The 72,089-nt window shown below is 25.9% G+C and overlaps 2 protein-coding genes and 1 long non-coding RNA gene across 3 annotated transcripts; 2 read left to right on the top strand and 1 right to left on the bottom strand.

Moving 5' to 3' along the window:
* The first annotated feature begins 14,281 nt into the window (after positions 1-14,281).
* Positions 14,282-14,935, top strand: LOC136080323 (uncharacterized). The gene has a single exon (XM_065796940.1). The coding sequence runs from the start codon at positions 14,282-14,284 to the stop codon at positions 14,933-14,935; it is 654 nt and encodes a 217-aa protein (XP_065653012.1).
* A 2,378-nt stretch (positions 14,936-17,313) lies between these two features.
* LOC136080322 (uncharacterized) lies at positions 17,314-20,870 on the top strand. Its single transcript, XM_065796939.1, has 3 exons — positions 17,314-17,557; positions 17,611-18,026; positions 18,141-20,870. The coding sequence occupies exons 1-3, from the start codon at positions 17,314-17,316 to the stop codon at positions 20,868-20,870; spliced, it is 3,390 nt and encodes a 1,129-aa protein (XP_065653011.1).
* Positions 20,871-26,483: 5,613 nt separating this feature from the next.
* LOC136080029 (uncharacterized) lies at positions 26,484-43,429 on the bottom strand. Its single transcript, XR_010638392.1, has 3 exons — positions 43,187-43,429; positions 26,807-26,854; positions 26,484-26,730 (listed from the first exon to the last, which is right to left on the bottom strand). It is a non-coding gene; the product is annotated as an uncharacterized LOC136080029 (long non-coding RNA).
* Between the last annotated feature and the right edge of the window lie 28,660 nt (positions 43,430-72,089).

The following is a 72,089-nucleotide window of genomic DNA, read 5'->3' as shown; positions in this document are numbered from 1 at the left end:
CCTTAGATTTAGTTTTTGTTCTTTCCTTAGATTTAGTTTATTTTTCTAATTACACCCAGAAAATCTTTTAAAATTTCATATTAGTAATATTTTATTATACTTTTAATATTCTTATTTTTAGAATATTATTACAAAATATTCAGAAAGAAATCAGTGGACACTTGTTTTTTTTGTGTTTTTTTAAAGATTTTGTCTCAGTTTTTAAGTTGAAGTAGTTTTTCTTACAGAAAAATTGTTTTGATGTAAAAAAATAAGTTCTTCTGCTTTACTTAATTTAGAATCTACAAAAATAAAACATAAGATTTTAAAAGAAATACAGTGAAAACCTGAAATATAGTGAAAAGAAAACCAGTAAAAACCTGTTTTTTTTTGAAGATTTTGGCTTATTTTTTAAATTTAAGTAATTTTTCCCATAAAAAAAGCATTTTGACGTTAATGACATAGATTCCTCTACTTCCTTTTTTTTAGATTTTTTTTTGTAATAAATTCACAAAATCTACAAAAATATAACAAAATATTCTAAAATAAATAAGTATATAATTCGTAAAAAGTCCTAAAAATTTAGGTTCCTCTGCTTCCCTCATGTTTAGTTAAATATTTTTTGTCAAAAAGTCACAAGATCTACAAATACATAACAAAAGAAGTCATTACATGTATAGTAAATGTCAGTACATGTACAGTGCACAGAAAGTCAGTAAAAGCCGGTTTTTTTAAAAAATTTTATAAAAATATTTTTTTTCATAGAAAATTTAATAATTTAAACAGTGTTTTAGAACAAAAAAAATCATAAACTTATCCAGGTGCCCGTACTTTATGCTAGTTTTTTTAAATAAACTCATAGAATCTACAAAAATATAGCAAAAGATTCCAAAAGAAATTATTAAAAACCCGTTTTTTAAAGATTTTGTTTGATGTTTTATTTTAATAAACTTTTTAACAGAAAAAGGCATTTTGACGTAAAAACCTTTTGCTTTCCTATTTATTAGTTTAACATTTTTAGTAATAAACCGACAGAATCTACAAAAATATAACAAAAGAATCCAACAAAAATAAGTGAAAATCTATTTTAAGAAGATTTTCTCTTATTTTTGATGTGATGTGATCTATCTTACAGAAAAAAGCATTTTGATATAAAAAAATTAATTTCTTTTCCAAAGCAACAAGAGATTTCAACTGAAATCAGTTAAACCCTGTTTTTTTTTCCAAGATTTTGTCATATTTTTGGTCTAATATTATGTAGAGTAAATGGCAATTTGACGTTAAAAACTAATTTTCCTTTGCTTCCCTCAGGTTTAGTTAAACCATTTTTGTTTTTAACGAACAAAATCTACAAAAATATTTAAAAAGATTTAAAATGAAAGCAGTGGAAACTTGTTTTTTCAATAATTTTGTCTTTTTTTATGATTTTAAGTAATTTTTCGTTTGGCAAAAGGCATTTTTGACTTTAGTTAAAACTTAAGCTCCTCTGCTTCTCTCAGGTTTAACATTTTTTTGTAATAACCCCACAATTCTATAAAAAAATAAAAAAATATTTTTAAAAAAATAAGTAAAAACTGGTATTTTTAAAGATTTTGTCTTACTTTTTGACTTAAAGTAATTTTAACAAATAGACAAGGAAATGCCTTTTCTATTTGACGTAAAATAGCTAGGATTGTCTGCTTGCTTCAGGTTTTTTTTATTTTTTATTTTTTTTTATGTATTTGTCAGTTAGTAAAAAAATTTTACAATCGTAATTAATAAAAAAAAAATTTACATGACTGGGGCTAGAAAAAGACAAAATTAGTCTTATCATTAAGCCCCGAAAAATGCATCATTATAAAATAACATTTTCCAAGAATATGCAAAAAATAAATAAAATATAAAATGTTTTACAATATTTAGCTTTTAAACTTTCAAAATATTTAGTAATTTAAAAAGTTAAATTTAAGAATTGGTTAGTAAAGTAAGAAATTATAAACTAATAAATATAATTTTAGCTGGTTCAATTTACAAATAATTACATTTGAGTTAATCTCAATTCTTTATGCTAATGTTGTTTTAATAAGAGTTAACAAGCAGTTATACGTGGAACTATAAGATTAATAAACACAACAAAAGATAAAAAAACTACAATAATTACAAATTATAATCTAAAGTTTGAAAAACTGCTATAACATTTAGTTACAAGTTAATTAATTGTTAGTATTGTTTGTAAATTATATATAGAAAAAAAAAATATATAAATATAGTAAAATATAGTGAAAAATGAAAACTTTAGAAGAAATTTGATTCATTTTCAATTGCCATCAGCAATTGCTTAAGTTTTTTTTTTGAATTGGTTTAGAAAATAATTTGTTTTCAGTTTGTTATTTAATATAGTATTCCACAGTTTAGGACCTCGGTTTGCAATTGAGAATTTAGTAACTGAATAATATATTTTGGATTGAATATAATTGTTTTTCAAAAACCTGGCAGGGTATATGTGTCTTATTTTTTTAAAAATTGAATTAAATAAAATTGGGGATATAAAACTAATAATATTATATGACTTAAACGTACAGCATTTTCAAAAATAAAACAAAAGATTCTAAAAGAAATTAGTACAAACTTCTTTTATACAGGTTTTGTATTATTTTTTAATTTTTTAGAAATTTTTGTAAAAAAAATGGCCTTTTGACGTAAAAAATTTAGGTTCCTTTTCTCCCCTGAGGTTTAGTTTACCAATTTAATAATAAACCCATAGAATCAAGTAAAAGTTAGCAGAAGATTTAAAAAAAACTTAGTGAAACTTGTTTTTTTTAATTTTATCTTATTTTTTGATTTCAAGTAATTTCCGAAACAGAAAATGGGGTTTTGATGTAAATTTTAGATTACTCTGCTTTCCAAAGGCTTCGTTTAATATGTTTTTTAATAAACTCACAGTATTTACAAAAATATAATAAAAGATTTTAAAAGAAAAAACTTGTTTCAGTAAAAACTTGTTTTTTAAAGATTTTGTTTTATTTTTTGCTTTTTAAGTATTTTTTCGTAGATTATATGGCCTTTTCAGGTTAAAAGTTTAGTTTCCTATGCTTTTCATAGATTTAGATTTAACAATTTTATAATAAACCCACAAAATCTACTAAAATATAACAAAAGATTTAAAAAAAAACCTGTTTTTTTAAAACTTTGTCGTATTTTTTGATTTTATTTAAATTCTTCCAAAACAGCAAACAATATTGGCGCAATTTTGGAGCGATACTGTCTACAAAACTGGTGCAATATTTTTCTTTATATCGAGCAAATGCTATGTGAGCATTTTGCCAATATTGGCTAATATTGGTGCTAAAATATTGGCACAATAATGTTAAGTCAATATTGGTCGATGTTGGCGGTATAATATTGCGCCAATACGGTTAAGTCATTATTGGGCAATATTGGCAAAATGTTCACATTTCAATATTGGCACAATAATGTTTAAAATATTGTGTCAATATTGTAAGTAATATCGCACCAATAATAGGGATATAATACTGATCATTATAGGCGTAATATAGTTTACAATATTATCCCAATATCTATAAATATATATTGAGCCAGTATATGAGTATTTTTGGTCAAGTTTTTATTATTAAAAAATAATAAAAAATATTGTCTTCTGCAAATTTTTAATAAAAATTTTTAATCATTAAATTTATTTGAAGCTATGTGAAACAGACTTATTTCATTGCTCAATATTGGGCGTTGTTCAGTTGTGATTCTATTTTTTCTTCCGTAATCTATATCAATGGCCGTCACCAGAAAGCTGCCAAATTTTTCTTAAATACTTTTGTCAGCAGCGAGTTCAAATTGAACGAATACAAATAATTAAAAAATTGACGAACTACTAAACACAACTCTACAAAATATTTTTTATTATCATCATAGTATAATTATGGAAATATAATTTTTCATGTATGAATATTGTTAAATAATTAGGTCTTACGAAAATATTTGTTTATTAAAAAGAAATGGGGTGTAGAATACAAATACTGTGCTTTACCTGTAATGACCTTGCAGGACGTTTTTGTTTCCTTCCATACATTGAGTATGACAAACATACTTTTTTGGTTATAAGCTGTATTTAGATTGCCACTAAAAGTTGTTTGTAATAATCTCCTCCAACCGATGCAAGGAAATTTATATAAAATAAAAAAACAAATGAAATATAATTGGTTGTGATAAAAGTTTAATGGTTCCTCACATATGTATGTTTTAGTAGGGTTTCCATAATGTGATATTCTTATTTAAATATGACATTATGGAAGAGTAAAAGCAATTGGTTACAAATAGATGCAATTCCAGAGGTCAACCTGTTTTATAATAGATTTTAATAGGTTTCAGAATTCCAGAGGCAAACCTGTTTTGCGGTTCAGAACTGTTTTTTTTTATAAAACTTTTATAAAGTGATAACACTAGAAAGAATACTATCCAGAATTTCATAAAGATTTGTGAGCTTCTCCTACCTTTGACTACATTTACACAGGAGTATAAAATTCTCCAAGATAGGTTAGTATTCGCCACAGCAAAAAGCTGTGGTGAATACAGCCTAAAGATGACATAACTATCTGAGACTAGTTGTCATTGCTATGCTAAATGAGCTAACTGCGCATAAAAGATAAAAATCACAATAAAATGTAATAGACATTTATATAAAACATTTTTATATACAACATAATTATAATTAATCATGTATCATATTGTATTACTCGTCTGTATTTATCATATAAATGTATCATATATTTTAAAGAATAGAAATTTTAATAAAACATGGAACTGTTTCCAAAAACTATTAACTAATATCAATTCACTGATACATACTATTAATTCATAAAGTCTTTGTTCCATTTTTTTTTCCAGGTACAGAAGATCTTTTTTCCTTTTTAACCAACAAATAAATTCAATGAATTGAAGGAGATGGTAAGCAAAGCTCTGATTGCCAACTGTCAACACTCAAGATTTCTTCAATTTTTGAGAAACTGATAGACAGTCTCCTCAGTGTCACTTCAACACCGTTTCAATGCTTGAAATCTATTCTAAAGCAGTATCATAACTGTCAAAAAAAATATAAAGAAAAAATGAAACCATACTAGACAATGATAAGTTACTATATTTTTTAGTCAAATATAGCTTTTTAGATCAATAACATCTTGCACATGTGTAACTTAAAATTGAACAAGCAAAAAAAATATTTTAAATAAAACAATTACCAGAATAATAAAGAATTCTTGTTTTCAGCTGCTTCCAGTTACTTTTAGAAGTGTGGCTTCATGTATGGGAACTAAAAGGCAAGATGCTTTCAAGTGATTTGGCCAACACATCAAACTTTCATTGATCAGCCACAATAATGATTTCTTAATGTAAAATGTAATTGCTTTTTATTTCAAGTCGAGTTTCATTACTGGTTATTAAAAGAAAGTGAATTTTAAAGTTAGTGTGATTTGGAAAGGTTTCCATAATAACTTTTGTTATTTAAATTTGATATTAAGGAAGAGTTAAAAATATTTGTTAAAACTTGATTTTGATCAGTGTTTTCGTTCTCCATCATAGGTTGCCTTTACTACGGCTAAAGAGCTGTACTGAAACACCCTAAAGACAACCAACTTGAGGCTCTAAGTAAATCTTTACCTTGAGATTACGAGATTCAATTGAGCATTTTCAAAATACGATTAATTATGAATACTTATTGTTATGAATATTGTTTTTATTATGGTACACTAAAATATTCTATAAGTTTTTAATTTTAGAAGTAGGAGATAGTGTGGAAATGTGGCGAAAGCTTTCGATATATCAAGATATATATTTACTATATTAGTTTTATTTTCCAAAGTTAATGTCCAAGTTTCAATAACTGATATCAAGTTTATTAGGATTGATATTAGATTTATTATGATATTACGAATAATAGACTCCTCACAAAAGTTTAATGCATTTTAAAAAGTCGCATTCAAGTAATTTATTACTGTTTTCAGCCTTACTTATTCCGTGAATTTTACTTTAATCTTGCTTAAGTACTCTTAATATAATGTGATTTAGCAGGTCTAGTTGAACTTATTGATTTGTTTATTATCTATAACAGTGCATTAAAAGATGTATAAAAAAAGTAATATATTTATAAATGTGTGTGTGTGTGTATGTGTATGCATGTATGCATGTATACATATATACATGCATACATGCATACATGAATACATGCATACATACATACATGCATAGTTGCCGGTCTTCACAGGCAAAGTACAGATTAAAATGTTGGACAATACTGCACCTGTGTCTATAACTAGTACAGAAAGTAATCCTTCAGTTCAGTGTTGGAACAATACCGAATGTCGGGTTTCAATAAAATAAAATTTTGCCAGATTATTTAGGTACACGTTTCTTTTGATATAACTGATTATTATTATAATAAAACAGTATAATTCACTCGCATTCATAATTGAGGCTTGTAGCAATTTCTCATTGACAACTTTTATTCATCAAAAACTGGCCTAGGTTACTTGTTTTTTCATCTTTGTCTTAGTAAATTGTGAGTCAAAACCAGGATCAGTAAGTATCTTGTGTTTAATACATAAATTGTAAAACAAACTTTGCTATTATCATTTTTCTTTAATTTAATTGTTTAGGCCTTCTTAAGAACTTAGCGACTATCTTAGCAAGTTATGTTTTATTTTTCAGAGCAATTAGAAAGAGCGAAAAATAACAATAAAGAGTTAATTAAAATAAAACTTTTTCGACAGTTAAAGTATTGGTTTAAGAAATTTAACTATCCAGGTTTATTTTATATTGAAATTACATTTATGTATTTAGCATAAAATGCTAAATAAAATAGGACAGTTATTTGTTGCGATGTAAGTTTATACACACAAACGTGTGTATATTTCAGTATACTTTATGTTATTTGTTGAGATGTAAGTTTATACACACAAACGTGCGTATATTTCAGTATACTTTATGTTACTCTATATGTTTTTTTTCTAAAACTTTTTTAAAAAACAAATTTTTCAGACAGTCAAAGTGGTACTGATATGAGAAAGTTAACTATCCAGTTTTATTTTATATTGAAATTTTATTACTAGCTGATTGGACCCGTAAAAATATTTACACCGACCTTTTCTATACCTTTTCATTATATATATATCTTAACTATGCGGACCCATAAAATACGAATCTTTACCAAACCTACCATTTCTGTACTTAACTATTCCATACTGTTCATTTCTATAAGTAGTAGAGAAATGCAGGTTCTGGGCCATTTTTATTTTCGACCATTTATCCACCCACAATTTTAAGTATATTTTAAGATATAAAATTGACCACAACTTTTATGAGTCTTTCAGACTTACTCTGCATGGGTTCGAAGAACCTGCTTCTTATGGATCTGAAAGATTTATCAATTTTTTATTATCAACCCATGAGTTAAACGATTCAGGATATCCATACCACTTTACTAGTGATTTATTTTTGAGTTTGCGAATCACTTTTTCAATTCTAATTATTTTTTTGATTCGTTTTTTGCAGTTCTTGTTCATAAAAAGTTCCTTGTATTTCTTCACCATTATTGTCAGTTATTTTATAAGTTGGAGGATCTGTGTAATGAATTTGCGATATAGTAAAAACTTCCTCAGTCCATCTTGGTGTGTATCCTTTTTCAAATGTTTTCTTCTTTTTAGTTATCCTGACTCTATCATTAATTAAAAACTTTGGTCTTACAGACTCAGATCGTGCATTTCCGTTCAAGTTTAACCAAACAATATTCTTATTCTTTTCATAACTAGCTTTAACTGGTGTCATTTTAATGAAAGAATTCTTTGTGTTGTTGTATTTATTTACCATTTCATCTAAAACCTCAATATATTTTCTAGTAGAATTAGCAGAAAAGTACTTAAATATTTTATCTTTCATTGTTCTATTCCATCGTTCAGCTACACAACTTTTTTCTTCATTTTCAGTTGAGTATAACTCAACACCTAGAGCTTCAACATGCTTATTATAAAATTCTAAGCCTTTATCTAACCATATTTTTTGACACTTTCTTTCGTGGAAGATTTTATTTAAAGCATTAGCAACATCAACTCCAGTTTTACTCTTCAATGGAACAATCCATCCATACTTTGAAAATACATCTATGACCATGAGTGAGTATTTTATACTGTTATTGAATTTAGAGAAAGATTGCATGTCAACTAAATCAGCAGCCCATATTTCATCGATTCCATTTGCAATTACTTTTCTTTTTCTGAAATGTTTTATAACGGGCCTATGAAGTTCGTTTGCAAGTTCGTCAGACCATTTCACATTTTTTTCTTTGACTTTCAATTTTTTAAATTTTTTTTCAATTCTTTCAATTTTTTCGCGTGTAGTTGGATTTTTTATAGCGTCCATTTCTTCAATCAATTTTCTGTCGGCTAAGTTTCTATTTGCAGTATCTGTAAAATGTTGATATTCGAGATCATGATGGTAAGCAGCATTATTAACTCTATCTATAGATTTCCTCCATTCTTTTTATGCGTCAGTAGAAGTGAGTCTCTCATTTAAATTAGTACCAGGACCAGCAAATTTCGTTCCAGGTGAGTGCATCTCACCTGGGAATTATGCCCATGGTAATTTTACTTTTTTAGTTATTGAATTAATAGAGTTGACCAAGTCTCCTCCTTTCTTAGTGAGAATTGAGTTTTTGTTGTTCCGCAAATGTCGCAAGTTCCGTGAATCATATTTCTATTGTTTTTGCTGACAAAGTTTTGTTGATGTATTTGTATTTTTTTTGCATTTGACACAGTAAATTATTTTATATATAAAAAATAATTACATATAAAAATGGATGTCACCGATTTATCATGGAACGTAAAAAGAAATAAACGAAATAATAGTAAGTTGTTACCTAAAAGTATAAGAGGAATTATTGTTGGAAAGTCAGGTTGTGGAAAAACTACTTTATTATTAAATTTACTTTTAAGACCTGGTTGGTTAGATTATAATAATTTACAAGTTTTTGGAAAATCTCTATTTCAGCCTGAATACAAAATATTAAAATGATCTTTTGAAGGAAAGTTACCAAGAGAAGTTATTCTTAATTTGTTTAAGTATCAGGACAAAATAGAAAATCCTGAAGAAGTTATTGAAGAAGTTTCAAAAACGTTTAATGAGAAAAATAGTAAAGTTGATATGGAGTGTAAATTTTTTGAGACAGAAGATGATGTACAAGATCCTGAAGATCTCGATGCTAGTAATAATAATTTAATGATATTTCATGATTTGCAACTGACAAAGCAAAATAAGTGTGAGAAGTATTATATAAGAGGGAGGCATAGTAATGTAGATTGTTTCTATCTTGCACAAAATTGTTTTAAGACTATAAGAGAAAATGCAAATTTTATTTGTTTATTTCCACAAGATTCAAAGAATTTAAATCATATTTATAAAGATCATGTATCGAGTGATATGTCAGAGGGTAAGTTTAAAAAGTTATGTAGAACTGCATGGAAGAAAAAGCATGGATTTGTTGTAATAGATTTATCTTCTGAAAAAGATGATGGAAAGTATAGTGGATTTGATAATTTTTATATTACATCTGACTATTTTAAAGATCCTTAAGATCTATAGAAAATTCTTTGAATTTTTAAGGATTCTTGATAAATAAATTTTTTAATATATAAAAATGCCTTGCATATATGTAAACGGAAACAGTAGTGAAATAATGACTAATTTAGTTATAGTATTAAACTGGATAAAAATAAACAATATGAAATGGCTCTTGTTGGTTTAGAGACATATTATAGTTTTCCAAATATTGATTTATCAAATAACAATTTTAGATTCAGTCCTGATAATGGGGTGACTTGGTTTGATGTTCTACTTCCAGTAGGAGCATATGAGATTGATGATATAAATAAGTATATTGAATTATTTTTAATTAAAAACGGTGATGTAATATCAGGAGTTCCAGCCATAACAATTGGAGCTAATAACAATACATTACGTTCAACTTTAAATACTCAGACAGGATGTAAAGTAGATTTTACAACTACAAACTCAATTAGGACTATTTTAGGTTTTAGTTATCAAATATATTCAACAGGTTATTATGAACCTGAAAGTATTGTGAAAATATTAAAAGTGAATACTATACACGTTACATCTAGTATAGTAGAAGATTCATATGTTGATAAAAAAACACAAAAAATTATATATTCATTTTTTCCAAATGTCGGTCCTGGATATAAAATTGTTCAAGAACCGATTAATTTAATATATCAAAGTGTATTGTTAGATTCGATTTCAACATTAGTAAATACAATAGTTGATCAAGATGGAAATCTAATTAATTTAAGAGGTGAAAAAATTTCTATTAGATTTCACATAAAAGAAAAAAAATAATCTTATAATAAAATGACAAATTATACTAATGTTAAAATATATCTTTCAATCAGTAAAAAGACTGGAGTTAGTATTGAATTATCACATTCAGATTTTAATGGAGAACATGCATTAGCTGTAATAAATACACAAATGAATAAAATTTCAAAAGCATATGAAGATGGTAAAGAAGTAGTGCTAAAATTAAGCAAAAAACAACTCAAGTACAATGCTAAAAAAAAGAAGGGAGGATTTCTAGGAGCACTTTTACCTTTCTTAGGATCAGCTTGAAGTTTTTTAGCATTAAAAGTAATACCGGCTCTAGCAACAGGACTTCTTACAGGTGCAGGAGCTGCAACTGGGAAAAATCTGAATTATAAAATTGCTGGAAATGGTATTGGTAAAAAAAGATTTTATAAAGTTAGAAATGGAGAAGGAATTAAGTTCACTAAAATGGGAGGTGGATTATTTATGAGTCCATTGAAAAGTGGAGGATCATTAGGAGATGGACTATACTTAAGTGCTGGAAATGGTTATGTGAGAACTGGAGCAGGTCTATTATTAGGACCTAGTTCACCATTTGCTATTATACCTTTTTGGAATTTAATTTTGTAAAAAAAGAATTTAAAAAATCAAAGATTTTTCATGAATCTAAAAAAAATCTTGAGTTAAAAATGGTATATCATCCTCCGATACATAATTTTATAAATAAAAGACAAAGAGCTTTTTGGTATGAGAGGCCACTTCCAAGTTGTATTTTTAATACTCCTAATTATGGATTAGTAGATACTAGTTCGCCTTGTACTGTTATAAAAGACCCAAAATCTTATTTTGTATTTAATGACACTTTTGATAATAAGCAGGAATTAATAGTTGATGGGTCTAAATATAAAATATTTGCACAGGAAGATATTAAATTAGCATTTAAGTCACATAAAGTTATATCTTTGCAAATAGGTGTAAAAATTGATGATCCTAGTTTTGTGTTAATTTCTTTAGAAAATAATCTAAAATTAAAAATGCTAAGTTTAGATAACAATATTGTATCAGAATCAGTTGATGATATTGTTGTGATTATTAAAAACAATAATTCAAATGAAGATATAACAATTAAAAAAGGTGATATATTATGCTATGTTAATTTAGTAAAATAAATAATTTTATTTTGCTTTATAAAATGGAGTATTTAAATAATTCAAATATGAATAAATTATATCCGACTTTACCAAATGAATTTACTGAAATAAAGCAGATAGATCCTCTTGCTTACCGTCAGATATGATTAGTGAAATTCAAAAAGAAATAGAAATTGTGAGAGAAAAGAGATTAACATTAAGTAAAAAGTATCATAAGGAAATAAAAGTAATTTCTGCAGTTGATGTAGCGTGAATTGGAAGTACAATGGCACTAGGAACTGTTGGAATTGGTTTTTTAGCCACAATAGTAGCAACTCCAATAGCTATTGCATGTGAAGGTGCAGCATTAGCGATTGGAGCTCTTTCATTGATAGGAGGTCAAGTAAATAAAAAATTAAATTTAAAAGCAGAAAAGCATGAAACCATTAAAATACTTTCTAGTTCAAAATTGAATACGATAAGCGATCATATTTCTAAAGCTTTAGTAGATGGGAAAATAGATGATAAAGAATTTGAGCTGATACTTAGCGAGTTTGAAAAGTTTAAAGTTATGCTTGAAGACATTAGGACAAAAATTAAAAAAGATATTGATGAACAAACTGAAATATCATTAATTAATCAAGGAAGAGAAGAAGCGATTAATTTACTTCAGATGAGATTTAGTAAATCCGAAAGATCAATGCGAAGTAAATCTGAAGGATCAAAAAAATGAAAAAACAGAATAACTATATGTATAGGTTAAAATATTTATTATTTATTAATAAATATGTTTTATCCGTTCTTTTTAGAATGTAGTAAACGTGAAAGAGATTTGAATAAAAAAAAATATTTGGAACTTCTTGGATTTGAAAAAGGAGGTTTTATTGTTGATTCAGGAAGTCACTCTATATTTATCACTGATTTTGGAAACTTTCAGATACCATCAACTTATAGTGATGATGAGAGAAATAAACTTTATAAACTTATTTGGAATAAAGATACTGATTTTTATAAAGTAGAAAGTGAAATTAAAGATTATAATAAACAATGGAGTAATGTTAAAAAGAGTTATAAATTGAAAATGATAAAAAAATATGTACTTTAATTAGAGTGTGACTTAAAAGAAAAAAAAATTAATATAAAGTATTTTATCAATTGCAGTACTAACAGGATTATTAAAATCAGATGACGTCTTATAAAGACTAAGAAATTAAAAATATAATTAATATTGAAAAATATAAAAACATAACATAAAATTCTATGTTGTGTTATTTTTTTTTATTTTTGCATATTAAAAGTGTCGTTTTTAAAAATTACTGATCCTGAAAAGAGAAATCAAGCTATTGAAGAATACAAAGCTTTGAAAAAAATAGTACAAATGCTCTTAATGAAAAGATTGGTGAATCTAATTTTAATCAAGACTTGACAAAGTTGTATAGTCCACTCATTGAGAGTCAATCTGGTATAAGTAAAGGGATATCAAAGTTGAAAGATCAGTTAGCACTTGCTTTTCCAAATACTGAGATACTCTGTATGGATCAAAAGTATCTACTCCGTATGGATCAAAAGGATCCTTATGCATCTAAGATTGAGTTTGATAGTTCAAAGTTATTAAAGTTAGGCAAAATTGCAACGGGTTATCTTAGATTATATACATCAAGCAAAAAGTCTACAGATACAGTATTTGGAATACATTCTAGAGATGGAGAGTTATACATTGATAAAAAGCCAATAACTACTGATGAAAATAATATAAATATTGATGGAAAAGAATATATTGGTACAAAAGGTCTGTGGGAATTGATAACAAAATTTAATCCAAATAAAAAAGTATATAATAATGAAGATATTAAAAACTATAGAGGTATATTACTACAAACAAATGCAGTTACTTCTAGTAATCCAAACAAACTAAAGTTGTCAAGAAGTGAAAAATACAATGAAATAATATCCCTAATTTGGATGGATATTAAGGGATCAAGGAGAAAACTAGAGTATGTGAGAAAAGGAAGTGGAGTTGGAGATAAGAGAAGAATTAAAACTGTAATTCAAACTGTAATTCTTCCAAGCGATCCTAATGTATTAGTTGAAATGTTAGGATCGCGAATAGCTGCTTGGGAGGCTGGTAATAATTCATCAAGAAATGAAGCTGTAGCAATTAGCGATGAAATACTAAGGCAGGGTATATTAAATAGTGAAGAATATAAAGCAATACAAAATATTCTAGCAGTATGAATAAAAAAAAATTGTGTATATAAAAATGATCATCATTAAAAATAAGAGATATATTAAGAAGCATGTTATTGGAGGAAGTGGACTTTTTGATACTCTAAGAGAGATGTTTAGACGAGCAGCAGCATCAAATGTAACTAAAGTATCATCAGCTATGGTTAAAAAGCTTGCAGCTACTGATTTAGGAAAAAGTGCATTAACTGCTGCTAAATCAGCAGGAAAAGAACTATCATTATCAGCAATAGAAGCTGCTAAAAATACTGCAATAGAAAAAGGAAAAAAATGAATTGATAAAGTAAATTGATAAATCTAAATCAAATCTTGATAAAAAAAGTGAAGAGCTATTATCAAACTTGATTAGATCTGGAACACAAAGTAATAAAGTAAATATTAGTAATTTAGCATATGGATCTTCAATAAAACCAAAGAAATCAATTCGAAGTGAAAATGCTATTAGAATTGAAGAGTTAGTTAAAAAAGGCAATGGGTTCAGATTATTTTAAAAATTCATTATCAGATAAAATTTTTTTTTCTATTTTATATAAAAAATAACAACTTCTAAAGTATTTAATTATGATGAGCCAATGAAAGATGTAGGAATTGAAAGATGTCAAAATTATGCCTATAATCCGATAATTGGTACAAATCTAAATAGCGGAGACATAAGAATTACAATTGATCAAACTGATTTATATACACTACCATCTAAAGCTTATATTTTAGTTAAAGGGACACTTCTTAAAAATGATGGGACAGCTTATGCTAATACAGATGTAATATCTTTAATAAGTAATGGTATCATGTATCTATTCGATAGGGTATCATATAAATTATCATCTACAGATGTAGAGACAATTGATAATTTAGGTGTAGCTACAACAATGCTTGGATTGTTAAAATATTCTAACAACTTTCAAGTTTCAAAGGGATTAAATCAATTATGGTATAAAGATTCCTCAACAACAGCATCGCTAACAGATAACGTTGGATTTACAATGAGGCAAGGAGTAGTAATACAAAAACCAACTAGAAAGGGAGCATTTTCATTTCGTATACCTTTAAACCACATTTTTGGTTTCTGCGATGATTATGACAAATCTGTTTTTGGATTTATACAAACATTAACTCTTATTAGAGGAAGTGACAATAATGCCATATTTACAGCTAATAATGTAGTTGCTGGTAAAGTTGTTCTTGATAAAGTAGCAATACATTCCACAGTTAGATCCATCATTTGAACAAGAATCTAAACTTCTCAGTATGACATCATCAAAAGTAACAATCCAATCAGCTTACAGAGAGCGTCGTCTTAATAGTATGGCAGTACCACAAACTACATCATTTAATTGGCAACTTAGTCCGAAGGAATCTTCTGAAAGACCTAGATATGTCATTGTTGGATTTCAAACAAATAAGTTATTAGATCAAACAACAAATCCTTCATTATTTGATCATTGCGACTTGCAAAATATGCAAGTTGTTGTTAGTAATAAAAATTATCCTGAACTTGACTATAATCTATCATTTCCAAATATGAAGTATTCATTAGCTTATGGTACTGCATCTGATTTTAGTGAAAAATTTTATGGAACGAGTGACTTGATTACAAATGAAAACATTCTATATACTGAATATAGAGATTTATTTCCAATTATGGTTTTTGATGTTAGTAATCAAAGAGAAAGATTAGATTCATCAATAGTAAATATATCAATTAATGCAACATTTAATACTGCAGTACCAGCAAATTCTATGGCATATGCTCTTGTAATATCAGATAAATTATTAAACTTTCAATCAGATGGAAACAGGCTTACTCAAATTCATTAATTTTATATAAAAATGAATTTAAAAATTTTTTTTCTTTATTTAATAAAAATGTATTATACTAGAAAAGATTTACAAAATCTATTAAGAGAAAATAATATAACAAAAACATCAGACAATTATGTAACATTATTAATGCTAGCTATAGATAATAAGTTGATAGATAAAGATAAAATAATGTCAAAAGTAGTAGAATCAACTGATGAAAAAAGGCCTGTTGGTCGTCCTAGAATTCATGAAGTAAAAGGAGAAAATGTACATAAAAGACCTGTTGGTCGTCCTAGAATACATGAGATAAAAGAAAAGAGAAAAGAAATAGATCCAAAATATGAAAGATTGAGATCAATTAAGAAAAAGCCAGTCACTATTAAATTAACAAACGTAGATACAGGGGAAGAAATAGTATACAAATAATTATATAGAGCTATGAAAGAAACTAAACATGGATATGAATATTTTGAATCGCGTGATGGAAAGGTTGATAATGGATATAAGATTGAAGTATTTAATTCTGAAAAGTTAAAAAAAATGTAAAAAAATTCTACATTGTAAAAATATTTTTTTTTTAATTAAATAAAAAAAATATTTTATATATAAAAATAATGGCATTTATAACAATTGAATCATTTAATATTAAAAATTTATTTATAAAAGATATATTTAAAGCTGATAAGCCAGTTCCATATCAAAAATTACAACTTGCATATAAATATCCAACAGGTGCTGGTCCTGTTCTCATTAAAACATTACCTTCTTTTTCCTATGGTGTGTGTGAAAATAGAGATTTTAAAAATGATAAACTTAATGGTTATTCAATGTCATTTGTATGTGATAAAGAGAAATCTGATGAACAAGAAAAGTTTATTGCAATGATTGAATCTATTGAAAAATTTTGTAGAGATCAAATTGAAGTATATAAAAATAAGATAAAAAAATCTAAAGTTAATCTTGGTAATTTAAAAATTTTAAGATATAATGCAGATAAACCTCCAATAATATATGAAAAGTTATTTACAAGTAATAAAGATTTAGAAATAACTACAGTTTTCCGTTGTAGAAAAACTAAAAGTGAAGTAAATCTTTCGGATCCATGCAAAGTAAATCCGAAGGGGACTTTAAAATCACTTGTTATGGCTTCACCTTATGATTATATCAAACAAAGATGTGAAGCTATTAGATGCTTAAAGATTGAAGGTATTTTTATTGGTTCACTGATAGAGTCAATACAAGTTAAACTTCAAGAAGTAGTTATTGTTAAAAAGATTTCTAATTTTACTAGTATAATGAACGATTTAGATTTAGGAAGTGAATCAGATGATGAGTTGTAGAATATTTAATAATCTAAGGATTTAAAAAATATATAAAAATGAGAGATAAAGCTATGGAATTTTATAGAATGTATAAGCCTACGTCATGCAGTTTGTATTGGAAAAGAGAAGAAATGAATAATAATTTAAAAGATTTAAAAAAATCTTGCTATATAAAAAATGGAAAATATAAATCTTATGGATCCAAAAGACCTACTTCGCATGGGTCTGAAAGACCTACTTGACTAATCAATTCCATACATATCATCAGAAATATAAACTCCTGAATTGTGTATAGAATAACAACTGTTCAAAATGAGAGACAACTTGAAAAACTGCGAACAGTAGAATATTATTGTAGAGTTAGGGGATGGGGGTGTGTATAATATTTTATATGAAATTTATCATATGAAATATTTTAACAAGAAAAAAAATTTTGAAAAATGATATAAATAAAATGAAAATTATCTTGCTTTATAAAAATGGAAAATAAAACGGCGAAAGAATTAAAACAAATCGCTAAAGAGCGAGGAGTTAAATATTATTATAATATGCGAAAAAGCAAACTCATTACAGAGTTATCGGACACACAGATGCAATCAGTTGAACAGATGGGTACAAAGTACCTACTTGATGAGCCTGTTCCAGATATATCATCAACAATTTTAGCTCCTTTACCTTTTCAGCCTATTACACAAATTAGAAAAGAAATAAATAAAAAGATTAGTTCTCTTGCAGATTGGATTTTATTATATGTTCCTGATAAAATTAAAAAACAGCTAATGAAAAGATTGATGAATTAAAATCTACAGTTTCAAATTTGAATCAAAAATATGGAATTAGAAATCCGATAGAATTTAAATTAAAGAAATCATTTGTTAAAAATGTGACAAAATATTTGACAGCTAATGAGATAAAAGGATATGATTCTTTATCCTTCATAAATGCTGCTAAAAATAACGCTATTAAAGTACTAAACGAAATTAGAAAATCAAAGGTTTATATAGTTCTCACTTGTGAAATGGAGCGTACTGATATTGAAACAGGAAAAACTTCAATCATATCTGCTCCATTTAGAACGAGTAATCAAGTTGTATTAAAAACAACAGATTTAGACGAGTTTTATGAAACACCAAAGCAGAAAATTTTAGAATCCTTATCATCTTTTCAACAGTTAGGATCAGGCTGGAGATTTGTTTCTGTTGAAAAGATGGATATCAATTTTATTGAGTATAATCCTATTAAAGCTAAATAATATATTCCACTCGATAAAAATTTAGCAACTAAAAAAGCAATAATTAATATAAAGAATGAAGATAATCAATGTTTTAAGTGGTGTATTGCAAGAGCATTAAATCCAACAAATAATTATCCTAATAGAGTTGATAAAGAGCTTAAAAATGAAGCTGAAAAAATAAATTGGGATAAGATAGAATTTCCAGTTTCACTAAATCAAATTACACTATTTGAGAAAAATAATCATGATATCAGTGTTAATGTGTATGGATTTGAAAAGTCAGTTTACCCTTTACGCATTTCAAAAGATAATGATCGTCAACATTTAATAGATTTATTATTAATTTCAGATGGAGAAAAAAGTCATTACTGCTTAATAAAAAGTTTAAGCAGATTGCTTTCTTCACAAACATCTAAGAGAAATAGCGCTATCCAAGTAAACAATTTCTACAATAGTAGAAATTGTTTACTTGGATACAACTCTGAAGAATCATTATCTAAACACAAATTGTATTGTAATACACATGGTTCAGTGTGCAATAAACTTCCTAATCCAGGTTCAACAATGCAATTTATTCATCATAATAGGTCGATGATAGTACCATTTATTGTGTACGCAGACTTTGAAAGTTTTATTAAATCCATTAATACTTGTACACCAAATCCGAATGAATCTTACACTCAACGGTATCAAAAGCATACACCTAATTCGTTCTGCTACTACATTAAATGTTTTGATGAAAGTTTTTATCAAAGCAGTCCAGTCACATTTACTGCAAGTAGTGAAACAGATGATGTTGCACAAATTTTTGTTAATAGTTTACAAGAAGATATTAAAAAAATTTGTGATAGTATCAAATTTCCAAAAAAGATGATATTTACTCCTGAAAACAAGTATGATTTTAATGCAGCAATAAAATGTCACATTTGTGGAGAAGATCTTGGAAAAGATAAAGTACGTGACCATTGTCATATTACTGGAAAATATAGAGGTGTTGCTCATCGAAGTTGTAATTTAAATTATAAAATTCCAAAATTCTTTCCAGTACTATTTCACAATTTATCTGGATATGATTCTCACTTATTTATAAAGAAATTATCAGGAGGGAAATTGAGTCGCATACCAAACAATGAAGAAAAGTACATTAGCTTTTCTAGAGAAATTAAAGTCGATGAGTATATTAAAGAAGGTAAGAAATTTGAAGTTAAACGTGAGCTTCGTTTCTTAGATAGTTATAGATTTGAGCCTTTTAGTTTAGATGCTTTATCAAAGAATTTAGCAAAAGACCAGTGCAAAAATATCGGAAAATTATACTCAGGGAAACATTTAGATTTGTTACTAAAAAAAAGCATATATCCTTATGATTGGGTAGACTCTGTTGATAAATTTAATGAAACCCAATTACCACCAAAAGAATTATTCTTTTCAAAATTAAACGATGAAGATATAAGTGATGATGATTACTCACATGCACAAAATGTATGGAATGAGTTTAATTGCAAAACATTTAGAGATTATCATGACTTGTACAATGTTTCAGATGTGCTTTTACTAGCTGACGTCTTTGTAAATTTTAGAGAAGTTTGTATGAAAAATTATAAATTAGATCCTGCTTGGTACTTCACATCACCAGGATTAGCTTGGGATGCAGCTTTAAAATTAACAAAAGTAAAATTCGAATTGCTAAGTGATTATCATATGATACTTATGATAAAGAAAGGTATAAGAGGTGGAATCAGTATGATATCAAATAGATTAGGAGCTTCTAATAACAAGTACATGGATGGCGCATATGACAAAAGCAAAGAATCAACATTCATCCAATATCTAGATGCTAATAATCTATATGAATGGGCAATGAGTAAACCACTTCCAACACATGGTTTTAAATGGATGGACGAAAATGAAATAGAAAATTGGAAATCAGTTCCATGCATACTAGAAGTAGATTTAGATTATCCAGAAAGTCTTCATGATGAACATAATGATTACCCACTTGCTCCTGAAAGGACAAAAGTAAATAAAGTCAAAAAACTAATTCCAAATTTAAATCATAAGAAAAATTATGTTATACATTATGAAAATCTAAAATTATATGAAAGATTAGGATTAAAGATTATTAAAATTCATAGAGGCATAAAGTTTGAAGAAAGAGCATGGCTAAATAAATACATTGAACTAAATACAAACCTTAGAACTAAAGCAAAGAATGATTTTGAAAAAGAATTTTTTAAACTCATGAACAATTCAGTGTTTGGAAAAACAATGGAGAACATTGAGAACAGAGTCGATGTTAGATTAATAAATAACAGAGATGAAGCTGTTAAATTAGCATCAAGACCAAACTACGAAAGTAGAACAATATTTGATGAAAATTTAATAGCTATACATATGAAAATAACAAAATTAATGTACAACAAACCAATTTACTTATTAATGTGCATTTTAGAATTAAGCAAAACTCTAATGTATGAATTCCATTACGATTACATAATGAATAAATATGCTGATCGAGCGAAACTATTATTCACAGATACAGATACATTAGCATATGAAATAAAAACAGAAGATTTTTATGCTGATATTTCTGAAGATGTTGAAAGCAAATTTGATACAAGTGAGTTCGATCCAAAGCATCAAGCAATTAATAATAATGTAGGATTTGAAGTTGGTCTTAATAAGAAAGTATTAGGAATGTTCAAAGATGAAACAGGAGGAGCACAAATTGAAGAATTTATAGGACTCAGATCTAAATTATATTCCTACAAAGTCCATGGAAAAGAAAAAAAAAAAAAAATGTAAAGGAATAAAGAAAAATATTGTTAAAAAGTATATAACACATGAAGATTATAAACATTGTTTATTAAATAAAGTAGATCAAGTTAGGAAAATGAATGTAATAAGTTCCAATTCACATGAAGTATATACTGAAGAAATAAATAAAATTGCATTAAGTGCAGACGATGATAAAAGAGTTATTTTAGAAGTCGGAATTCACACTTTAGCAAAAGGACATTATAAATTAAGGCAATAGGCATTAAGACGATAGGCATTAAGACGATAGGCATTAAAGAAACAACACCTCCCTTCACCCAAAGTCATACTAAACAAGATACAAAAAAGTGACATAAATATTTTTTATTTATTTAAAATGAGAATAAATAAAAAGTAATATTAAAAACTTTGTTATTAGACGATCATAAATTAAAATTAATAAAGATATATACAAATAATATTAAAGAAATTAATCAAAAAATAATAAAAGCTGTAAAACAATATTACAAATACTACGGTGAAGAATGTATTAATAATGTTGATATTTCAATCTATTTCATACAAAACACTGATAAATATGATCCATTTATAAACTTGTATAATATTATAGAAGTGTACATATAAATCTAAAGAATCTAACAATTAATCATTAATATATATAATAAAAAGTTTATTATATATAAAATGGACAAGTTTATTAATGTTGAAAGATTAGTCTTACCAAATGAACCTCTAACTAATTTTCAATTGATAGAAGCCGCAAAAAAACTAAAAATAAAAAATTTTAGAGGTGTATTTGTTAGAGATCAATTACCAAATAGAACAATAAAAAAAAGAATGTGGAATATTAAATACAGGAGATTCAAGTACTAATGGATTTCATTGGATTTGTTGGTATAAAGACGATAAAAAAAAGTACACTTTTGACTCTTATAGCCAACCTCCACTATCTGAACTTGTTGAATACTTACGCTATCCTGTTTATTATAATAGTGAAAGAGTTCAATTTGGAAATACTTCTTATTGCGGCCAATTGTGTCTTTACTTTTTAAAGAAATTAGATGAAGGATACGATTTTCAAGATATTATTGAAAACTTATTGAATGCAAAAATATAAAAAATCAAAGATTTTTCATGAATCTGAAAGATTTTTTAAATCTTTCATATATAAAATGCCTGTCGATATATTCGGAAGAACTTTAAACTCAAATACACAATCAATAGTTAACGGATTAACAATGTCTCAAGCTAATAACACATTTCTTAGAAGAGATGGACTAAATAATATGACTGATAAACTTGATATAAATGGTAATACAATAGAAAATATTCCAGCTCCTATAGATCCAAATGATGTTGCTACAAAAGATTATGTTGACCATATAATACCTACTTCTCACATTTTAAAAATAGTACCAGATTCAAGTTTAACATGTCTTGGATCGAAAAATCAATCTCTTCCACCAAGTACAGGTGATAAGGGAACAGATGCATATATTATATCATTTAATAACAATAACCGTGGTATCCTGAGAAAACCATGGATAGCATTATATAAATCTACTACTACTGGACCACCTGTAGCAGGTAACGTATTTCTTAAAGTATACGCAGATGGCAAACTTCGTCATCTGCGTATATTTTAAGAAATACGTTACCTGCTACAGGTGGCCAAGTAGTACGATCTGATGTATTTAGATATACTAACACATCTTATGGTAGTGAATATATATTGATAGATACTGCAGGAAAGGGTATTGGATTTTATTTAAAATATATTAGAATGCATATTATTGGTATATCTGGAAATTGGTGGGAATCAAGAGTACGAATGTATGATGGTAGCACTCCTCCTAAACATGCTAACAATATTATAACGCCTTGGACCTTATACAACTATGGTAATTATTCAATGTCTAGTGGATATGTAGATGCAAATAATCAGTCTAGTAGTAGTACATGTATTTTCATGTCATCTGGATTAGAAGATTTTTATCTTACATCGTGGAATAGTAATAACCTTACTTCATTTAATAATGAAGAATCTGGATTATTAGCTCATATAAACTCTAATGGTACTACAGCATCATCAATTGATTCAGCAACTACTATCTTATTTTACAGAAATTTTAAAGGTTCGATGCCTAGTGTTGGTTCAGGAAGAAAATTGGTAGTCACATTAAACTCTGTTGATGAACAAGTTGGACAATCTGGAAGTTTTCATGTCATTGGTGTAGCTTACTATTACAGTTAACATCGATCATAAAAGTTGTGGTCAATTTTATATCTTAAAATATATATAAAATTGTGGCTGGATAAATGGTTGAAAATAAAAATGGTCCAGAACCCTCATTTCTTTACTACTTCTATACCATTTCTTTGTTACTTTTTCCGCATACATAGAACTTATAAGAGACTTATAATTAGGTTTGTTTTTCTCCTAACGCATTTCATTGATAGCTTTGTTGTTTAGTGCGCTGTCATCAGTGTGGCTTTGGGGGGTTTAAGACCTTCACTTAGCATAATAAATTTTGGAATTGAAAAGCAAAAAAATTTTCTAAGTGTTAAAATAAAATTTAAAAGTTTTCTCATTTCATAGATTTATACACACGATTGATCTTAACATATGTTAAAGACGTTTACACGCAAACTTGACATATGCTGAAAATGTTTGCACTTACAGACGCTTGTACTTAACGCAACACAAATGGAAGAACTAAAAAGATCTGAGACCATTAAAAACCATAGACTATAAAACGCTAATCTAAAAGTTAAGCCGAAAGAATACTGCGCAGTAACGTCCTTTTGTGGCAAAAAAAAATTTTGTACGTTAAGTTTGCTTTTTCATTTATCTTTCATTTTTCGATTAATTTTAATTATAGTGCATATAGTTATACAAAAAGATATACAACTTGTACAGGTATATTATTTCACGTATAAGAGTTTTTAAATATTACAATATTAATAAATAAATAGTTTTAAAGAAATAAAATATTAATTACTGTATTTATTCTTTATCAACGGTAGGCTGAATAGGCGCATAATGGCATAAGTGCGAACTGGCATAAGGGAAAAGCGTTGCAAAAACTGGCATAAGTGCGAACTGGCATATGTGCGTATTGGCATAAATGAGCCAAAAGAGTTTGCAAACTTTGGCATAAGCGCAAATTGGCATAAGTGCAAAATGGCATATATGCGAAGCAGTTGCAAAAACTGGCACAAGTGCGAACTGGCATAAGTATGCCGAACAATTTTGCAAACATTGGAGTTCGCATAATTGCGACCCGGCATAAGTGCGCCGAATAAATTTGCAAACCTTGGCATAAGTGCGAAGCAGTTAGAAAAACTGGCAAAAGTACGAACTGGCATTTGTGCGAATTGGTATAAGTGCGCCGAACAAAAATGCAAATATTGGCATAAGTACAAATTGGTATTCCTCAGTTATGCCAGTTCGCACTTTTGCCAGTTTGCACTTATGCCAATGTTTCTATATATTTTTAATAAATAAATTTTTTTTAAACATTTAAATAAAATCTTATTTCTAAATTTTTAAGTTAAAGACAATCTGTAAAACTTGATACAATTTTTAATAATTTACACAACTTAAGTTTAAATGTTAGATATTAGCCTAGAGCGGAGAAAATAGAACAAGCCTCAACTTTATTTTTCGTTCTAATTTAACAAAAATGGCAGTGAAACAATTATCAATTCTACTTTATTTCTTATTATCTTCTACAACAACTAAAAATTTTATAAATCGGTATGTTTAATTAATTACAAATGAAAAAAAAAAACGTATTCAAATTGTGGAGAAAATAAAATTAGCCTCATTTACGTTTTATACAAGAAAATACAGAAAATATTTTGTTTTTTCGCTCATTTAATATTTAATATTGTTTCCTGACTTTTAAATGACTTCAAATATGCGACTTGACAAATATTATTCACAAGATTTTGGATTGTTTCTATAGGTATTTTATTTCAAGGTTTCTAGAAAGTATTCCCCATAGATTTTTAATTAGGTCAAGATCTGGACTACATGCGGGGATGCTATTCCATTACGTGAATATTTTTTTCTCTAAACCAAGCTTTTTTAAGTTTTTAATTATGGATAGCAGCATTATCTTGTTGAAAAGTGAAATTTTCACCCATCAATTCCTCACCATGTTCAAGCAAACTTATTTCTAATAAGTCAATGTCGTCCTGTGAATTGATATTTGTTGAAATTCTTGCCAGTGGAAAACCAGCAAATGAAAAAACTCCCCAAACCATAACAGTTTCACAACCAAAGTTACAACGTATCCGAGTTTTTTCCTCTTTTCAAAGATTGTGCCAGAAATGTTGATTGCCATCAGGACCATCTAGATTGAACTTTTTTTCATCACTTAAGAGAAATTGATGCCACTCTTCCTGCCAAGACCCAAGTTCTTTTGCAAATTGTAATCTACCTTCTTTATGACGAGCAATATGTTTTGTTTCAGTTTACGCTTTTTCCAAACTGTGTTCGGATCTTCATGTAAGATTGGTCTCACACGTTAAACAGGTACAGGTAATTGTAAATCAGCACGAACCTGAAATGTAGTCATGTGCTGAGCAGCAGCACGACATACAATAACTCATTTAATACGATGATCAATTTTACATTTGCCACCACTTCCCTTATAAGTTCCATAACTAAATTGCCAATCTTGAAGTAATTATTAACCACTTTTGGAGATCTTTTAATTTCTTTGCAATTTCCCAATTAGATAAGCCTGAATCTTTATATGCTTTAGTTACTGCTAATTCTTCATTCCTTAAACGCTTACCACGTTCCATTTCAAATTAAGGTATTAAAAACCAAATGTTAAAAACTTTATGAGCACTGATTTCACAGACTTTGTTTAATTTACGAATAATAATAAAAAACTAAGTCACAAATGCGTATTACCAGATCAAAATATACAAGTAAACTGAAAATAATTATTAATGAGGCTAATTCTATTTGTTACCGCAAATATCAAATATTATACACTTTATGGTTTTATCAAAACCGTAATGTAATTATGCTATATTATAATCTAAAAAGTTGTTGTTCGTAACTATAATTATATGTGTGTGGATACAGCACAAACTTGCTTACAGATTTACAAAACATTGGATCAGTACATGGTGAGGCTAATTCTATTTTCTCCACTGTAAACTTTCTTTCACATAGATAAAATATGAATCATTACGGATTGTGGTTTCAAAAAAAATGCCTAATAGCTTTGTAAAATAAAAGATGTTTTTATATACACATTTATTAACCAATTAACAAAACTTAACAAAAATTTACAATTTTCAATAGTTTTTAATTCTATTCAAGTCTATATTAAACAAACGCGCCATCAGATTAATCTAAAAAAATGTAATCGAATTAAAAAGGGAAAAAATAAACTGCATATATTTCCTGGAAATCAATTTATTTATTCATATAACAAAACAAAGTATATAAGAAAAAGTTTTTTTTTTTTTTTGCAAAACAAATTTAGTTATTTGCAAAATTTAATTATTTGCAAATTTAATTATTTGCAAAACAAATTTAGCTATTCAAATTTAATTATTTGCAAAACAAATTTAGCTACATCGACATCGTCAAATAACAATTAGTAGATTAATCAAATACAAAAATACTAACTATAAATGTAGCTTACTATTTTCCCAATTTTTGTGGATTCTGTAGAACGTACTATATAAGGAGAGCTCCCTTTCCTTATATAGTACATTCTACAGAATCCACACTCCTTATTTAAAAAAAGGGGTTGAAAGCTCAACCCCTAAATTTGGTCCCTAATTTTTTGTGCGTTGTGAGATGTTGGCTCTCTATTTGTTCGACAATATGATGAAAAAGCGTTGTAAGATTTATCTAAAATGAAAAAAAAAAATTATGATATGATAAAAGAAGTAAAAACATTACATATCAACACTACAAACTAGTTTACCTGTTGCTGATGTTTTTTATCTAGAGCATTGTTAAAAACAGTTCAAACCTGAAAGAAAAGACATTTATTGCAAAACCATTAACAAAAGCACAAAAGCTATCAGTGCAAACAAATTTAAAAAAAATTAAAACTATTTTTACCTTGGTTGTGGCAAACTAATTTTTTTTAAAACTATTACCTAATGATCAACATAGTAAATTTTAAACAATTAAAGTTTACTAAGTTAAAACCATATTTTAACAGTAAGTAACAGTAAGTAAGTAACAATAAGTAACAGTAAGTAAGTAACAGTAAGTAAGTAACAGTAAGTACAGTAAGTAAGTAACAGTAAGTAAGTAACAGTTAGTAAGTAACAGTAAGTAAGTAACAGTAAGTAAGTAACAGTAAGTAAGTAAAAGTAAGTTAGTAACAGTAAGTAACAGTCAGTAAGTAACAGTAAGTAACAGTAAGTTAGTAACAGTAAGTAACAGTAAGTAAGTAACAGTAAGTAAGTAACAGTAAGTAAGTAACAGTAAGTAAGTAACAGTAAGTAAGTAACAGTAAGTAAGTAACAATAAGTAAGTAACAGTAAGTAACAGTAAGTAACAGTAAGTAACAGTAAGTAACAGTAAGTAACAGTAAGTAACAGTAAGTAACAGTAAGTAACAGTAAGTATCAGTAAGTAGCAGTAAGTAACAGTAAGTAACAGTAATTAACAGTAAGTAACAGTAAGTAACAGTAATTAACAGTAAGTAACAGTAAGTAACAGTAGGTAAATTTATGAAAATTAGTAGAAAAAAAACCAAAGTAGAACTAAAAAAAATAAAAAACTCTATCAACATGGGTGAATGAGAAGGTAGAATTATAAAAACAAACAAAATCAAAAAAAAATAAATAAAGGGATATATAGTTATATGTTTATTTTTATTAAAAACATGATCTTTTTAAATAAAAACATTAATGGTTTCATGAACAGATAAGGATACATCAATAAAGTACATACACAGTGACATTTTTTCATTTAAAGTATTTATTAGATAGCTTTATTTCAGTGATAATTTTATTTATTATGAAAATTATTAACTGCAACTTGAAGTATTCACAAAATCTTAACTGATAATAAAGTATTATTTTGACAGGGAGAATCATAAACACAGCCACAGCAGTAAATCATTATAATATTTTGCATGTTTTGTTAAAATTTTGATGGTGTTTAGCGTAGAAACAGAAGGTATATCTCTTCATCAAAATTTTTTTATAAATTTAACCTAATATTAAAAATAAAAAAGATCAATAAAAGTAAACATATTAATTTTATATAATAAAGCTATTTTGACCTCCCAAAATGAATTCTCGGTTGACCGGTTGAAATAAATAAATAAATAAAATAAGAGATTTAAAAGCAAGGTTTGACAAATAATAAGGATGTTATTTGTAAAATGGATATATTGAAACTTAATAAATTTTGAAAACGCATTTAAAATAGTTTTCTTGTTTATGATACGCTACTTAAATTGCGAGCAGGTGGTTAAAGCGAAATTTTTAAAGCAAAAAAGAGGTAAAGCGATTTTTTTCTTTATTCATTTTATTTTTCAATACTGTCTTGTTTTAATCTTTGTTTTAAAAACGTTCTAACAAATTTATTTTGTATTAATATAATTCAATTATTTAAAACTTATTAATAATTTATATCCATATGAACTCAATAATAAAAATTAATAATTTAATAATAATTTTATAGTTTTAATTCTGCTGCTTATAATATATTCGAGTGTATATTAAATTTATCGTTGTTAAAACTTTTATAATTATTGCATAATAATAGAAACCAGATATTTATTCATTAAGAATTAAACTATATGACGTAAACTATATTCATTATTTAATTAATAATATAATAAACTATGTTTGTAACTATGAACAGTTTTTCTTTCATCTGCACTCAATAAATTGGCTTTATTTTTCTCTAAATCGTTTTATTTATTTTTATTTGTAAGTTTTGCAAATAAATGAATGAATAGTTTAAAGATAAATTAAAATTTGCTAATTGGGCGCGTGCGCTTCTTTTGTTTATGACGGGATTGTTAAAAATATATTCATTAAAAATCTCATTTTATGTAAATTTAATAGTTTTTATAGTGTTTCATTAAACAAATTGTTTGATGTTTCAAAACTTAATTTTAAAAATTTGTTTCGTTATAAATAAATCGTTTAATACTAAGAAGACGAATGTTTAAAACAATTTAAAATAGGCAATAATCAGTTTAAATAGTACCTGCAAACAAGAGTTAGTAATATTAACTAATTAATTATTATTAACTAATTATTATTAACTAATTATGTTAGCGGTTTATGATGAGCAAAAGAGATAAAATGAGCGAATGTTTCTCTTCTTTAACTTTAGAGATTTACTTCATTAATATTCGAAATAATTATATGTAACTTAAGAACATAATTTAGACAGTACTTTTGTTTTCAATTAGTCTTTTCTATTATTTCTCGCGCTTTTCTGACCATTTGCGAAGTTTTTGAATAGAAATGAATTTTTTTAAAATTAATAAAGAATTATTGCATGCCTGCTTGCGCTTTTAAAAAAAGCATTGATTTTAATTAAAACTGTTATAAATGAAATAACTTTATTCTTTACCCTTCAAGCATTAACTTATTTTTGTATTTATAAAGTTTAGTCAAGAAGAACTATTACTAAGATTTAAAGTGAGAAAAAAATTTTTTTTGATCGTCCTAAAAAATATAATTGACCGTCAATTCCTTGAGTTAACCGGTTAAATCAATCACCTGCCTTCAATTCCTTATTTTCCACACTGTTATATATATATATATATATATATATATATATATATATATATATATATATATATATATATATATATATATATATATATATATATATATATATATATATATATATATATATATATATATATATATGTATATATATATACATATATATATATATATATATATATAGATACAGGGTTGGGGTGTAACGAAGTACATTTACTTCATTACAATACTTCGTTACTTTTTGCAGTACTTTTATAGGTAACGAGTTACAATTACATCGCATTACTTTTACTTTTTAATTTTCGTTACTTTAATGACTTACTTTTTTACTTTGTAACGAATTACTTTTAGAAAAAAGTACTTAGTTGGTTTGAATAAAGTATTATCCTCTGGCGAACGTGACGTCACATTAACTGGCTAAATGATATGGGGAAAACATTGCGAAAATGGTGAAAGAATGCAGTGTTTTTGATTGTTCAACCAATGTTTAAAGTCATATATAGAATTGATTCATCTTGCAAAAAGAAACTCTGGTCGCCAAATACAAAACAAATCTATGCATGGTCAAAATTTTTTGTATCTAGTAAGTTTTGTATTTGAATCATCTAAATATTTAAATACAAATTTGTCTAAAACTTGTTTTTTTATGTTTTTATCTTTTTATTCATAGTAAGTATGTTTTTTTCTTTCATGAAAAAAAAGAGAATTTTGAAAAGCATATTGACTATGTTCCATCGGTGAATATGTTAGGTGCTAAAAAAATATAGTGGAGTCATCCCACCGACATAACTGATTGTTGTCACCAAATGAAAGGAGAATAAATAGATTAAACAATTATTTTGGTATATAGTTTATCTTGTTGTTTAAAATGTTTTTGTAAAACTGTTTATGTAATAGTTGCAATTTATTTTTGTCATGCATTAAAATTAAGCATTTATAAATTATGCGTTTGTTGCTTTTTTTTTGTGGATAAAATAATGTTAAACAGCTCGTAGAGCACAAATTATATTAATATGAAATATCAAAGTTATTTTTGCATTTTTTGCGTGGTAATAAAATAGTTGAATCAGACCATATTTTTTTTAAATGTCTGTGTTTGTATTTACTATATGCCTGAAACATGTTTTATGAGAATATCGTGTACAAAAAGTCTTTGTAATAAATCTCAAGTTGATGAAGTCAGTGAACAAATGAATACTGACAATGCCTTGACTGGAGTGTAGGATGTTAGTGTCTTAAACCAACACAAAACAGCAACTGAATTTAGCGAAGACATTGGTTTTAATTCGATTAGCAAAGACATTGATTTTAATTTGATAGCAGATTCACCAAAACAGAATGCACAAATAAATTCAACAACAACAATTGAGAATCCAGAAAGAGATGCAATATACAGTATTGTGAATATTAATTGCATCAAAATTAAAAACAATATAAATCCAGGAAATTTTAAGTTTTCTTGCTCTAATATAATAAAAACTCATGCATTAATATTTTATGTGTCCTCCTCGTGCTGCTATGACTTTCTGCACACGATTTGGCATGGAATTCACTAAATTTTTAAAAATGTTTTGGATTTCTGTGTCTTCAATCCAAATCTGAAGGATAGTGGTGGTAAGCTTAGTTTTAGTTGTGCAGTCATGTTTTGGCAGTCTTTTTTTTACAATTGCCCAGAGATACTCAATTGGATTAAGATCAGGGGAGTTTCCAGGCCATTTAAGGGTTTTAATATTATTTTTTACCATGAATTTCTTGACTTTTTTGGAAGTATGGCATGTGGCTAAATCCTGCTGTAGTATTCCGTTTCCATTTGGAAACACTTTTAACATCTCTGGAATTTAATTTGTGTGTGCAGAACCTCAATGTAAGTGTCAGAGTTCATCATTCCAGTAACTGGGTAGAGTTTTCCTGGTCCAAAAGCAGAGAAACAACCCCAAAACATCTTCTTTTCTGGATGCTTGGCATAATGTTCAATGTATCCGGGTCGTAAAGGCTTACCTTAAGAACGACGAACAAACTGTGACCGTTGGCCTTGCACTTCAAAATGTGATTCATCCGAAAATAAAACCTGCAATCAATAAAAAAACAAGTTAACTGTTATTAAGTCTCTTCAATTTAATACCTTCAATTTAAAAATAGTATGATATACAAATATAATAAATAAAATAGCTGTAAATTTAATAAACACATCTTGTCTTACCTTTCTCCATTGTCCACTTTTTGTATTCCTTTGCCCACAAGAGACGCTTCTTCTTCATGACATCTGTAAGTAATGGTTTTTTAGAAGGTTTTCTGGCAAACCTTCTAACAGCTATAACTTCCTCCGCACAGTACTCGAGTAGACATGAATGTCTGCGTAGCTAAATCATTCATTAGTTGGTCACTTGTCTTTTTTAGATTTTTGATACTCTCCAGCATCAGATATTGGTCATCTCTTTCTGAAGTCTTTCGTTTTAAACCACATTTTCCTTGTCTTAATGGTGATAAGCTGCCTGTTGCAATGTTATGCTTCTTAACCCGGCTAACTGTAAATTGGTTTACTGAACATAATTCTGATAATTCTCCCGATGAGATTTATCAGAATATTGAAGTAAAGTTAATATTTTAGATCTTTTTCTTGGTGTAGTGTCCATCTTTATTTATTTACTTTATTTAAATTTATTTATCCTTCTAATCACAGTTAAATTATAAAAAAACACAGTATAAAACAAAAAAGAAAAAAATGTTTGATGTAATTAATTTGCGCAATACTGTAAGTAGGAATAAATAATTTATGTGAAGAAACATATCATTTTTGTTTAGAAGTATCAGGTTTGAAATTAAAGGCAAATTCTCCATTTAGTTATGCAGACAATAGCATGTATAAAAAAAAAAGTGTAACATTAACAGGTTTAGAGTTTGATGTTTTGGAAAAACTTTTACTATATTTGATTGCAAAAGTTAGCGATAGGAGAAATTCAAAGGAAGAAATGTATAATCAAATCATGGTATGTATAATTAAATTAAGAATAATTACACCTTTGAAATAATTGCTTTCATTTGCAACATTGCAAAACAAACAACCATAAATTATTTTTGAAAGTGGATAGATATTATGCATTTAAAGTTAAGTTGCTTAATTAAAATGCAAAAATAAGATCACTTGTTTGGCACTATTCCTGCAGTTTTCAAAGCAAAGTTCCCAAGATTAACATCAATAATTGATTGTTTTGAGATTTTTATTGAATCTCCATCCTCTTTAATGTCAAGAACACAATTATACAGCCAATAAAAAAAACATTGTACTATAAAAGTATTTATTTCCTGTACTCTACTTGGTGCTATTTCTTTTAAGTCTAAATTCTGGGGTGGAAGATCCAGTGATACCCATAATGTTAGAGAATCACAATATAACTCATTGAAGTATCACATACTTGGTGATTAAATTTTAACTGATTGCAGCTTTACTCTCACAGACGATTTTGCTGTTGGGAGCAGAACTGAATTAATTACTCCAGCTTTCACAAATGGAAAGTCACAGTTATCAACAAAAGAAGTTGAAGATTCAGGAAAAATATCTTCAGTTAGGATCCACATAGAGAGAGTTATTGGACTTATTAAGAATAGGTTTACCATTTTAAAAGGAATCATACCATTACGAACCATTGAGAGTATTAAAGACGAAGTAGTTTCAGCTGATTTAGTAAATTTTGACAAGGTTGTGACTGTGTGTGCAGCATTGACAAATTTAGCTGAAAGCATTGTTTCTAAACCACCATCGGAATGATGGTTGTTTTGAAACAATGCAGTGTTGGCTAACTGGTGAGTAATTATATGAATGTTTGTATTTTGTGTCGACATCTGGTGCAGTGTTGACTCTCTCGTAAGTCATTATGTGTATAATTTTGTTTTGTGTTATGTGTGTTATCATTGTGATGTTATTGTTGTGATGTTTTGTGTTGATAGAAAACTTGGCTTACCTTCTCGTTAGTGTCTATTGTTACAAATGATTATTTGATTTGATTATTACTACTTCTAATTATTCACTAAAAGCCAAGAAACATTCTTTAAACTAAAGCATATATTTAATGTTGCTTTTTTTATCATTAGGGTTGTTCTTAGGTCACAAAAACAGTCTGACAAAGTAAGTTTCTTCTTTGTTATTTATTCAGTCACATTTTTAATAATTTTTTATTTTTCACAAAAACATAAAAGACATTGATGTTATAATTCAAATTGTTATAATTAGTAACTTTGATCATTTCATTATTATACTGTGAAAAATATTTTTTATTTATAACAATTATTGCACATATATTAAAAATATACGAAATAGATATTACACTGTGGAAAGCTTTAAGCAAAATATATAATTTTTAAATATTATTAGAAATCAATATGTAGTATTTTTGTTTTATTTATTGACTAGTCTGTGAACTGTGCAATAATTTCAAAATGATGAATTAATTAAACTCCATGATTCCTTTAGGCATATTGGCACAGATTAATTGTAATATAACGCTAAATTTCGTTCTAAAAAGTCAAGTAAAATCTCTTCAGCCTGTAAAATAGATAGTTCTGTCTAATCCCGACATTTTTATATTATAATTTCTTTTTTACATATTTATTTACATATTATAATCAGTATTAAAATGTAAAGTTGTTGTTGCGTTTGAAATTGTTGCCATTAAGCAAATAAACAGTCATCGCTTGTCCCTGAGGTTCTTTTTTTCGGACTTTCAAGTGCAATCCCCGTGTAATTTATGTATCACTTATTGACATAATTTATGTATCACTTATTGACACTTATTGACAGGTATTTTATATTAATTATAATAAGTATTTATAATATAGTAACTTGATCAAAAGTACGTAAGACAAATGATTTGATCTATTCCTTTAGACCGGTTGCGTGGACACAGTGGGGCAATTAGTTTAAGTGCACATATATGATTACGCAAAAAATTTCTTTCTCTTAATTACTATGAAAGTAATTAACATCTTTCAAAGAGATTGCAGTTAAACAGACGACTTAAAGGTTAAAAAAAATTTTCTTACTTTTAATTACTATGAAAGTAATTAACATCTTTCAAAGAGATCGCAGTTAAACAGACGACTTAAAGGTTAAAAAAAATTTTCTTACTTTTAATTACTATGAAAGTAATTAACATCTTTCAAAGAGATCGCAGTTAAACAGACGACTTAAAGGTTAAAAAAAATTTTCTTACTTTTAATTACTATGAAAGTAATTAACATCTTTCAAAGAGATCGCAGTTAAACAGACGACTTAAAGGTTAAAAAAAATTTTCTTACTTTTAATTACTATGAAAGTAATTAACATCTTTCAAAGAGATCGCAGTTAAACAGACGACTTTAAAAAAATGCTACATATTAAACACACTATATATGTGTTTAAAAAAACTATTAATGTGTTTAAAAAAACTATTAATGTGTTTAAAAAAACTATTAATGTGTTTAAAAAAACTATTAATGTGTTTAAAAAAACTATTAATGTGTTTAAAAAAACTATATATGTGTTTAAAAAAACTATTAATGTGTTTAAAAAAACTATTAATGTGTTTAAAAAAACTATATATGTGTTTAAAAAAACTATTAATGTGTTTAAAAAAACTATTAATGTGTTTAAAAAAACTATTAATGTGTTTAAAAAAACTATTAATGTGTTTAAAAAAACTATTAATGTGTTTAAAAAAACTATATATGTGTTTAAAAAAACTATTAATGTGTTTAAAAAAACTATTAATGTGTTTAAAAAAACTATATATGTGTTTAAAAAAAATATTAATGTGTTTAAAAAAACTATTAATGTGTTTAAAAAAACTATTAATGTGTTTAAAAAAACTATTAATGTGTTTAAAAAAACTATTAATGTGTTTAAAAAAACTATATATGTGTTTAAAAAAACTATTAATGTGTTTAAAAAAACTATTAATGTGTTTAAAAAAACTATATATGTGTTTAAAAAAACTATATATGTGTTTAAAAAAACTATTAATGTGTTTAAAAAAAGTAATAATGTGTTTAAAAAAACTATTAATGTGTTTAAAAAAACTATTAATGTGTTTAAAAAAACTATATATGTGTTTAAAAAAACTATTAATGTGTTTAAAAAAACTATATATGTGTTTAAAAAAACTATTAATGTGTTTAAAAAAACTATTAATGTGTTTAAAAAAACTATTAATGTGTTTAAAAAAACTATATATGTGTTTAAAAAAACTATTAATGTGTTTAAAAAAACTATATATGTGTTTAAAAAAACTATTAATGTGTTTAAAAAAACTATTAATGTGTTTAAAAAAACTATTAATGTGTTTAAAAAAACTATTAATGTGTTTAAAAAAACTATTAATGTGTTTAAAAAAACTATTAATGTGTTTAAAAAAACTATACATGTGTTTAAAAAAACTATTAATGTGTTTAAAAAAACTATTAATGTGTTTAAAAAAACTATTAATGTGTTTAAAAAAACTATATATGTGTTTAAAAAAACTATTAATGTGTTTAAAAAAACTATATATGTGTTTAAAAAAACTATTAATGTGTTTAAAAAAACTATTAATGTGTTTAAAAAAACTATTAATGTGTTTAAATAAACTATTAATGTGTTTAAATAAACTATTAATGTGTTTAAATAAACTATTAATGTGTTTAAATAAACTATTAATGTGTTTAAAAAAACTATTAATGTGTTTAAGTAAACACACTATTACTGTATTAGTGTATTTACTTAAGTAAACACACTAATAGCATTAGCTTGTTTAATATGTAACCTAATATGAAGTTTCCTGTAATAAAGTTTATTAGTTGTATAAAAAGCTATTTATTAAATCTAACTTATTTTGGTAACGTTCAGAAGCATCTTTTGATAGTTTTTTTTGATAATCATAAGACATTTTCAAAGCGTTTAAGTAGTATTGTTTTGAAATCAACGCGTTTGTTTGCTCCCACATCAAAATGGTAGATACTTTTATTTTTTATTTACTCAATGATCACGTAATTTTTTTGCCGCAAGAATAATATTTACAACAATATTATCACGCCGCATGTCAACAAACCGTAATTCGATTGTGGAAAACTCTAGAACATTTTACAGCCGGTACCGGTTTCAATTTCTTGATATTATCAAGAAATTGAAAGCGATACCGGCTGTAAAATGCCGGTAATGTATTGAAACCGATACTGGCTGTAAAATTTTCTAAAGTTTTCCATAATGGAAATTACGGTTTGTTGACATTTGGCGTGATTATAATGGCAGCCTCCAGTAGTGCTATTGAAGTTGATAAATCAAAATCTCCTTGGCCAGACTTAAATGCGATGATTAATTGCGTTAACGTTACTGAAAAACTTTGTAAAATTGTTTTGCTTGATGAGTGCACGACAGCCTAAACAGGTTTCAGCATATAGTAACTCTCCATCTTACCTCCGGAAACATCTTAAAGTATATATTTTTTGTATTTAATGGATTTTTTGTAGTTAATGTAACTTGTGGATTTTTTGTAGTCGTAGTTAATCATTTAATGGTTATTACATCATACTAAAAATGGAATGAATTCTCTATAGAATATATAACAACTTTTAGATACAAAGTCTTGAATATTTACCTGTTTGAATTAATTTTTTTTTAATTATATAATTTTTTGGAGAGAATGTTTTTTTTTACTTTGCTTTTTGTAATGTTGTTATGTTGTGCTACATTTGTTTGTTCTACAAAGTAAGTTTCAAAAACTTTTTTTTTTTTCAACACACTGCTTTAAGTTTTTTTTAAATATATTTATATTCTGGAATTTAGTTATAATTTTTTTACTGTAATTTTTATTTAGTTAGTTGTGTAAAACGATTAATTAATTAAAAAGTACAATGAACTTTATTATTTACAAAATAAGATTGTTATTGGTTTAAGTTTTTTGTAGCAAGTTTTGATCAGGTATATTTTTATTGCAACTTTTATTTTGTACAGTAGTTGTATACTTGCCTTAACTGTTTAAAAATAAACTGAAGTTTTATTTTATAAACCAGAGTTGATGTTGGTTGCTATTGTGAGCTTTTTTGTTAATTGTTATATTATAGAGATGTTGTTATGTTTTTATCTTGTCTTAGAACACATGTGTGTTAAATATAAAGATATTTTTAAATTTATTTTTTGTCTGATATTGTTGTTGTTGTTATATATATTTTATCTTGCAGGGATACAGCAAACTTCAAAAACACGACAAGTTATTTTTTAGTTTTCAGGTATTTAATGTTTCTTCTCTGTGTTTTTTTTCACTTTGTGTTTTTTAAGCCAAATGCATTTGATGTTTATTTTTCTATTTCAAAAATTTATGTATTATTAGTAACATAGCATTATAGGTGTAATTTGAGTTTCTTTAGAGAACTCATTCCACTAAAATAAAGGAGTATAAAAAAATGGAATTCAATGTACATGTCTATGGAACGGATGAACAGGCTGATAACTGAAAAAAGAACTGATGCAATGAACGGCATTTGTGACAACCTTGATTTGACTCAGTTTCAACAAGCTGAAGTAGCATTTATTACAGAGCATGTCTCTGTTAGGAAGCCTCTTGCTCAAGCTTTAATTATCTTGCAGTCTGAAACAAAGGCCTACATGGCATACTTGCAGCCGGCAAGAATGATTTTGAAAGATAAAATGAAGTTCCTTCTTCGCAGCAGCTCAATCCAGTACTGCGAGCAAATAGTGGAAAAAGTTGATGCTGCCATAGATAGCAGATACAGTCAGTACATTATGAATGCTTAGTTAATAGCAGCAGCAATTGTCCATCCAAAATTTAAGACATTTTGGGTCAAAAACAGTGTACAGAAAAAATTGCTATGTAATTCTTTGAGAACAAGATTCGACAGCAGCAACAGCTGGCTAAAAATAATTGCTAGTACAAATTCAGCAGATAAAACAGCCATGTCTGAAATTGAAGACAATTTTTTTCAATTTAGATTATCTTATGACATTAGTACAGCTACAAATAATATTGTTTCAACATACATTAGTAGCACCAGTTCATCACTTGATGATCTTCATGGCTCTCCACTGTTAATAAAATGTCTTTTTTGAACTGAACACTGCTTTGCCAGCAAGTGCAGCCTGCGAACGTTTATTTAGTGTAGCAGGACAAGTGTTCATGACAAACCGCACTAGAATGAAAGATGAACATTTTGAACAGCAACTGCTATTGCGCGTCAATAGAAAATTCTAGTAGACTTAATGTTGATGAATAAATTTGTTTTATTCCAAGAAAAAAAGATTTACAGATAAATTTATTTCTTGCATGTACAAACATACAAGAAATAAGTTTATCAATAAATCTTTTTTTCTTCTTTTACTTTGTAACTAAAAAATACTTTCAACATACTGTACTTTTTTACGTTTACTTAAGTATTTTTGTTCAGCAAGACTTTTTACTTCTACTTCGTTACTTTTGCAGTTAGTACTTTTACTTTTTACTTAAGTATTTTTAAAATGTAACAACCCCAACCCTCCTGAAATATACGCAAATTTATGTCAAAAACACTTAATAAGTGACAGTTTTATTTTATTTAAAGAAAAAGAAACAGGCTATAAAAATTCGAAAAATACAAACAATCAACAACAAACAAACATTTATTTATAGTTTTATAGTAAAATTAAACAATGAAAAACATCATTTCCTCTTGAAACTAAAAATTTATCAGCTCTAATTTGCTTGCAGACCTTGCTTGAAAGACTGCGTAGAATACTGATCCGCGCGTAGAAAAGCCTAGAAACTACTTTTAAAAGCGAAAGTGAAACGACACTGCTACTACTACTACTACTACTACTACTACTACTACTACTACTACTACTACTACTACTACTACTACTACTACTACTACTACTACTACTACTACTACTACTACTTCTACTATTACTACTACTACTACAACTATACTACAATAAACGTGATAGTAGCAGATTTTTTACCCTTATGTTACCTTTATCTAATTCGTTAAATAATCGAGTCTACGGGACTTAATAAAAGCAGTGTTAGTGTTTTTTTTTTAAAATTATCATATTCTAGGTTAAGTTAAGTTATTTTAACTATTACGAACTGTTTCTTCATGGTAACAACTGAGTTATTTATCATGCAATTATGGAAGCAATTATAGACAAGTAGCATGAGGGATCATTCACTGTTCCCCGACTCCCCGTTGAACCTGCTTACAAAGCAACAGTTTTAATTCAAAACACTTCTAGTTTTCCTCTTAATTTACAGAAAATATAAAAATTTTCACGACTAATTTTCACTACTAGTCCCGTAAAAGAATTATTATTCAGTTTCAGAAATATTCATGGTAAATAAATGACTTTTACTAAAGAAGTATGTCAATTTTTTTTGTTAATTCAATATGACAACATAAAAAACTACTTTCAAAATAAATGAGTAGTAAGGAAAAAGTTTGTTATATTATTGTTCCTTTACATCGAAAAGTTAATGTTTACCCTTAGTTTAACAATAAAATAGTTGTTGAGTCACATTAACAACGCTCAAAGACAAAAATTCAGGTAGCATTAGGTCATATTTTTAGTAAAACTTAAAAGTAACATTCTTTTAGCTTATTTAGAGTACTTTTTAAAATTTATTACTTGTGACTAAAAAATTACATTGTGTAACATTAAAGAGAATAAAAACTGTATACTTTGATTAATAATCATTAAACTTAAATGAAAAAAAACAACCCAAATCGTACTCAAATTCATTTAGGTGATATTACAAAGTGACCTAAAATGAAAAATTCAATTTAAAAACATCCACCAGAAATGTTGTGCTGAAAACTGTCTGAATAATAATAATCCATGGGATTTTGACATATTTTGAGAACCATTTATTTGATTTTGATAAGTTTTCGATTGTTTGAAATCAAATTTTTCCCTTTAAAAACAATATATAGGTAGCCTAATAAAGGTTTATCGTAAACAAGGAAAAGTTATTAGCGATTAGATTTGAGGAAACTCATTTTAGACAAGTAACCTACAAATAGTAAGGTTCAAATTAAATAGCGAGCAAAAGAGAGTGTATAAAGTTTAGAAAAAGACTGCAGTCGTGTCCTTAAATTGTGGAATGTGTGAGGCGGATCGGAAAGAAAATTAAAAAATTAAATAAGAGGTCCATCAATTTTAAAACTTGTATAAAAAATGATTATTTCAAAGTCAATGTATTCACTTATTGATTTTAAAAAATATTTTCAAAATGAAACATAGCTACAAGATAAACTAAGAAGAAGAAATTTCCCAAAAAATCCCAACAGCAATTCAGAAAAACAAAAAACGCTGTGCTAGTAACTGTACAAATGTGGGATTTTTGAAATATTTCTCTTGAAATTTTTGAAATATTTTGAGAACCATTTCTTTGATTTTGAAAAGTCTTTCGTTGCATTAAATCAATTTTTTCCCCTTTTAAATAATGGCAATTCTGGAAGATCCTAATAGCAATTTAGCGATGACCAATTGCGCTGACAAAAACTTATAGAAGAAAAGAATCAAGGAAATTGAATATGCATTTTAAAAGGTAATGAAACTTGTTGCAAATTCGTTATGTGACGCTAGTAGGTCAGTAATTTTATACTATCCTAAACGGAACAATGCTTGTCGTTTTGCTACAAACAAATAATGGCAAAAAATTTAACAAGAAAGTTATGGTTTTAAAAGTTTATGTTGTTTCAAAATTTTTCAACAAATCTGAACAAAATAGCTTCTGCTAAAATAAATCCCGATGTAAAAAATTTAAATAAAATTAAAATATTTGAACATTTAATGTTGTTAAAAACGATTGTATTTTTTTATTTTGCTCAAGGAGGAAAAAGGCTTAACTTGCCATACTTTCCAATATTCGTGTTTGTAGCTTATATCAAATATTTTTTTTCGAACGACAACATTTTTGTATAAAATATTATAAAAATAAGCATTATTGTTGAGATTCAAAAATAACTTTTTTTAAAATTTTTTTGTAAAAACCGTCATTAGCTACATTGAGTAGTTCACGCTTCCTTCTTTAACGATATCGCTAACTTATACGCTTGTAATGCTGTTAACAAAACTGTGTGTTGTTGGTGTTAACAAAACTGTGTGTTGTATACGCTGGTGTTAACAAAACTGTGTGTTGTATATGCTGGTGTTTACAAAAAGGGCTATGTTACCTGTATTTACATAACGTAAATACAAGTAACAACGCCAAACTCGGATTTGTGACGGGAATAACTTTTAAAAAACTAACTGATTTAACAATTATTTAAAAAATGGCAACAAAAATTTTCATAAAATAGAAGGTTTTATGTACTTAATATAACAACTTCTACAACATTTAATAATGAAATTTTTTTTGGGAAATCTTACTCTTAAATGCAGAAAAATTGTTTTTTAAAAAAGTAAGCAGACATTTTATTAGTAGCCGTATAACAAAAACTTATTTGAAAAATTTATTAAAAGTAATTCCATACGGATCGAAACTACCGTTTTCTTTGGAACCAAAAATTACCTTTATCCAATAATTTATAAAAAATGCTGTATAAATATTATATAAAAACTACCTCATTCAGTATTTTACATATTTTTTATAATGAGAAAAAAAATAAGTTTTTGACATTTTAGAACAAAAACTGTTTATTATGCTCCAATATCTTAATTATATTTTATTTTATTTTAATACATACTTCATTATAAGTCATGACCTGCAACCAATTCACAAGGAGCACGTTTTAAATGTTCCCCAATGAATCTGTCAATAACTTCTCTCGTTTTAGTTTCCAACAAAAGTGCAGCTGAGAGAACAAAATCCTAATATAATTAATATTGATTAATAATTAAGCAATCTGAGGCTGATTTATCAGATTCTGGGTTCATGTATTAATAAACTGTTAAATTTGCCTGACATTTCTTATTAGATCAATATTGGACAATGCTTGTCATAATTTCATCCTGTATTTACGAGGAATTAAATATTTATTTGACTAATTTAATCCGAGAACAACTTAACAGAAAAGTTAAATGTTAAATTGAATATATAATTTTTCATTAAGTAAAATAAAAACTCATTTTTTATAAAAATCCTTTTCGTAACAGTTTTTTCAGACTTTTTTCTAATTATAATGTTTAAAAAAGAGTGTTTGATTCCTAACATACTTTGTAAGAAAGTACTGCTTTATAAGTAAGGTGACTGGCCAACAAATTGTTTTAAACGATTAACCTAAATCAAATGTTAAATTAAGTTCACTGCAATACCAGATTAGCACAAAAATTTTTTTAAATCTGGCATCCGGTCAATTACACATGTGTAATTGATGATGCAACAAATAATGCATAACATATAAAATAAATCACAAACCATAAATAAATTGAAAAAAACTTAGTTACTCAAAAAAAAAAAAACCTTTTAAAACAGATCACACACCGCTATTTATACATTATAAATGATGACCACTCACCATTGAACTTATTTGTATCAATGTCTGTAGTAGAGTAAAAAATTCATTATTTATAAAAAACAACCAAAACCAATATATTAATACGTTAGGCAATATTTGTTACCTAAAATACTAAGAAGAAAAGAATAAAAAATTACTTACATCTTTTATCCATCAACATAAACAAAGATGTTGTGTCACCATGATTTTCCAATCAACAGTTTGCATTGGTTTGGTTTGGCAAAAGGATTTGGCGGGCATGGTCAATTTATTCACAATCGTGAATAATATAATATAAATAAAAATCAACAGCAGTATTCTACTATTTTTAACGTTAATACGCTTTAACAGGAATTGGTTTTGAAATGCTTTTAAACAAATCTTTTAAATAAAATGATTTTTAACATTATATAGTAAATGTTATTTGCAATGTTTGAAACTATTTTATTTAATTTATTATTCACGCTTGATTAAAAAAAATCACGTCTTTTTAAAATTTTTACATAGAACAATACGCCTCCAACTTCCTGAGCAATGATTAGTATTCTGCGGGGATAATTGTTGAGCAATACTTTTCTCTATCATTTTTGAAATTCAGCAAAGCTTAACATGCATTTGTAAATGACCTTAAAGCAAACAAAGCTATTATAATCATCTGAAAGAATTTTTATGATCTTTAAGTTTAAAATTTTTATTAATAGTTATTTAACCTAAACTTTTGGAGATTGTAAAAATAGCTGGAAAAACAACTTATATAAAATTTTAACAAAATTTTTGTTTGGTATCAAACTAATAAACTATTTTTTTAAATTTTTTTTAAGTTAAACTACCAATACTTTCCAAGAAGATGTGTAAATAAGTTGCTAGTGTGATTATATGTATCACATGTAACCACAGCATTGCACAAAAAATCTTTAAATCTATCATGCAGTCAATTTCACATCATATAAATTAAATCACAAGCCATAGATAAATTAACAATAGTTAATTTGCTTAAAACTGCGTTTAAAACAGATCAAAAACCACTGTTTACGTGTTGCGAATAATTACCTCTTGGCATTGATTTTCTTTGCATTAACGCCTGCTGTAGTAGTGCAACAAAGTTACTATTTGTAGAAAGCAACCAAATTACTTTGCAAAACATTTAGCGCTTTTTTGAAGTAACAACAAACAAAGAAAAAATGTACTCACCTCTTTTAACCATCGACAAAACGAAGATATTAGGCCAGCAAAATTCTTCAATTGTTGGCCTCAGTTTTGGTCGGCAGATTGACATAGAATTTTCTCACAACAAGCAGCAGAATTTTTGTTGAATATTATTGAGCTTGAGTTCACTTGTTCTTAAAGAAGTTCTATGGTGTAAATACTGGCAAAAACAAAAATAATAAATTTTTATTACCAACTTGACCAGATAATGTCTTTACGGAAAGAAATCATTAAAAAAAAAACGTCGCATATGCCTTCTAATTTAGTATTTAAACAGTTCAATTAACTTATAGATTAAAAAACAACTTTGTTCCATTTTTAATTAAATTTGTTGCAGAAATAGTGAACAATAGAAATAAGTTTATTTCAATTTTTCACTATTTCTGTGAAAAAAAACATTTTTTATAAAATTTCCAAAATTTTATAAAAAATGTTTTGACTAAACAGAAGAAAATATAAAGTACCGAGGCAGGAGGTACTAAAGCAATTTTGAAGCGCCTAGTCAACTTACAGATTATCTGTGAATGGCTCTATTCACATCACTTATAAGTCAAACATAAACTTAAATAAAATTTAGTTTTTATACTTTTTCCTATTAATTCTTTGTATAATTCAAAAATTAAAAATTGAACAGAAATATATATATATATATATATATATATATATATATATATATATATATATATATATATATACATATATATATATATATATATATATATATATATATATATATATATATATATATATATATATATATATATATATTAGGGTTGGCCAAAATCTAACAAATTTGAAAATTACACGTGGGTGCATAAAAAGTTGTTCCTTACCATATAAAAATTATTATTGTAAATAAAAAAGTTTTCTAGGATGTTTTTAAGTACAGTCGCATTTTATTTTGTGGGATTGGGAAACATTTAGCATCTATTCCAAATATTTAAAATGCTTTACTTATCGCACAAAATATATTTTACATTAAAAAAACGAATTATTTATTCTATATAACCAAGGTGCTATCTGGTGCAGTGATGCATGGTATAACGGAAATTGTTATTTGAATTGAACAAAGTCAGAGAATAACTCTTTCTTACTGAAATTAACTACAAGTTTTCTATGATTTTCAACAACTTCTATTATTTCGTTTTGTACTTCCTTATCCTAAAATTAGCCAAAAATTCTGTATAAATATCTGAATAAAATTTTAAATACTTTTTTAGATACCTTTGTCTCACATTTGTGAGTCTCTGAAGAGAATCCGAACATAACTTGATTTCTCGCTCTGCAACATCGTTTGTAACCTTGACTGTTTTAATAAAATATTTCATCTTTAAAAAGTTTCCATCTTCCTCCCATTCTGAAGGAGGAAGTTTGACGTTTACCGTTATCGTTTAAGTTATGAAAGAGCAACCAAGATCTTTTCCCAATATATGACAATATCTCTGAGTTCTTGTGAACAGATGGAAGATTAGGTTTTCCAGAGTTGATAGCAAGTGGCTTTTCCGCATTTATCATTTTTAACGCAATATTAGCCTTTTCTTTAGCAGAAACCTTATTAGAAAAGAGACTGAAGACTAACACCTCCTCAGTTAGATACCATTAATACCTGTTAAGAACTTCTTAAACTTTCTGAGCTGCATTAGAGAAGCCTGAGATCTGCCCCAGAGCGCCTAGATCATTGTATAAATGAATACCGTTAATTGGTGCATCAGAGCCATTTGTTGCTTCTAATTATGCTTTAACTTATAAAACTGAGCTGAAAGTCAAAAAGATTTTTAACTTTGCTACATCAGAATCGAGTAAATCTTCTTTAAAGATGAACATTTTTGGTGCATGTAACAAGTGTGACATCCATCTGGCATGATGATTTGCTCCACAGGTTTTCCAGACATAAGGTTCTGGTCCGCCTAAAAGATAAAGTGCTAACTCTGCAGCTTCCTTATATTCACCTCGGCGATGCTTCCATTTTACTTGTTTCTCTAAGAACACACGAGTTTTGTCTGCTTTCGTTTTAAGGAAAGAATTTTCAAGATCTAGAAACCTGTTTAGTTTTTTTAGTGGAGCCTTCTCTGCGCAAATCCATTCTTGTTGAAAATCTTTGAAATCTATATTATAATTAGCTTTTTTTTCTTTTTTAAATAAGGATTTTCAAAATGCTTCCAAAATCAGTTCTAAAATGTGATGACGACAAGCCAGCCAAAGAAGAGTTTTCATTGGTTTACAATACTCTAAAAGAGTTGTAGCCCCATTTTTAACTCCTATATTACATGCAGTCCTATCAAAAACCTGGGCAACAATGTTGGCTTTGAGATCCCACTTCTCTAAGTCTTCCAAGATTCTTTTGCAAATAGAAAGTTCTGTACCAGACTGTATAGGTTTTATTGATAATATTTTTCCTTCAACGCAATTAGGAAAACCACCGACCAAAACAGTTAAATACTCAAACCTTTGCCCTGAGATTTGTTTTAAAAGTTTTCCGTCTCGATGAAGTGTCAAATAATCTGATTTAATCTTATTTTAAAATTCTGTTATTATTTTCCTTGCCATTACTTGCCTATTTAGCTTTCTTGATCTTCTTATAGTATTTATTGAAAGGCTAAAATCGTCAGGTTTAACACCACCTGTATAAAATTTAAAAAAATATATTTCTTTTTAAACTTGTATACCATAATGTTGTTTATTTATAAATAAAAAACAAACCTAAACCTAGAATTGTAAAAGTATTCATCATCAGCTGAGGATTTGATAACTTAGTTCTATCTGCAGTTGCTGTTATCATTGGGTAAGAAATGAAGTTTTTTGGCAAAACCAGTGTGATATTATCTGATCCGGTATCTTTTTTTTCTCCTTGCTGCTTTTTAGAAATATTAAGCTAAGGATCACTTTTAGGAGAGTTTGGAGATGCAGAACTTATAGAATGACTAGATTTAGTGACACGAGAGTATTAATATTAGTCACTACTATAACCAACCAGCTTAACAGTTTCTTCATCATCTATTTTTTTTCTTTTTTCTTTTTCAGTTGCCACCTGTTTCTTTTCGATTCTTTCTTTTTTTCTCCTAACACTAAAATGTAGCAAATTATCTTTTACACCAATTCCTCTAGTTTTTATTCCATTTTTAAGAGCTGTAAACCAGGCAATATCTTCATCTGCATCCTTAGCTGATTTGGTCTTTCTAATGTCATCTTTCCAACTAGGAGAACTAATATCAAAAATGCCATCTAATGATTGAATAAAGTTTTGTTCAAGTAAACTCTTCTTATTAAAAATCCTATTTTTAGATTTTGCAAGCAACCTCCTTTTGTCACGCAGCCTTAAAATATTGTCAATACTGTACTTGTCTTGTTTATAAGAATGCCAGCCTTATTCCAAAAGAGCTTGACTGATTTAATAGTAAGCAATGCAGCTAACTTAGATTTCGAAATGTTGCTTTGAGTGTGAAATGCCTCCCTAACTTTAGTAAACTCTTCATAAGAGCTATCAAAAACTTGCAAGTGATACCTTGAAATGAATGATGCAAATATTTTAAAACTTTAAATAAACTTTCAAAAACATAAAGTTATAACTTCAGTCTTAATATAGTATTAAGCTTAACCTGAAGAATTTATAAACATTTCTGGTAGTGGGCAAAGAGCTTGTTTTTGAATATTCTAACGGATATCGAACCAACCATATTTTGTTAGTTGACTTCAATACTTTCAAGTATTTCTTTTTTACCGACTTTTTTAATTTGGTTGGTTCAATGTCATTTTTCTTTGGTTTAATTAGTGACATTTTCTTTATCAAAAATATACTTTAAATTACATAAACTAGAATTGAAAACAAGGTAAGCATATAGTATTAACCACTTAGTTATCTTAATTATATAGACAATAACTTGGCTGATAATAATAAATAGTCAGTACGTATGTTAGTAAGCATCTAGGCCTAATATAGGCCTAGATGCTTATATATATATATATATATATATATATATATATATATATATATATATATATATATATATATATATATATATATATATATATATATATATATATATATATATATATATATATATATATATATATATATATATATATATATATATATATGTATATATATATGTATATATGTATGTATATATATATATATATGTATATATATATATATATATATATATATATATATATATATATATATATATATATATATATATATATATATATATATATATATATATATATATATATATTGTATCTAAAACTGCTTATAAATGATCTATATCTTTATCTCTAATAGACTAAAACTTTTGAAATATTCTTTGGTCACGGCGATTCTCTTTCAGTACGATTTTTAGTAAAAAGTGAGTTTATTCCAAATTTTTTAAATACGAACTCAAATTCAGGAATACCACGAATATAATTTTTTAGAACCACTAAGCTGTATTTTGCATTGGTTGCATATATAATCTCCAAGATACGTATATATATATATATATATATATATATATATATATATATATATATATATATATATATATATATATATATATATATATATATATATATATATATATATATATATGGCATCAACTTCTAAAGATGTATAATATTTTCTTTGCCGCTTTTCATAAGTCTCTGTAAAATTGTTTTCAGAATAAATATTACTTTCATTGATTTGTGATTCTTGATTTTACCTTTGTTCTAACTTAAAATTCTTATTTCTAACAGAACCAAGAACCTGTTTTGACTGTTTTGGCTGGATAACAATTTCAGGGAACATTTCATCAAAATACAACTTCCCATACACTTAACTTTTAGTTATTTTTATTTTTTTATCTATTATTTCTTTCTCAAATAACTCATCAACTATATTGTCAATTAAGGTCTTATCCGTTATTCTCGGCGTAGCGAGAATAACTTTGGTGGTAGAGAATGCTTTTTTTGCTTTTCTTGACGAAAGATAATTGCTAAGACAAAGACATTTGCTTGCCTTACAAAATGGTATTAAACATCAGCAGTATCCTGTTTATTTAAAAGATTTAAATTATGAATCATAGTTGTTGTATACTTTCGTACAACAATAGAAATCATTCCATCCTCAATTGTTAAGCCAAGACCTCTATTCCAAAACCTAGAAAAATGCTATTGTCTAATTTTTTTTCTTTAAAGTAAGTTATTGTAGAGAAAAAGAAGTTTTGTTGTAAAAAAAATAGGTTCCTTCGCTTCCCTCAAGTTATTTTTAATATTTTTTCTAATAAATCAACAGAATCTTCAAAAATGTAACAAAAGTTTCAAAATGAAATAAGTGAAAACCTGTTTTATTGTTGCCTTTGTCATATTTTTTATTTTTTATGTAAGTTTTCAAACAGAAAATAGGGGTTTTGTCGTAAAAAAATTAGGTTCCTTTGCTTCTCTCGAATGTAATTAAACATTCTAATAAACCTATAGAATCTACAAAAATATAATAAAAGATGCCAAAAGAAATCAGTGAAAACGTGTTTTTATATTGTTATTGTCTTATTTTTTAATTTCAAGTTAGTTTTTGTACAGAAAAAGGGATTTTGTCGTAAAAAGTTTAAGTTCCTTTGCCTGCCTCAAATTTATTTAAACATTTTTTTAATAAGCCAACAAAATCTACAAATATATAACAAAAGATTACAAAAGAAATTAGTGATATCCTGTTTTTTTTTTGTTGCTTTTGTCTTATTTTTTCAATTTTAAGTATGTTTTAGTACAGAAAAAGGGGTTTTGATGTAAAAAACTTAGATTCCTTTGCTTCTCTAAACTTTATTTTAACATTTTTTATAATAAACCTACAAAATCAACAAAAATATAAGAAAAGATAACAAGACAAATCAGTAAAAACGTGTTTTTTTGTTGCTTTTGTCTAATTTTTTAATTTTAAGTAAGTTTTTGAATAGAAAAAGAGGTTTTGTTATAAAAAACCTTTTTAATAAATCTTCAAAATCTAAAAAAAATATCAAAAGATTAGAAAAGAAATTAGTGAAAACCTGTTTTTTATTTGTTTTATTTAGAAATATTCATTTTCGTAAAAAATTTGAATAAAAAGATTACTTCTGCAAAAAGCAAAGGTTTAGATGGGTGCCTTGGCTTTAATTTCTTATCTTCTCTAATAAGCTAACAGAATTTATAAAATTAATATAGAGGATTTAAAAATAAGTCAATAAAAACCTGTTTTATTGTTGCTTCAGTCTTATTTTTAACTTTAAGTAATTTTTTGGAGAGAAAAAGGGGTTTTGTTGAGAAAGACGCAAGTTCCTTTGCTACCCTTAAATATATTTTAACATTTTCTTTAATAAACTCACAGATTTTACAAAAATATAACAAAAGATTTCATAAAAAATCAGTAAAAATCTGTTTTTTGTTGCTTCTGTTTTATTATTTAATTTTAATTAAGATTTTGTACAGAAAAACGGGTTTTGTCGTAAAAAACGTAGATTCCTTGCTTTCCTCAAGTTTATTTTAGAATTTTTTAAAATAAATAATGCCAAAAGAAATCAGTGAAACACTGTTTTTTTATTGCTTTTGTCTTATTTCTTAATTTTAAGTAAGTTTTTGTACAGAACTCGGGGTTATGTCGTTAAAAACATAGTTCCCTTTTTTTCCATTAAGTTTATTTTAGGATATTTTTTAATAAACGTAAAGAATCTACAAAAACATAACAAAAGATTTTAAAAGAAATGAGTAAAAGTCTGTTTTTTTGTTTCTTTTGTCTTATTTTTTAATTTTAAGTAAGTTATTGTACAGAAACGAGGGTTTTGTCGTAAAAAACATAGGGTGAATTGCTTCCCTCAAGTTTAATTAAACGTTTTTTTTGATAAACGTACAGAATCTACAAAAATAAAAAAGATGATTAGAAAAAAATCAATAAAAATCTGTTTTTCTATTGTTTTATTTAGAAATATTTTTATTTGTAAAAAATTTTATTGAAAAAAAAAGTACTAGAGCGATAAAACATAATTTAGGATGGGTGTCTTGACTTTAATTTACTATTTCTTTTAAATTAATTTACAGAAATTATAAAAATAATATAAAAGAAATAAAGGAAGTCTGTAAATACCAGTTTTTTTGTTGCTTTTGTATATTTTTTTAATTATAGGTAAGTTTTGTAGAGAGAAAGGGGTTTTGTCGTAAAAAACACAGGTTCCCTTGCTTTCCTCAAGTTTTTGTAAACATTTGTTTTTTAAAATCTGAAGAATCTAAATAAAATCAACACAAGATTCCAAAGCAAATGAGTAAAAACGTAATTTTTTGATGCCTTTGTCTTATTTTTTAATTACAAATAAGTTTTTATACAGATAAATGGGCTTTGCCGTAAAAAACTAAGGTTCCTTGGCTTCCCTCAATTTTATTCGAAAATTTTTTAATTAAATCTAAAGAATCTACAAAAATATAATTAAAGGTTTAAAAGGAAATTAGTGAAAATCTGTTTTTTTGTTGCTTTTGTTTTATTTTTCAATTTTAAGTAAGTTTTTGTACAGAAAATGGGGCCTTGTCGTAAATAAAATTCTTTGCTTTACTCAAGTTTATTTTATTATTTTTAAATAAACCTATAAAATCTTCAAAACAATAATAAAAGATTCAAAAGGAAATCAGTTAAAACATGTTTTTTAGTTGCTTTCGTCTTATTTTTTAATTTTAAGTACAATTTTGTTCAGTAAAAGGGGTTTTGTCGTAAAAAACTTAGGTTCCTTTGCTTCCCTAAAGTTTATTTTAACATTTTCTCTAATAAATCCACAGAATATATAAAAATATAACAAAAGATTGAAAAGGAAAATAGTTAAAACCTGTTTTATTGTTGCTTTTGTCTTATTTTATAATTTTAAGTAAGTATTTTACAGAAAAAGGGGTTTTGTCGTAAAAGACATAGATTTCTTTGTTTCAATCAAGTTTGTTTTAACAGTTTTTTAAATAAACTCACAGAATCTAGAAAAATTTAACAAATGATAAAAGAAGAAATAAGTGAAAACGTGTATTTTAATGATTTTGTCTTGTTTTTTAATATCAAGTAAGTTTTTGTTTAAAAAAACGGTTTTGTTTTAAAAAAGTTAAATTGCTTTTCTTTCCTAAAGTTTGATTTAATATTTTTTTAATAAACCCACAGTATCTACAAACATATAACATAAGATTAGAAAAGAAATCAGTGAAAACGTGTTTTTTTGTTTTTTTTATATTGAAATATTTGATTTTATAAAAACTTTATCGAGTAAAAAGAGTACTTGAGCGAAAAAACAAAAGTTAAAATGGGTGCTTTGGCCGTTTTTTAGCATTTAATTTACTAAACTTACCGAATCTATAAAAATATTATAGAAAATTACAAAACAAGTTAGTGAAAACCTACTTTTTTGTTGCTTATGTCTAATTTTTAATATTAAGTATGTTTTCATACAGAGAAAGGGGTTTTGTCGTTAAAAGCTTAGATTCCTTTGCTTCCCTCAAACTTTTTTAGCATTTTTTTAAATAAACCCACAAAATATACAAAAATTTAACAAAAGAATCCAAAAAAATCAGTAAAACCTTTGTTTTTGTTGCTTTTGTGTTATGTTTCAATTTTAAGTAGGTTTTTGTTCAGAAAAAAAGGATTTGTCGTAAAAAAGTAGGTTAATTTGCTTTCCTCAAGTTTGTTATAACATTTTTTCTAATAAACCCATAGAATTAACAAAAGAAAAAGTAAAGAATCCAACAGAAATTAGTAAAACTTTGATAAAAAATTTTATCATGTTTAAAGAGAACTTTAGCGAAAAAACAAAATTTTAAATGAAAGGGATGGCATCTCATTTTTTTAGTAAAAATGCAAAATCTTTAATGATAACATCAAAGACTTTAAAAAATGTCAGTGAAAACTTGTTTTTTTGTTGCTTTTGTCTAATTTTTTACTTTTAAGTAAGTTTTTGTACAAAAAAGGGGTTTTGTTTTGAAAAGCGCAGGGTCCTTTGCTACTCTAAAACTTATTTAACCAGTTTTTATAATAAATCCGCAGAATCTACAAATATATTTTCAAAGAGTCCAAAAAAGTTAGTGACAACCTGTTTTTTTGTTGCTTCTGTCTTATTATATAGTTTTAAGTATGTTTTTGTACAGAAAAAGAGGTTTGGTCGTGAAAAACTTTACAAAAAGGTTCTTTTGCCTTCCTTAAAATTATTCTAACATTTTTTTTATTTAACCTAAAGAATTTAAAAAAATTTAACAAAAGATTGCGAAAGAAATAATTGAGAATATTTTTGTTTTGCTCTTGTCTTATTTTTTAATTTTAAATCAGTTTTTGTACAGAATAAAGGGCTTGGCCTTCAAGAACATACGTTCATTTGCTTTCGTCAAGTTTATTTTAACATTGTTGCTTATAAACCTTCAAAATTTACAAAAATACAAAAATATTAGGTTACTTTGCTTGCCTTAATTTATTTAAATATTTTTTTAAATAAACCCACATAATCTACAAAAAAAAAAAAAAAAAAAAGGGTTTTAAGTGAAATAGGTAAAAACTTGTTTTTGTGTTGCTTTTGTATTTTTTTTATAATTTTAAGTTTTGTTTAGAAAAATGCATTTTGTCGTAGAAAACTTAGGTTTCTTTGCTTTCCTTAAAACCAATTTTACATTTTTTTAAATAAATCCACTGAATCTTTAAAAGTATAACAAAACATTCAGTAGAAAATCAGTGATAATCTATTTTTTTGTTGCTAATGTTTGGTTTTTAATTAAAAAAAATTTTTTTTACAAAAAAAAGGGTTTTATTGTAAAAAAGTTGGGTTCATTTTCTTACCATAGGTTTATTTTAACTTTTTTTCAAATAAACCTACAGAATCTACAAAAGCATAACAAAGGGTTTATAAAGAAATTAGTAATGACAGTTTTTGTTGCCTCTGTCTTTCTTATTTTATTTTTAAGTATGTTTTTGTACAGAAAATAGGGTTTGTCGTAAAAAACATACTCTCCTATACTTCCCTCAAGTGTATTTCAAAGTTTTTTCAAACAAACCTCAAAAATCTACATAAAAACGACATAAGATTAAAAAGGACATTAGTGATAACATGTTTTTCATTTGCTTTTGTCTTAATTTTTAATATTAAGGTAGTTTTGTACAGAAAAAGGGGTTTTGTCGAGAAAAACATCGATTACTTTGCTTCCCTCAAATTAATTTTAACTTTTTTATAATAAACCCATAGAATCTATAAAAATATAATGAATGGTTCAAAATGAAATCAATGACAACCTGATTTTTGTTGTTTTTTTGTTATCTTTTAATTTTAAATAACAACCTGTACAGAAAAAGGGGTTTGTGGTAAAAAAACTTAGGTTCGTTTGCTAAATTCATGTTAATTTTAACTTTTTTTTAAGTAAACCAAAAATTTCTACAAAAATTCAACAAAAAATTCAAAAGAAAAAAAGTGGAAACATGTTTTTTGTTCTTTTTGTCTTATTTTTTAATTTTAAAGGAACTTTAAATTAAAAAATAAAGGTTTTGTAGTAAAAAAAAGGAGATTACATTGCTGTCGTCTAATTTCTTTTACATTTTTTCAAATGAACCTGCAGAATATAGAAAAATATAACAATAGGTTCAAAAAGAAATTAGTGAAAACTTGATTTTTTGATGGTTTTGTCTTATTTTTTAATTTTATCTAAAAATTTATACAGAAAAGGGTTTTTGTCGTAAAAATTTTAAGTTCCTCTGCTTTCCTTTAATTTTTTTTAACATTTTTTCAAATAAACACACATATTTTACAAAAAAAAAACAAAAGGTTTAAATTAAAAATAGCGAAAACATATTTTTTTGTTTTTTTTGTTTGTTTTTTAATTTTAAGTAAGTTTTTCTACAGATAAAATGGATTTGTCCTAAAAAACTTAAATTACTTTGCTTTCCTAAACATTATTTTTACATTTTTTAAAATCAACCCACAGAATGCACATAAATATAACAAAAGGTTCATAAAGAAATCAGTTATAACTTGATTTTCTGTGCTTTTTTCTTATCTTTTAACTTTTACAAAAACATTGCATAGAAAAAAAGGTACTGTCCTGAAAAATATAGGCTTATTTGCTTCCTTCAAGTTTATTGAACATTTTTTCAAAAAAACTTAAAGCTCCCACATAAACAAAACAAAAGAGTCAAAAGAAAATCAGGGAAATCCTGTATTTTTGTTACTATTGTCTTAATTTTTAATTTTACGTAAATTTTTGTACAGAAAATGGGGATTAGTTGTAGTAAATTCAGGTTACTTTGTTTCCCTTAATTTACTTTAATATTTTTTTAAGTAAACACACATAATCTATAAGAATAAAACCAAAGGTTTATAAAGAAATTAGTAAAATTAGTATTTTGATGCTATTTTCTAATTTTAATTTTTTGCTTCTTTGCTTCCATCAAATTTATTTCAACGTTTTCTCAAACTACCCCGAAAGAATCTACAATAATTGGCCAAAAAATATAAAATGAAATCAGTGAAAGCCAAATTTTTTGATCCTTTTGACTTATTTTTTATTCTTAAGAATACTTTTGTACAAAAAAATGGAATTTGTCTTAAAAAAAAATAGGTTCAATTGTCTCTTTTAATTTTGTTTTACAATTTATTCAAATAAATCTTTAAAAATATAATTAAAAAATCGAGTGGAAATCAGTGAAATCCTGTTTTTTTGTCGCTTTTGCCTTATTTTTTACCTTTAAGTAAGTTTTTATACAGAAACAGGGACTTTGTCTTTAAAAGCGTAGGTTCCTGTTTCTCTCAAAATTATTTAACCAGTTCTTTTAATAAATACGTAGAATCAACGAAAAAATTTTAAAAGATTCCAAAAGAAATTAGTGAAAACCTGTTTTTTTATTGCTTTTGTCTTATTATTTTAAGAATGGGTTTGCACAGAAAAAGAGGTTTGGTCATAAACAACTTAGGTTCTTTTGCTTTCCTTAAATATATTTTAACATTTTTTCATTTAACCTGAAGAATCTTCAAAAATTAAACATTTTTTTTATTTAACCTAAAGATTTTGCAAAAATTAAAAAAAAAAATTGCGAAAGAAACAAATGATAACATTTTTTTGTTGCTTTTGACTTTATTAAGGGGCTTTGTCGTTAAGAACATACGTTCATTAGCTTTCTCTAAGTTTATTTTAATATTATTGCTAATAAACCTACAGAATTTAAAAAAATACAACAATAGATTCCGAAAAAAATTAGTGAAAACGTGTTTTTTGTTGCTTTTGCCTTATATTTTGTTTTTAAGTAAGTTTTTGTCCAGAAAAAATAGTTTTGTCGTCAAAAAAGGTAGGTTGCTTTGCTTTTCTTAACTTTAATTTAACATTTGTTTTAATTAACCTAAAGAATCTACAGAAGTTTAACAATTGATTTGTAAAAAAGTAAGTAAAAACTTGTTTTTTTGTTGCTTTTGTTTTATTTTTTATTTTTAAGTAACTTTTTGTACAGAAAAAGGGGTTTTATCGTAAAAAACTTAGGTTCCTATGCTTCCATCAAGTTTATTAAAAATTTTTTTTAAATAAACCTAAAGAATATTTAAAAATTTAACAAAAAATTCCGAAATAAATAAATGATAAAGTATTTTTTTTTACTTTTGTCTTTTTTTTTAAACTTAAGTAAGTTATCGTGCAGAAAAAGAGGTTTTATCGTAAGAAACTTTAATTCCTTTTTCTCCTTTATGTTTATTTTAACATTTTTAATAAACCTACAGAATTTACAATCATATAAAATAAGATTAAAATAAAAATCAGTGGAAACTTGATTTTTGTTGCTTTAGTCTTGCATTTTAATATTAAGTAAGTTCTTGTACAGAAAAAGGGGTTTTGTCGTATAAAACTTAGGTTCCTTTAATTTTCTCAAGTTTAATTTAATATTTTTTCTAATAAATCTGCAGGATCTACTTAACTATTCAAAAGATTTGAAAATAATTAAGTGAAAACATGTTTTTTGTTGATTTTATCTTTTTAAATAGGTTTGTCTACCGAAAAATTGAGTTTGTTGTAAAAATTTGTTGTAGGTTGCTTGGCTTTTCTCATGTTTGTTATAACATTTTTCTAAAAATATCCACAGAATTAACAAAATCATAACCGAGGATTCCAACAGAAATCAGTTAAAAACTGTTTTTTTTGTTACTTTTGTCTTATTTTGTAACTTTAAGGAAGTTTTTGTACAGAAAAAGGAATTTTGTATAAAAAAACTTAGGTTCCTTTGCTTTCCTCAAGATAATTTTTCCATTTTTTTAAATTAAACTTAAAGAATCCACAATATATAACAAAAGATTCCAAAAGAAACAAGTAAAATCGTGTTTTTTGTTGCTATAGTCTTCTTTTTAATTTCAAGTAAGTTTTAGTACAGAATAAAGGTATTTGTTGTAAAAAGGGTGCGTTGCTTTTCTTCCCTCAAGTTTATTTAAACGTTATTTCTACTAAACCAACAAAATTTACAAAAAAAATTACAAAAGATTAGGAACGAAATCAGTGTAAACGTGTTTTTTTAATGTTTTTTTTTAGAAATATTCATTTTCATAAAAACTTAATCAAGTAAAAAGAATATTTGAGCGTAAAAACAAAGGTTTAGATGAATGCCTAGGCTTTAAATAGCCATTTTTTTTACTTAGTTTATAGAATTTATTAAAATATTATATAAGATTCAAAATAAGTTAGTCAAAACGTGTTTTTGTTGCTTTTGTCTAATTTTTTAATTTGAAACACGTTTTTGTTCAGAAAAAAGAGTTTCGTCGATGAAGCGTAAATTCTTTTACCTCCTTCAAACTTATTTTAACATTTTTTTTTTAATAACCCACAAAATCTACAAAAATATAACGAAAGATTTTAAAGGAAATCAGTGATAACTTGTTTTTTTGCTGCATTTTCTTATATTTTCTTTTTAACTTGGTTTTTCTACAGAAAAAATAAAATTTTTGTTAATAAAGTAGGTTGCTTTGCTTTCCTCAAGTTTGTTACAACATTTTTTCTAATAAACCCACAGAACCAACAAAAATATAACTATATATTCCATCAGAAATCAGTTAAAATATATTTTTTTGTTGCTTTTAACACATTTTGAAACTTTAGGTACGTTTTTGTACATTAAAATAGATTTTGTCTAAGAATATTTAGTTTCCTTTGCTTTCCTCAAGTTTTTTTTAACATTTTTAAAAATAAATTTAAAGAATCTGCAGAAATACAACAAAATATTCCAAAAGAAATAAGTAAAAAGTGTTTTTTTGTTGCTTTTGTCTTAATTTTTAATTTAAAGTAAGTTTTAGTATAGAATAATGGGTTTTGTTGTAAAAAGGCTAGGTGGCTTATCTTCTCTAAAGTTAATTTTAATATTTTTTCTAGTAAACCTTCAGAATCTACGAAAATGTTGCAAAAGATTAGAAAAAAAAAATCAGTAAAAACATATTTTTTAATTGTTTTATGTAAAAATATTTATTTTCATATAAAATTTATCGAGTAAAAGATATACTTGAGCCGAAAAACATAGGTTTAGAAAGGTGTCTCGGCTTTAATTAACCATTTTTCTTACTTAACTCACAGAGTCTATAAAAATATTATAAAAGATTTAAAAATAAGTTATTGAAAACCTGTTTTTTTGTTGCTTTTGTTTATTTTTTTAATTAAAAGTTAGTTTTTGTTACAGAAAATGATGTCAAATTAACGTAGATTTCATTGCTTCACTCAAACTTATTTTAACAATAAACCGACAAAATCTACAAAAATATAAAGATTTTAAAGAAAAATAGTAAAAACTTGTTTTTTCGTTGTTTTTGTCATATTTTTATTTTTTTGTAGGTTTTTCTTCTGAAAAAAGGAATTTGTTGGAAAAAAAATAGCTTGCTTTGCTTTCCTCAAGTTTGTTTTAACATTTTTTCTCATAAACGCACAAATCAACAAAAACATAACAAAATAATCTAACAGAAATCAGTTAAAAACCGTTTTTTTGTTGCTTTTGTCTAATTTTTGCAATTTAAGTAAGTTTTTGTACAGAAAATGCGATTTTCTCTAAAAAAAAAAAATAGAACAAAAAGAATCTACAAAAATATAACAAAAGGTTACAAAAGATGTAAGGAAAAAGGTGTTTTTTTGTTGCTTTTTCTTTTTTTTAATTTAAGTAAATTTTTGTACAGGAAAAGGGGTTATGTCGTTAAAATCATAGCTTCCTTTTCTTCCATTGAGTTTATTTTACCATTTTTTTAAATAAGCGTAAAGAATCTACAAAATCATAGCAAAAGATGTCAAAAAAAAAAATAAGTCAAAACGTGTTTTTTAATGCTTTTGTATTATTTAATATATTTAATTAAATTTTTTGCAGAAAAAAGAGTTTTGTCGTAAAAAACGAAATTAGCTTTCCTTTCCTCAAGTTTATTTTAACTTTTTTTTAAATAAACTTACAGAATCTACAAAAATATAACAAAAGATTAGAAAAGAAATAGATGATAACGTGTTTTATTGTGGCTTTTTTCTTGTTTAATAATTTTAAGAAAGTTATAAAAAAAGTTTGTCGTGAAAATCGAAAACGGCTTTGCTTTCCTCAATTTAATTTTAACATTTTTTTTAATAAAGTAACAGAATATACGAAAATATAACAAAAGTTTAAAGAAGAAATAGATAAAAACCTATTTTTTTGGGCTTTAGTCTATTTTTTAAGTTTTAATTAAGTTTTTAATATAGAAGAAGGAGTTTTGTGTTAAAAAACATAGGTTACTGTGATACTCTTAACTTTTTTACATTTTTTTAAATAACCCACAGAATTGAAAAAATTAAATAAAAGATTCAAGGAGAAATTAGTGAAAACCTGTTTTTATGTAGCTTTTGTCTTTTTTTTAGTTTTCTTGGTTAAAATTTTTTAATTTTAACTAAGAAAATGTGCAGAAAAAAAGGGTTTTGTCGTTAAACACTTTGTTTCCTTTGCTTCCTTCAATTTTAGTTTAATATTCCTTCAAATAAATTTACAGAATTCACAAAAATATAACAAAAGGTTTAAAAGCAAATCAGTGGAAACCTGTTCTTTTATTGCTTTTGTTTTATTTTTTAATTTTGATCATAAAGTTGTATTAAAAAAGGAGGTTTTGTCGTAAAACACTTAGCTTCTTTTGATTCCCTCAGTTGTAATAAAACATTGTTTTAAATAAACATAAATATCTACAAAATCCAAACATAAGATTCAAAAGGAAACTAGTATCAACTTGGTTTTTTATAGCTTTTGTCTTATTTTTTTACCTTTAAGTTAGTTTTTGTAAAAATTTCGGGGCTATGTCGTAAAAAGCATAAGTTTCTTTGCTTCCCTTAAGTTTATTTCAACATTTTTTCAAATAAACCCACATTATCTACAAAAATATAATAAATGTTAAAAAGGAAATCAAGGAAAGCCAGTTTTTTTTTTGCTTTTTTTTTTTTATTAATTTTCATCTAATTCAATCTAATAATATGTTTAGAAAAAGTCGTTTTGTCGTAGAAAACATAGGTTCATCTGATTCCCTCAAGATTATTTTATCGCTTTTCAAAATTAAACCCACAGAATCAACAAAAAAGTAACAAAAAATTCAAAAGAAAATTAGTGAAAATCTATTTTTTTGATGCTTTTGTTTAATTTTTTATATTAAAGTAAGTTTTTGTTCATAAAATGGCGTTTTTTGTGAAAATTTTGGGTTTCTTTTCTTCCTTCATGTTATGTTTAACATTTTTTCATTAAACACATAAAATCTACAAAAATATAACATAAGATTTAAAAGTAAATTAGTGAAAACCTGTTTTTTTGTTGCTTTTGTCTTATTTTTTAATTTTAATTAAGTTTTTGCTATAGAAAAATGGTGTTTTGTGGTAAAAAACTTTGATTACTTTGCCTTATTAATTTTTTTTTCAATTTTTTTAAATTAACTCACAGAAACTACAAAATTAAAACAAAGGAATCAGAAAGAAATTAGTAAAAACCTGTTTTAATAGTTCTTTTGTCTTTTTTTTTAATTTAAAATAAAAATTTCTACAGAGTTTGGGATTTTGTTGTAAAAGCAAAGGTTCATTTGCTTCCCTTAAGTTTATTTTATCATTTTTTAAAATTAAAACACAGTATCTACAAAAATATAAAAATAAAAATAAAAATAAAAATAAATTAAAAGGATATTTGTAAAAATCTATTTTTTTGATGCTTTTGTTTTATTTTTTATTTTAAGCTAAGTTTTTGTTTATGAAAAAACGTTTGTTGTAAAATTCTTGGGTTTCTATTCCTCCCTTAAGTTATATTTAATTTTTTTTTAATAAACACGTAAAATCTAAAAAAACATTACAAAAAATTCAAAAGGTAATCAGTAAAAACCTTTTTTTTGTTGCTTTTTTCTTATTTTTTGTTTTTAGGTATGTTTTCGGTACAAAAGAAAGGGGTTTTGTGTTAAAAAAAGTATGTTACTTTGCTTCCCTAAATTTTTTTTTACCATTTTTTTTAGTTTACCTCACAGAATTTACAAAATTAAAAATGAAAGAATTAAAAGTAAATTAGTAAAAATTCATTTTTTTGTTTCTTCTGTCTAATCTTTTAATTAAAAAGAAAAATTTCAACAGAAAAAACGATTTTGTCGTAAAAAACGTAGTTACCTTTGCTTCCCTCAAGTTTAATTAAACATTTTTTCAAATAAACCGACAGAATCTACGAAAATATTAATAGTTCATTTAAAAATCAGTTAAAACAGTTTTTGTTACTTTTGTTTTTCTTATTTTTATTTTGAATAAGTTTTTGTACAGAAAATGCGGTTTTTTTGTTAAAAACATAGGTTACCTTGTTCCCTCAAGTTTATTCTAACATTTTTAAAAATAAAACCATAGTTTATATAAAAATATAACAAAAGATTGAAATCATTCTTTAAATCAGTGAAAATTTGTTTTTATGTTGCTTTTGTCTTATTTTAAATTATTAGGTAAGTTTTTGTACAGGCAAAATGGTTATGTCGTAAAAAACTTAGGTTTCTATTCTTCTCTTAAATTTGTTTAATTTTTTATCATAAACTAACAGAATCTACATAAATATAACAAAATATATAAAAAGAAATTACTGAAAACCTGGTTTTTTATTGCTTTTGTCTTATCTTTTAATTCTAACTATAAACTTGTATGGAAAAAGAGGGTTTTGTAGTAAAAAACATTGATTTGTTTATTTGTTTCCCTTAAGTTTATTTTAAAATTTTTAAAAATAAACCAATAGATTTTACAAAATTTAAAGAAAAGAATCAAAATTGAAATTAGTGAAAGCCTGTTTTATTGTTGCTTTTTACTTAATTTTAAATTTAAAGTTAGTTTATGAACCGTAAAACGGGTTTCGTAAAAAAACTTTGGTTTCATTGCTTCCCTCAAGTTTAATTTAACATTTTTTCAAATAAACTCACAGAACCCACAAAATTATAATAAAAAATTCAACGAAAAAAAGTGAAAACCTGTTTTTTCGATGCATTTTGATTTATTTTTTTATCTTTAAGTAAATTTTGTTTAGAAAATTGGGGTTTTGACGTGAAAAGCTTAGAATCCTTTGCTTCCCTAAACTTTTTCTTAACGTATTTTCAAATTTATCCACAGAATCTACAAAACTAAAATAAAAGACTTAAAAGGAAATTGTGAAAACCTGTTTTTTTGTTGCTTTTGTCTACATTATTAATTTAAAGTTTGTTTTTGTACAGAAAAAGAGATTTTGTCCCTAAAAATAAAGAGATTTAATCCCTAAAAATTTATAATTATTCAAAAATAAATCAGTTAAAACCTGTTTTTTTGTTTCTTTCGTCTTATGTTTAAATTTTATGTACGTTTTTGAATAGAAAAAGGTGTTTAGTCGGAAAAACCTAAAGTTACTTTGCTTCCCAAAAATTACTTTAATATATTTTTAAATAAAACCACATACTAAACAAAAATATAATAAAGGGTTTTAAGGAAATTAGTACAAACCTGTTTTTTTTGTTCATGTGCCTTATTCTATAATGTTAAGTAAATTTTTTGTACAGCTTATGAGGTTTTGTCGTACCAAACTTTGGTTCATATACTTTCCTCAAGTTTATTTTAGCCTTTTTTTAAAATTACCCACAAACCCACATATATAGACAATAGATTTAAGAGAAAATCAGTATATACCTAATTTTTTTTGCATTATCCTGATTTTAGATTTTAAATAAGTTTTTGAACGGAAAAAAGAGTTTTGTCATAAAAATCTAATTTGACTTTGCTTTCCTCAAATTTATTTTAACTCTTTTTTTCAAATAAACCAACATAATCTTTGCAAATATTACAAAATATAAAATATGTTATTAAATAATCTAATTATTTGCAAATATTACGTTTTGTGAGAAAATAACTAAAAGCTAGTTTTTTTGCTGCTTAATTTTTTTTTTATTTCAACTAAAAATTTGTTCAGATAAAGGCTTTGTTGTAAAAAACTTAGGTTCCTTTGCTTCCTTATTCTTTTTTCAAGATGTTTTTAAATCAAACCACAAAATCAACAAAAATATAACTAATTATTACAAAGGAAATCAGTAAAAACTTGTGTATTTGTTGCTTGTGCTTCATTTTTTAATTTTAACTAATAATTTCTAGAGTAAAACGGGTTTTGTCGTGAAAAACATGGGTTCGTTTGCTTCCCTTAAGTTTTTTTTAACATTTGTTTAAACAAACTCACAGAATCCACAAAAATAAAACAAAAAATTCAAAAGGAATTTAGTGAAAAACTTTTAATTTAGTTTTGCTACAAAAAATGAGATTTTGTCGTAAAAAGCTATGGTTTCTTTGCCTCCTTCAATTTATTTAACCATTGTTTTAAATAAAGCCACGGAATCTACAATAACATAAAAAAAGTTCAAAATAAAATTAGTGAAAACATCATATTTTGTTGTTTTTGTCTTATTTTGTAACTTTATGTAGGTTTTTGCACACAAAAAAGAATTTGTCTTAAAAAGTTAGGTTCCTTTGCTTCTGTCAATTTTAATTAAACATTTTTTCAAATAAACCCACAGAATCCACAAAAATATAACAAAAGATTCAGAAATAAATCAGTGAAAGACTGTTTTTTAGTTACTTTTGCTTTTTTTTTAATTTTAATACAATTTTGTATAGAAAATGGGCTTTTGTCGTGAAAAACTAATGTTACTTTGTTTTCCTCACTTTGTATAACGTTATTTTTAATAAATCCACAGAATCAACAAGAGCATATTAAAAGGTTTATAAATAAATCTGTGAAAATCTGTTGTTTTAATGCTTTTTGTTTTAATTTTTATTTTAAGTAAGTTTTTTGTACAGAAAAACTAGTTTTGTCGTAACAAAACATAGGTTCATTTGCTTTCCTCAAGTTTATTTTATTATTTTGTTAAAAAAACTTACGAAATCCACAAAATAAAACAATAGATGCAAAGGGAAATTAGTGAAGACGTGTTTATTTGATGCTTTTGTCTGAATTTTTTATTATTAGTAAGTTTTTGTAAATTAAAATGGGGTTTTATCGTAAAAAAAATTACGTTACTTTATATTCCTTGATTCTATTTTACCATGTTTTTAAATAAATCCACGGAATATCTTTAATTATAATAAAGACTAGAAAATAAATCAATTAAAACCTATATTTTTGTTGATTTTGTTGTATTTTATTAAGTTTAAGTACGTTTTTGTATAGAAAATGGGGTTTTGTTGTTAAACTGTAAATTACTTTGCATCCCTCAACTTATTTTACCTTTCTTTTAAATAAACTCACACAATCTTTAAAAATATAACTAAAGTTTAATAAAGAAATCAGTTAAAAACCTGTTGTTTTATTGCTTTTGTCTTGTTGTTTTTTCTAATAAATTTTTTGTAAAGAAAAAGGCTTATGTCGTAAAATCTTATGTTCCTTTGCTTTCCTCTAGTTTATTTTAACAATTTAATCAAACAAGTTTCAAGTCCACAAAAATTTAATAATAGATTTGAAAGGAAGTAAGTGAAAAACTGTTTTTTGTTATTTTGTCTTGATTTTTTATTTTAAGTAAGTTTTTGAACAGAAAAAGAGGTTTTGTTGCAAAAAACTTAGGTTACTTTGATTCCCTCGACTTTATATTAACATTTTTAAATAAACTTACAAAATCTCTAAAAATGTAAAAAAGATTAAAAAATTAATCAATAAAAACCCGAATTTTTTTTGATTTTGCCTTATTTTTTAATTTTAAATACATTTTTGAATAGAAAAAGGAATTTTGTAGTAAATAAGTTAGGTTCCTTTGCTTCCCTTAGGATTATTTTAAAGTTTTATCAATTAACCCCACAGAATCTCTAAAAATATAAAAAAGATTTATAAATAAATAATTAAAAACGTTTTTTTAATTAGCTTTAGTCTTATTTTTTAGTTTTAAGTAGGTTTTTGTAGAGAGAAAAAGGTTTTTTAAGGAACCTAAGTTTCTTTGCTTCTATTAGTTTATTTTAACGTTTTTTTTAATAAATCAACTGTTTCTACAAAAATATAACAAAGGTTTAATAAGAAATCAGTATGAACCTGTTCTTTTGTTGCTTTTGTCTTATTTTTATTTTAAAGTTTTTTGTACTGGAAAAAGAGTTTTGTAGTAAAAATCTTAAGTTTTTTTGCTTTCCTTAAGTTTATTTTAATATTTTTGAAAAGAAACCTACAAAATCAAAAGAAATTTAACTAAGTATTCAAAAGAAAGTTAGTGTTAACTTGTTTTCTGGGAACTTTTGTCATATTTTTTTATTTCAAATATGTATTTGTAGTAAAATACTTAGGTTGCTTTCCTTTTCTCAAGTTTATTTTAACATTTTTTAAAACAAAACCTCAAAATAAACTAAAATATAATAAAAGATTTAAACGGAAATCTGTAAGATTCTGTATTTTTGTTGCTTTTGTTTTGTTTTTTAATTTAAAATGTTAAATTCAGACAGAAAAAGAAGTTTTGTCCTAAATTACGTATGTTCCTTTGCTTCCCACAAGTTTAGTTAAACCATTTATTAAAGAAACCCACGGAATTCACAAAAACATAACAAAAAATTTGTAAAGAACTCCGTAAAACGTGTTTTTTGCTGCTTCTGTCTTACTTATTTTTATTTAAAATAAGATATTGTACAGAAAACGGGGATTTGTCGTAAAAAACCTAGGTTCCTTTGCTTCCCTCAAACTTATTTTATCATTTTTCCAAACAAAACCACAGAATACACAAAAATGTTTCAAAAGATTAAAAAAGAAATTAGCGAAAACCTTTTTTTTAACGATTTTGTCTTACTTTTTACTTCTAAGTAAGTTTTTGAACAGAAAAAGGGGTTTTGTCGTAAAAAATTTATTTTCCTATACTTCCCTTAAGTTTAACTTATCATTTTTCTAAATAAATCCACAAAAACTACAAAAATATTACAAGTGATATAAAAAAGAAATTATTGAAAACATGTTTTTTTGTTGCTTTTGTCTTATTTTTTAGTATTAAGTAAGTTTTCGTACAGAAAAAGAGGTTTTGTCGTAAAAAAACTTAGGTTCCTTTGCTTTTTTTAAATTTCGTTTATCTTTTTTTTTAAATAAATCTCGATAATCTTTAAAAATTTTATAAAGAATTTAAAATGAAATAAGGGAAAACATGTTTTTTTGTTGCGTTTGTGTTTTATTTTAATTTTAAATCAGTTCTTGTACAGAATAAAAGAATTTGTCGTAAAAAAACTTGATTCCTTTGCTTCCTTCAAAATTATTTAATCATTTTTTTTAACAAACCAACAGGATACAAAAAAATGTTGCAAATGATTAAAAAGAAATCAGCGAAAATCGGTTTTTTTTATAATTTTGTCTCTTTTTTTAATATTAAGTTAGTTTTTGTAGAGAAAAAGGAGTATTGTCGTAAAAACGTAAATTCCTATGCTTCCCTCCGGTTTAGTTCATCATTTTTTTAAAAAAATCCAAAGAATCTACAAAAATATTACAAAAGATTCAAAATGAAACTAAGGAAAACCTGTTTTTTTGTTGCATATGTCTTATTTTTTGATTTAAAGCAAGTTTTTGTACAGAAAAAAGGGTTTTGTCGTAAAAAACTTAAATTCCATTGTTTTTCTCAAGTTTTTTTTATCATTTTTCTAAATAAACCCCTTCAATCTACAAAAATATTACATAATATTTAAAATAAAATCAGTGAAAACCCGTTTTTTTGCTGCTTTTTGTCTTATTTTTTAATTTTAAGTAAGCTTTTGTACAAAAAAAGGTGTTTTGTCGTAAAAAAATTAGGTTCCTATGCTTCCCCTAAGTTTAGCTTATCATTTCTCTAAATAAATGTACATAATCTACAAAAATATTACAAAAGATATAAAAAGAAATTATTAAAAACATGATTTTTTGTTCCTTTAGTCTTATTTTTTAGTATTAAGGTGGTTCACCTATAGAAAAAAGGCACAAAATTCAAAAAAAAATCGTTTTTTCTATGTTGGATGATTTTTGTACAAAATTTATTCAGCTTTCTTATTGTGAAAAAAAAAGTTTAAAATATATTTTAGTTTTTTTGTTAATAAATAAAACCTTGTACTATGTATTTTTGAAACGCATAGCAACGCACATAGCAACATACTGGCAACCAAAAAAATATTTATATCATCCTATCCTTAACTCATTTAAATCATATTTTTTGAAATATGAATGTTATGTATACTTTGCTTTATTTGTTATGCAAATTATGAACACTTTTAGTCATGCTTTCAAGTAAGTAACAAAAGCACTTTTTTTAAGATTCAAAATAAAGTTTTTCTTTGAGTTGCTTTGAGTTTTATCTCAGCATAATATATATTTGTTATACAATCGTTTCATGCTAGGAATATGGAGATTGTGAAACTTTCTAACAAACAGAACTTTGTGCGTTTAAAAAAGAAAAAGTTTCATGGAAATCAATTCACAAAAGCAAAAAAGCAGAATTTTGTGTCTGTTCAACACGAGGTAGCCTCTTCAAGTGGAGGAAAATTAGTTGGAAAAAAATATCAATGCAATGACACAAACAAAAGTATTAATAACAATGACAATTATTTATGTATTGTAAACTTTTGGAATTTAAAGAATCTTGTATCACTTCTAACATGCCCTGAGTGTAACAGTACAATAACGTTAACAGAAAACTTAACATCTCGAAAGGGTTTTTGTCATTTATTCAAAATTAGTTGTACTTGTTGTGATTGGAATGAGTCTTCAGAAATTTACAAAATGCATGAATATGTTTAGCATGACAAACAACTCATTTAACTACTTACAAAAAAAAGTTGCAAAGGAATATAAAAATGTAGCCATTGTATCCATGAAAAATGCAGCTTGTAAGGAAATAGACTTTAATAATGAACCAATAAGAAGATGTATTAAAATTGATGGTGCTTGGCAAAAAAGAGGATATGTTTTATTAAATGGTTACGTGTCTGGAATCATTGCAGACAAATGTGTTGATGTAGAAGTACTTTCTAAGTTTTGTCGGCGATGTAAAATGTGGGAGAGTCGTAAAGGTTCTTTGAAATATAAAACTTGGAAACTATCTCATAGTTGTTCAATCAATCATTTAAAATCTTCTCGTTCTATGGAAAGTGCTGGTGCGATAAACATTTTCAGTCGTTCCATTGAAAATTATAACATCATTTATGATAGATATCTTGGAGATGGTGATTCAAGTTCTTATAAAAAGAAGTTATGGATTCTCAGCCATAAAAGTCTTACAAAATAACACCAGAAAAACTTGAATGTGTAGGACATGCTCAAAAGCAAATGGGATCACGATTGCGCAGTATTGTACAGTCATATAAAAGTAGGAAGACCCCAATTCATGGTAGAAATGAATTGACTGAGTCTGCTATAAACAGTATGCAAAATTATTATGGTCTTGCCATAAGAAAAAATTTAAGTAATGTCTATGCAATGAAGAAAGCAGTTTTTGCTATTCTTTTTCACTCAACGGAGTTTCCGGATCAAAACTTTAGACATTCATTTTGCCCACGGTCTGAAAACACATGGTGTAAATGGCAATATGATAAAATCAAAGGAACTTCTTTGTATAAAAACAAAATATCACTACCAAAGTGGATTCATGATATAATTAAGCCTATATTCTTTGATTTATCAGCTGATACCTTGTTATTAAAATGTCTCCATGGGGAAACTCAAAATGCTAATAAATGTCTTAATTCATTAGTGTGGCAAAAGTGTCCAAAATTAGTTTTTGTTACCAGAGAGGTTTTTGAAATGGCAGTATACTCTGCAGTCTTACATTTTAATAATGGAGGAAATGGTATTAGAGAAGTTTTATCATCATTTGGATGTGATGGTTTTGTAACAGCCGCTAAAACTCAGAAACAAGAATTTCTTCGAATAACACGTGTGGAACACAAATCTCATCAACCTGTTAAAGAGCGTAGGAAAACTTTAAGAACAATAAAAAAAGGGCAACTTGATATTGAAAACCAAAAGGAACAACTGGGATATGAAGCTGCGGGTTTTTGATGCGTTTTTTCAACTTGTAATTGTCCAAAACTATAAAAATAATTTTTAAAACTTGATTTACTTGATTTTAGTTTTTACAATTTTTCAGAAGTTCAAAACATTGTAATTTTAGTTAAACACCTGCTTTTGACTTGAAATTTTCACAGTTTGTTCATTATAGTTAAGAGATTCATTTATGCCATTGATTTATAATACTGATAATGGGAAATATTATTTTTATGCAATGTAACACGCAATAATGTTGGTATTTAGTGCAATCTTTATAAAAAATAATATTATCATCACACAGGAGCACGTATTTTTATAAACCATGGCACAAATGAGAGATAAGGTTGTTTAGAACGAGTATGTAAATTTTTGGCACCATCTGATGTAAACATTTTTAGTTGTCCTGTGATGAAGTTTTCATTTTTTTTCACTAAAGTGTACAAAAAAGTATTGATAATCGAGGCAAATTACTTTCAACTTTCAATTCTTCAATATTTATTTTATTATATAAAAAAAAAATTATCTTAGTAAAGCTTATTTTTATCAAAAAAAATTTTTTATAGGTGAACCACATTAAGTAAGTTTACGTACAGAAAAAGAGGTTTTGCCGTAAAAAACTTAGGTTCCTATGCTTTTTTCAAATTTTGTTTATCTGTTTTTTTAAAAAAACCTCGATAATCTATGAAAATATTATAAAAAATTCAAAATGAAATAAGGGAAAACATGTTTTTTCGTCGCGTTTGTGTTTTGTTATAATTTTAAGTCAGTTCTTGTACAGAAAAAAAGAGTTTGTCTTAAAAAACTTGGTTCCTTTGCTTCCTTCAAAATTATTTAATCATTTTTTTTAACAAACCAAAATTTTTTTTTTTAATATTAAGTTAGTTTTTGTAGAGAAAAAGGAGTATTGTCGTAAAAAACGTAAATTCCTATGCTTCCCTCAGGTTTAGTTTATCATTTTTTTAAAAAAATCCAAAGAATCTACAAAAATATTACAAAAGATTTAAAACGAAATTAAGGAAAACGTGTTTTTTTTGTTGCATATGTCTTATTTTTTGATTTTAAGCAAGTTTTTGTGCAGAAAAAAGGGTTTTGTCGTAAAAAAACTTAAATTCCATTGTTTTTCTCAAGTCTTTTTATCAATTTTTTTAAAAAAAAACCCTTTAACGTCCAAAAATATTACATAATATTTAAAATGAAATCAGTAAAAACCTGTTTTTTTGCTGCTTTTGTCTTATTTTTTAATTTCAAGTAAGCTTTTGTACAAAAAAAGGGGTTTTGTCGTAAAATACTTAGATAACTATGCCTCCCTTTAGCTTAGTTTATCGTTTTTTTAACAAACCCACAAAATACTCAAAAATATTACAAAATATTTAAAAAGAAAATAGGGATAACCTGCATATTTATTGGTTTTTCATTTTGAGTAGGTTTTTCTACAGAAAAAGGGTTCTAAAAAACTAAGGTTCCTTTACTTCACTAAAGTTTATTTTATCATTTTATTATATAAACCCCAAGAAACTACAATAATATTACAAATGATTTAAAAAGATAATAGTGAAATACTGTTTTTTATTTGATTTTGCCTTATTTTTTAATTTTACAGTAAGTTTTTGTTCAGATAAAGATGTTTTGTCATAAAAATTATAAGTTGCTCTGCTTTCCTCAAACTTACTTCATCATTTTTTTAAACAAACCTTTATAATCTACATAAAAAGTAAAAACCAGTTTTTTTGTTGCTTTTTTCTTATTTTTAAATTTAAGTAATTTTATGTACAAAAAAAATAATTTGTCGTAAGAACTTCGGTTCCTTTGCTTGTCTCAAGTGGTTTTTATCATTTTTTAAAATAAACACACAGAATAGACAAAAATGTTTTAAAAGATTAAAAAAAAATTCAGTAAAACCCTGCTTTTTGTTGCTTTTGTCTTATTTTTTAATTTCAAGAATGTTTTTGTACAGAAAAATAGGTTTTGTTCTTAAAAGCATAGGTTCCTCTGCTTCCCTTAAATTTATTTTATCGTTTTTTCAAATCAACCCACAAAACACACAATAATATTTCATAAGACTCAAAAAAAAAATTAGTGTAAACCTGTTTTTTTGTTGCTTTTGTCTTAATTTTTCATTTTGATTATGTTTTTGTACAGAAAAAGGAGTTTTGTCGTAAAAAACATAGGTTGCTTTTCTTCCCTTAAGGTTAATTTACCATTTTTTCAACTAGACCTACAGAACATAAGAAATATAACAAAAGTTTCAATAAGAAATTAGTTATAACTTGTTGTTTTGTTGCCTTTGTTTTATTTTTTCATTTGATTAAGTTTTTGTACAGAAAATTAAGTTTTGTCTTAAAAACATAGGTTACTTTGCTTCCCTCAAGTTTATTTTATAATTTTTTTATATAAACCCCTAGAATGAAAATAAATATTACAAAAGATTCCAAAAGAAATTAGTAAATACTGTTTTTT

The sequence above is a fragment of the Hydra vulgaris genome, chromosome 05, assembly GCF_038396675.1.
Source record: "Hydra vulgaris chromosome 05, alternate assembly HydraT2T_AEP".
NCBI lineage: Eukaryota > Metazoa > Cnidaria > Hydrozoa > Anthoathecata > Hydridae > Hydra > Hydra vulgaris.
This window is presented reverse-complemented; position numbering and strand designations above follow the sequence as displayed.

Bases quoted from the DNA above. Each gene is read 5' to 3' on its own strand.
- LOC136080322 (XM_065796939.1), top strand. From the start codon at position 17,314: ATGGAAAATAAAACGGCGAAAGAATTAAAACAAATCGCTAAAGAGCGA. The intron at 17,558-17,610 runs GTTCTCTTGCAG...ATTAAAAAACAG, and splicing joins AGAAATAAATAAAAAGATTA to CTAATGAAAAGATTGATGAA. The intron at 18,027-18,140 runs GTTTCTGTTGAA...ATTAATATAAAG, and splicing joins TAGGATCAGGCTGGAGATTT to AATGAAGATAATCAATGTTT.
- LOC136080323 (XM_065796940.1), top strand. From the start codon at position 14,282: ATGAAAGATGTAGGAATTGAAAGATGTCAAAATTATGCCTATAATCCG.